The sequence below is a fragment of the Aegilops tauschii genome, chromosome 6 (assembly GCF_002575655.3).
Source record: "Aegilops tauschii subsp. strangulata cultivar AL8/78 chromosome 6, Aet v6.0, whole genome shotgun sequence".
In the NCBI taxonomy this organism is placed as follows: domain Eukaryota; kingdom Viridiplantae; phylum Streptophyta; class Magnoliopsida; order Poales; family Poaceae; genus Aegilops; species Aegilops tauschii.
Genome location: NC_053040.3, coordinates 130,787,433 through 130,859,521, shown reverse-complemented (window position 1 = coordinate 130,859,521; position 72,089 = coordinate 130,787,433). Strand labels below are relative to the sequence as shown.

At 47.2% G+C, this 72,089-nt stretch overlaps 1 protein-coding gene across 1 annotated transcript; it reads right to left on the bottom strand.

The window, feature by feature from the left end:
- Positions 1-16,827: 16,827 nt before the first annotated feature.
- LOC120966907 (uncharacterized) lies at positions 16,828-70,384 on the bottom strand. The gene is made up of 6 exons (XM_073501825.1): positions 69,910-70,384; positions 19,938-20,461; positions 19,470-19,736; positions 19,092-19,379; positions 17,863-18,804; positions 16,828-17,613 (listed from the first exon to the last, which is right to left on the bottom strand). The coding sequence occupies exons 1-6, from the start codon at positions 70,382-70,384 to the stop codon at positions 16,828-16,830; spliced, it is 3,282 nt and encodes a 1,093-aa protein (XP_073357926.1).
- Positions 70,385-72,089: the final 1,705 nt, after the last annotated feature.

Sequence of the window (72,089 nt, the reverse complement as noted above, 5' to 3'; positions counted from 1 at the left end):
CTAAGGACAAAGACTTTTGACAAGCTGCGCAAGAGAGGAAGGCGCTGGATTGATGAATTGCCGGCGGTTCTTTGGTCGATCAGGGCGACGCCAAATTGAGCCACCAACCAGACACCTTTTGCCCTCGTCTACGGGGCAGAAGCAGTTCTCCCCACGGAAATCATATACGGGTCACCTCGAGTGCTCGCTGATGATGAGCTTGAGCAAGAGCAGTTGCGCCAAGATGACACGACGCTCCTTGAGGAAGATCGTCTTCGGGCGGCTGTGAGAGCAGCGCGCTACCAGCAAGCCTTGCGCCGCTACCATAGCCGCAAGGTTCATGCCCGAAGCTTTGAGGAAGGCGACCTTGTTCTTCGGCGCGTTCAGTCGGCCAAGAATACCAACAAGTTGACGCCGAAGTGGGAAGGCCCTTATCGGGTAATACGAGTCACCAGGCCCGGCGCAGTCCGCCTGGAGACCGAAGATGCCGTCCCAGTGAGCAACTCCTAGAACATCGAGCATCTTCGCAAGTTTTACCCATAAGGCGTGGCTTGCCGGGCCTCCCGGCAAGCCACCTTTTGTACAAGCTTTGCCGGCAAGGCATGTGACCCTTTGTACAAAGCCAGGCGCAGACCCTGAGCATAAATAAATGAAGCGCTGGCGCCCTAAGTTGTAGCATGCATGCTAGGTCGAGTCTCTTCCTTGGTTAGGGTTGATAGTGCTTAGTGATGACCCACAAGTATAGGGGATCTATCATAGTCCTTTCGATAAGTAAGTGTGTTGAACCCAACGAGGAGCAGAAGGAAATGATAAGCAGTTTTCAGCAAGGTATTCTCTGCAAGTACTGAAATAATAGGTAACAGATAGTTTTGTGATAGGATAATTTGTAACAAGCAACAAGTAACAAAAGTAAATAAAGTGCAGCAAGGTGGCCCAATCCTTTTTGTAGCAAAGGACAAGCCTGGACAAACTCTTATATAGAGAAAAGCGCTCCCGAGGACACATGGGAATTATCGTCAAGCTAGTTTTCATCACGTTCATATGATTCGCGTTCGGTACTTTGATAATTTGATATGTGGGTGGACCGGTGCTTGGGTGCTGTTCTTACTTGAACAAGCATCCCACTTATGATTAACCTCTATTGCAAGCATCCGCAACTACAACAAAAGTATTAAGGTAAACCTAACCATAGGATGAAACATATGGATCCAAATCAGCCCTTACGAAGCAACGCATAAACTAGGGTTTAAGCTTCTGTCACTCTAGCAACCCATCATCTACTTATTACTTCCCAATGCCTTCCCCTAGGCCCAAATAATGGTGAAGTGTTATGTAGTCGACGTTCACATAACACCACTAGAGGATAGACAACATACATCTCATCAAAATATCGAACGAATACCAAATTCACATGACTACTAATAGCAAGACTTCTCCCATGTCCTCAGGAACAAACGTAACTACTCACAAAGCGTATTCATGTTCATAATCAGAGGGGTATTAATATGCATAAAGGATCTGAACATATGATCTTCCACCAAATAAACCAACTAGTATCAACTACAAGGAGTAATCAACACTACTAGCAACCTACAGGTACCAATCCCGGACTTAGAGACAAGAATTGGATACAAGAGATGAACTAGGGTTTTGAGAGGAGATGGTGCTGATGAAGATGTTGATGGAGATTGCCCTCTCTCGATGAGAGGAGTGTTGGTGATGACGATGGCGATGATTTCCCCCTCCCGGAGGGAAGTGTCCCCGGTAGAACAGCTCTGCCGGAGCCCTAGATTGGTTCCGCCAAGGTTCCGCCTCGTGGCGGCGGAGTCTCATCCCGAAAGGTTGCTTATGATTTTTCTTCGGACGAAAGACCTCATATACCAGAATATGGGCACCGGAGGGGCAACAGGGGGCCCACGAGGCAGGGGGCATGCCCAGGGGGTAGGGCGCGCCCCCCACCCTCGTGGCCAGGTGGGCCCCCCTCTGACGTACTTCTTCCGCTCAATAATTTTTATTATTTCCAAAAATAACTTTCGTGGAGTTTCAGGACTTTTGGAGTTGTGCAGAATAGGTCTCTAATATTTGCTCCTTTTCCAGCCCAGAATTCCAGCTGTCGGCATTCTCCCTCCTTATGTAAACCTTGTAAAATAAGAGAGAATAGGCATAAGTATTGTGACATAATGTGTAATAACATCCCATAATGCAATAAATATCGATATAAAAGCATGATGCAAAATGGACGTATCACTTTGCGGCGAGTAACCCCTAGCCTAGAGGTCGAGTGCGCGTCTATCTGCTCCTTTTCTGTCCTCCTTTGGTTCGCAGGGCACATGAACACTTCTGCTGAGCTACTTGGAAAGAAGGAAACGGACCGGCGCCCCGACCCCGGCAAACCAGAGTTGCCGGGGGCTGCAAGCACAAGGATCCAACCGCGGCAAGATGAGATTGCCGAGGGCTGCAGATGCAGATAAGTCTTTTATCCCCTGGCATGCATTTCGGAACTAGACTGGGGTATGTGAAACCTCGTTCTTATCTCTAGGCTGCCGTGCTCCCTTTTTCCTATACCTAAGGATTATTTCCTGGGTTCGGATTTGGTTGTAGCCGCGGCGGCAAGGAGGTAGAACGAGGAGCCTAAAGCCCACCTCATCCCTGCCTCCGCCAAGAGCGCGATAACGGTCGAGTGGAGTGGGGGGACGGCAAGGCCTGTTGCCGGGCGAAAAACGGTTATCTTAAACAATAACAAGGATTCGCTCCTTGTCGCGGGATTTACCCACGAACGAAAAACCCAGCAAGCATCCCTTTTTCATTAAAAACATCCCATACAGGTACGGTTCGTGCGAGATGAAAAACATGAGCAAGGGGATTACAAGTTTTAAATTTAACAAAGGCCCGCAGGCTTACAAACTAAATAAGAGATAAGATGCCTGTAATCCCTTTCTTGTCCCTCTCCTCAGGAGGCAGGTCAAGGAGGCGAAAGGGCAAAAGGGACGCCTAAGCGAGCTACGAGCAGCAGAAAGCACCAAGAGAACATCTCGGTGGCCGCCCACGGGTGGGCCGGTGATGACGGTGCTGGGAAAGGAGCTGGAAGACGAGGTGGCAGGACCGGCAATACGCGATGAAGGCGTCGGTGCCCGCGTACTCCAAGTTGACGGCCTCGCCGCCCGCCCTCTTCCTCTTTCGTAGCCTCCCGACGCCAGCCGCCCAAGGAGACAGCCCCGAGAAGTTTAAGGAGCTGGCCCCACCCCTGGCAAGCCTCTTCCGGAGGAGCGGCTAGGTGCAGATGCTGCTGCTGCCGCACCCGCCCAGGCGCGAGGCGTCCGATGCCTAGTCAGACTCGTCCCCGTCATCTGCCCCGCTGTCCTCCTCATCACTTTCGCTCGAGGAAGAGCTTCCATCGTCGGAATCTCCATCAGAGGAGCTCTCCACGCAGCACTTCAGGCGAGTTCCGAACTCTCCGAAGACCTTGACGGAGAGCAGGCCGTCCTCCATTAATTTGAAGTAGAGGACGAGCCCCGCCGTCAGGCTGTGGATGCGAGCAAACGTCTTCCATCCACGGCAGAGGTACATGACCCGAGGAGCCGGGAAGTCGACGTCGACCCGCGTGCCCCCATTCCCACAACCCCTCATGTGCAATATGAGGGATTGGGGCCGGTCACGCTCCATCTCCTGAGCGAACGGGGCAGGAAGACGGAGACGACAACGCGGAGGCCGGCGCAGCCTGATGAAGAACTTGCGGGGCTGGTCTCCGACATGGCCTTCCATCGGGAAGGGCACCATTGGCGGGGGCGAAGCCGACGCGCCGCCCCATCCTCCTCTTCCCCGAGCACTACGACCTCTGCCCTGGCCTCGCCCACGGCCTCGCCCCCTCCCCCTTCCCCTCGCGGCCGGTTCCACCACCGCGGGCTCAGGAGGAGGAGGGGCGCGCTATCGAGCGGCGACCCTTGCCGCCACCGTCGAGGGACCCGGGTTCCCTTTCTCCATGACGAGTGAAAGGAAGAAGCAGAAGCAAGAAGAGATAGATGACAGGAGAATGCGGGACACCATCCCCCTTCCCCTTCTTTATAAAGGGGCGGGGTCAGGGCTCGGCCGCCCCGCTCAGCCAATCCAGCCACCGGAGGCGCAGGGAATCAGGACCGACCCGCTGCCCCAACCCGCGACAGCCCGGTTTCCCGCCTCCACCGCTTGCCACCCTAGGCGCATGAAGGACGCGTGGTGAACGGGCAGAACTGAGGGGACGGGTGAAGCGACATCTCCCCACCCCGTGATCGTGGGGAGTGGATGCCTTCAAGACTGCGGCCCGACCCCATTCAGTAAATGAGCCGCGCCTCCACGCCTCCCTCTTTTTACGGGGAAGGCGCGAGCCGCCTCTTTACTGCGATGTGACGCATGCGTGCGGAAACCGCTCCACGCATGACGCCCACGTCATGCACACCCCACCACGCCGCGCTGCGTGCGCGGGTCGTGGGAAGTGCAGCGCGCGAAAAGTTTTACCGCGGTAAAAACCGCCCCGCCTGCCCGCGCACTGTTTTGGGCCTGACCCAACAACGTGCCGTGCTTATGTGTGGCCCAGGCCCGGGGGCTCCTGTCGGTGTACAAAAAAGAGGGGTGCGTTTTTGTACCCCTCTACCTGTGCACGGACAGTCGGAGCCGCGCCTACGGTCACGCTAAGCAGAACAGGGGAGGTGAGCCAAGGTAAGACCGAAGCTCAAGACAATCAGAGTAACGCCAAGGCCAAGACCACAAAGAGCAGAGGGACGAAGCAGGTTCCCCCGGCAAGACCCTTGCCGGGGCAACCTCAGCAGCCCCGGCAAGACCCTTGCCGGGGCAGCTCGCCCCACACCAACAGAGCGAGCCACCCTTGAGCCCACAGTCCCCAACGCCATCATCCACGTGGGGCAAGGGCTCGGGAAGGCACCTCTATGGTGGCATGCAGATCTTTGTGAAGACATATTCAAGATCATATGAGGATTAGAAGACGACGATCCTCGGCAAGATCCTTGCTAGGGAAGGCCACCAGACCCCCGGCAAGGCCCTTGCCGGGGACGACAGCGCGCCACGGCAAGACCCTTGCCGGGCCACCCGGCAAGGCCCTCGCCAAGGACGCCAGCAGGGCCACCGCCAGGCCCACGACAACCAAGCTTCCACCGCCGTTCACATGCAGCTGCCAGCCCAACCAGCTGGGCGGGCACCTGCGTGGCAACATGCAGCTCCCAGGCCAACTCATCGAGCGCCTGCGTGGCGGCATGCAGATCTTCGTGGAGGCTCCACCACCGCGCCACCTCAGCTGCCTGCCTGCCTACATGGCATCGCACGCATCACTGGCCGAGGCGCGTGTTGAAGCAAGGAGGAGCGGCGACGGACGGGACGGGCCTCTCCCCCATCCCCGATAAAGCAAGGGGACACCTAAGCTACGCATTAAATGTGTCTTGTCCTGTAGTACGAGCGATAAGCTCAGAGCACTGTACGCCTTTCCACCTCCTATGTGTCACTGTGGCATCCCCTTCTGACTATAAAAGGAGGCCCATGGCATACTGGAGATGGATTCGGCTCTTTCGAACCACGCACTGACCACAGCTAGTTCGAGAGCTCAAGAACTCTCTGAAATACACCCACCAAAGCAGGACTAGGGTTTTACGCATCCTCGCGGCCCGAACCTGGGTAAACGATCCTTGTGCTGTCTACTGATCCTGCTCTTCTTGCAACCCTGTGCCCCGGCAACCATAGTAGGGATTCTTGTGATCCTATAGGTGTCGTTCCACACCGACACGGTGGGTAAACGAAGGACTGTCGAGCAATTGATAGAATTGAGCATAGTTATGAGAATATATAGGTATGATCATGTATATAGGCATCACGTCCGTGACAAGTAGACCGACTCCTACCTGCATCTACTACTATTACTCCACACATCGACCGCTATCCAGCATGCATCTAGAGTATTAAGTTCATAAGAAGAGAGTAATGCTTTAAGCAAGATGACATGATGTAGAGGGATAGACTCATGCAATATGATATAAACCCCATCTTTTTATCCACGATGGCAACAATACAATACGTGTCGTTTCCCCTACTGTCACTGGGATCGAGCACCGCAAGATTGAACCCAAAGCTAAGCACTTCTCCCATTGCAAGAAAGATCAATCTAGTAGGCCAAACCAAACTGATAATTCGAAGAGACTTGCAAAGATAACCAATCATACATAAAAGAATTCAGAGGAGATTCAAATATTGTTCATAGATAATCTTGATCATAAACCCACAATTCATCGGATCTCGACAAACGCACCGCAAAAGAAGAGTTACATCAAATAGATCTCCAAGAGAATCGAGGAGAACTTTGTATTGAGATCCAAACAGAGAGAAGAAGCCATCTAGCTAATAACTATGGACCCGAAGGTCTGAGGTAAACTACTCACACATCATCAGAGAGGCTATCACTACAAAAAAAGACACATCCGTGACATTTTGGGCCGAACGAAATTTTTTTCCTGTCATACTTATGACACTTCTATGACGATAATTGTGACAAAACCCGGTATCATCATAGATGTGGTGGGGTCCTACTTCTATGACAGAAAATCATGACAGAAAATGGGCTTTTCGTCCTGGGCGGGCCGGAGACACAGCTGCATGACATTCTTGGGCCGTCCATGACAGAAAAAACCATGGTAGAAGCGAGGGTGAGGAAAATATCGGGGTGTTCCCGGTTACGGTGGGTGGTCGGGGCCGAGCGATGCACGTTTCTCTCGTACACGCACGCACGTGGGTGCGAGGCGTTGGGCTCTAACTGAACCCGAGCAAGGCGTTGGGCTCTAACTGAACCCGAGCGATTGCACTGCAGGCTACGCGTTACTGAACCCGAGAGATCGGTCGATGGCTGTTAACTGAACCCGATCGAGCGATTCCTTCGCTACTGCTGCTAACTGAAGCTGATCGATGCTGCCTCTGGATGAACAGTGAGCGTTGCTGGGGGGGTTAGGATGAACAGTTCCCGGTGGGGGTGGCTGAACAGGACCCCGTGGTGTTGCCTCTGGATGAACAGGACCCCGATCGATCGAGCAGGTTGGGGCTGGATGAACAGGACCCAGTGGAGGGCAGGATGAACAGTAGACGGTGGAGGGTTGGATGAACAGTAGCCCATGGAGGGGTGGTTGAACAGGAGCCCGTCGAGAGGGCTGGTTGAACAGTAGCCGGTGGAGTAGCGCGCGGTGGAGGCTGAATGAACAGGAGCCCGTGGATGAACAGTCGCAGGTGGAGGCTGGAGGAGGTCGACGGTGGATGAACAGTAGCCCGTGGAGGCTAGAGGGGGTCGACGGTGGAGATGAACAGTATCCCGTGAAGTCCCGTTTTGCGGTACGCCACACCCCTCCCGATGAACAGGACCCCCGTTTCGACCGTAGCGCTCCAACACAAGTCCGTTTCCTCCGTTTTGCGGTACGCCACACCCCTCCCGATCAACAGGACCCCCGTTTTGACCGTAGAAGGTCCGTTTCCTCCGTTTTGCGGTACGCCAGGCCTCGTTTCCATCGGCTATTCCGTCCAAGCCCTCCCGATGAACACGACGACGCATTCCGTTCCGACCCAGCCGGTTGGCTCCCCATTAACACGACGACGACGTTGTTTCTCCGTTCCGACCCAGCCATGTACACGAGCCCTGGCCGTACGTACGCGCGAGTAGGCGTTCGAGACCCCGCCCGTATGTACGTACGTGGCCGTATTTACTTTCTTGCACCCTGGCCACTGTACGTACGTGTACATGCATGCTACGTGTGCGCCTCTACTACGACACGTGCGCACCTCTACATCGACCAGTATGTACGTACACGTTCGCGACCAGAATGACAACGCTACGTAAACTTCGACCAGGTGGGTCCTGACTGTCAGGCACTTCCTTGTGTGCGAAGATGTAGCTGGTGGGTCCCAACAGTCAAGGGGGCGAATCATTTTTTTTGCCCGGACGCACTTCCTTGCGTGCGAAGATGTAGCTGGTGGGTCCCAGCAGTCAGGGGGAAACGTTTTTTTTCGCAAAATAGAGTGGCCCGTCCGGTGGGTCCCCACTGTCAGGTGGAGGAAATAATTATTTTGCGCGTAATAAGGAGGCACCTCCTTGCTGCGGCCGTGGACCCAGCTGTCAGCCTCTCCATGTACAATACTCTTCCGATGGAAGTCGGCCGTTGACCACATTGACCACGCCGCGCTGAGAGCAACAAGGCGGTGGACGACGGCGAGGCCTAGGAAGGGGATGACGCGGAGCCAGGGAAGACGCGGCAGTGATGCCCACGCAGAGAGGACTACGAGGGTTCACTGGTTCGGCTGCGGTGTGAGGCTGCCGTCGCCGCAGAATAACAGGGGGTGTGGGTGAGTAGAGGGATGGCCTGGCCAGCGGTGGGAGTAGTAGGGGGCGGTGAGGCCTCCGCGACATCGCAGCTGGACACGGGAGGCAGGAGCATGAGGCACGACCGGCGCTGGTTTGGGCGGCTGGAGCAAGAAGACCAGAGGTTGAAGAAGCACTACGGCCATTGGATGGACATCGTACGGTCACTAGAGCTATAATCGTGCATATTGACTAAGTTGACAAAGCCCTCCGTCCCCGTCAACTTAGTAGGCCCACAAGTCAGCCTCCCACTATACTGGGTCCCAGCTAGCAGGGGAGTATTCATTTTTTTGTGCGTAATAAGGAGGCACCTCCTTGCGTGCGAAGATATAGCTGGTGGGTCCGAGCTGTCAGCGGTGGTAACATTTTTTCGCGAAATACAGAGGCCCTTTCGGTGGGTCCCAGATGTCAGGTGGAGGAATCATTATTTTGCGCGTAATAAGGAGGCATTTCTTTGCGTGCGGCCGTGGACCCAGCTGTCAGCCTCTCCACGTACAGTCCACTTCAGATGCATGTCGGCCGTTGACCACGTTGACCAGGCCGCGCTGAGAGCACCAGGGCGGTGGACGACGCCGAGGCCTAGGAAGGGAGCGACACGGAGCCAGGGAAGACTCTGCAGTTGTTTCCCACGCGGAGGGGAGTATGACTGTACGAGGGTTTACTGGTTCGTCTGCCGTCGCCGGAGAATAACAGTAGGTGTGGGTGAGTAGAGGGATGGCTAGGCCAGCGATGGGAGTACGGTGGGGCGGTGAGGCCTGCGCGCCAGCACAGTCGGCCGCGGGGAGGAGAGAGCAGGCAGTCCCGCCGGTGCTTGTTTGAGCGGCTGGAGCAGGAAGAGCAGAGATTGAAGAAGCACGATAGCCGTTGGATGGACATCCAACAGTCACTGCTTGTGCGTCAACCTTTTTTTCTAGGAAAGCCTCAAATCCGTGGAAAACATCATACATCCCATCTGCCATTATTTCTAATAATCTACAGCCCATTTGCTAATTCTTAAGGTTTTTTTGGAGTCCATATTCTTTTTGTTAGCATTACAGCCCATATTGTGGCCACAGTTAAAAAATTATACGAAATTTTGAATATTTCGGTGCGGCCTGAACTGTTTTTAATCCCGAAATTTCAAGTCACGTTCAAACTGATTTTAAAAATAAATATATATCAATATAAAATCCAACAAATTGTCCACGCATAAAAATCAATGCAATTTAAAATCTCGAAATGAAAAAAAGAAATTTGAAACTAATTGCCGGTTTGATGTGTTTTAAAAATGTACAGCCCATTTCTCATTACTGATAGGCCATTTTCTCGGCCAGCCGAATGAAAGCTCTCCCCGTCTTGAAAGATTTGCAGCCCAACAGGCCTGACAGAGCGACTTACTTGGCAAATCACAAAAAAACTGGGCTGTGGCGGTGGACCCAGCTGTCAGCCTCTCCATGTACAGTACTCTTCAGATGGAAGTCGGTCGTTGACCACATTGACCACGCCGTGCCGAGAGCACCAAGGCGGTGGACGACGGCGAGACCTAGGAAGGGGACGCCGCGGGGCCGGGGAAGACGCGGCAGTAGATGCCCACGCGGAGAGGAGTACGAGGGTTCACTCGTTCGGCTGCGGTGTGAGGCTGCCGTCGCCGCAGGGCCTGGCTAGCGGTGGGAGTAGTAGGGGGCGATGAGGCCTCAACGGCAGCACAGCCGGCCACTGGAGGCAGGAGTAGGCGGTCTCGCCGGCGCTGGTTTGGGCGGCTGGTGCAAGAAGAGCAGCGATTGAAGAAGCAGCAGGACCATTCAATTCAAATCCAACGGTTACTGCTGCTAGAATCGTTTGTTGACTAAGTTGACAAGCCCTGCGTACGCGTCAACTTAGTAGGCCCACAGGTCAGCCTCCCAACCGATACACCCCAGATGTCAGTGGGAGGAATCATTTTTTTGCGTAATAAGGAGGCAGTTGATTGCATACGGCCAGGCCAGCGGAGGGAGTAGGGTGGGCCGGGGAAGCCTGCGCGGCATCACAGCGGGCCACAAGAGGAGGGAGCAGGCAGTCCCGCCGGCGCTAGTTTAGGCGGCTGGAGCAGGAAGATCAGAGATTGAAGAAGCACGTCGGCCGTTGGATGGACATCCAATAGTCACTGCTGCTAGAATCGTGTGTTGACTGACAAAGCCTTGCGTAAACAAGTGAGCCTCGAAATCTGTGGTGTGTACAGTCCATTTTCTATTATTTTTATACTCATTTTCTAATTCATATGGAATTTATTTCAACCCGTTTTCCATTTTTAGAATTGCTGCCCATTTTCTGGTCAGTACCAGGGTTAAAAAAATTAACTAAATATGTGGGAAATTTTGAAAATTCGCAATTTTTTGCTGGGGAACAAAATATTCTTAATCCAAAAATTAGTAGCCATACTAAAACAAATTTAAAAATAAATTAGTACTATGTCATGTTAAATCCAATGAAATACGTATAAGATATCAGTGAAGAACAAAAACAAAAAAAGAAACTAATATACCATTTGCTATAATTTTTTTGGAATTTTCAACCCCTTTTGATATTAATTTTAACAGACACTGACCATACTCTTTGGCCAGGCCGGAATGCATCCCTCCTCGTCTTGAAAGATTTGCAGCCCAGTAAGTTGGAGAAAACAAATAGGCCTAGCTTGGGTATTCTTCAAGAAGAAATACTGGGCTACCTATTTTCCCAAAGAAAAAACTGCTGGGCTGGTCATGTTGTTAGATGGGCCACAGAGACCGCACAACCCAGTTTATAGCCTGCTCCTCCGAATTACTACTAAAAAAAGTTATGCAATTCTGTCGTTAATTGACTATACGTTGAAAATGATGTGGGTCCCAGATATCAGCAGGGTGGATTAGAGTAAAAATGAGGGGTTCATCTGAGTAGTAAAAGAGGCGCTTGCTTGTGTTCGGGAGTGGACCTGGTGGGTCCGTACTGTCATACAACTACAGTCCTCTCCCGATTCACTATGTTGACAGGGACCGTTTTGAAAAAAAAACTATGTTGACAGGGCCGGACAGCGGCGCCACGGCGAGCGCACCAAGGCGGAGGATAAAGTGGTGTCGCCAATGTGCTGGGCTGGGTTGGACATTCTTATTGAAAAATAAAAATGGACCGGATCTATTTACGACGTTGACTACGATTTGCATGGGTCCGCTGGTTGCAGGAAGAAAATGCTGGGAGAAAGAAGACTGGTCGCTATCTTTGCCGAAGAATAATATCGACTGAATGTAACGACACTATCATAGGAAATAATATCCTCCTGTTAAATCGTGAATTAAAAGAACTGGTGCATGAGCATTTAGCTTTATTTATTTATTTACTTATTTATGTTTAGGGGACCATGAGCATGTACCTGGGCCGGATTCATGTGAGAGCCTCCCTTCCAGTTAATTATGGGCTTCTCTATTGGGCCTTCATCAGTGGGCTGCATGTTATCAACAAGTGGAAAATGTGTTCCGTACGAAAAATAGTATGCGCTACGTACGGTACGGGGCACTAAAGGATCGAACCGTGCAACGACTTCCAAAACATTGTGTTTGTCGTTCTAACAACACATTTATTCAACCAACAGACAAAATATACTACTGATTGTACATTGAAAACAGCAGCAGCAACCAGGGCTGGGGGTGCAACAGAAGCAATAAGCAGGCCAGTAGAGTGAAGAAGCAGCTCTCTCTTCCAAACCAACCATCAGCCATCATTACAAAAGGGCTACCAAAAAAGAACAAGTGTATGCATCAAACTAAATAAAGATCCTACTACACAAGTGTACGCATCTAACTAACTGGCTCAGTTAGACGTTACTATTTATTAAGCCGTGGAGATTGGCTGACGGCTTGAACCAGATGGGTGCCTGACGGGGGAAACTCCAGCCAGCAGGTCGAAGTCTGATACTTGCGACCCTCTCTCCTACTTTGGGTTGCAGAGCATGGTGGCACATATCAGGGTATGGTGCATGCAGAGACGCATGGTATGCTGTGTACACACAGTTTTGCCTGATGAACGAAACCGCGTTGCCATCATGATCCTTGTCGTCGGTTATCTCCTGGTTAATCGGATAATTCAGTCCGACAAACAGAGAGCGTGTACCAAGGCTACTTACCAACCTCCAGTCAAAAATTCCTGAAGGCCCAGAGAAGCTGGGATCCTGCTCAAAGACCTTGCAGTGACTGTGATTGTATTCCGCGAACAACACGTCCGGTACGTGCGAACGATTGGTCGTCTGATCGAGCCAGGAACCACCTGCAACTGCCATGCCGCTTTCCTTTGAAAGGTTCTGGGATTAGGAAGGGTAGGGGCACCAGGCGGCCTACAACATCATATCAAGTTGGAGTCAAATAACCCTCAAATAAAAGTTGGAGTCAAATAAAAAAGGGCTCTTGATGTAGTCAATCTTAAGAATAGCATGTTATGGGCATGAATATTTTTTCAGTAAATGTTGACAGTAATATAAGCAAGCCATCATGATATCATAGGAAAGTAACATACTGTTGTAACAGCTGTTTGTAGTGATGACTGGAGTAGGCCAGCAATACGTCCAGCCATACAAGGAGTCGATAGCGTAAATGAAGCCCTTGTGTTCAATGGCATTAGAGAACCATGGAGGATGTATGATCCTGCGATGGACGTGCAGATTTATCCACTTACCGCAGTGACCTGTCAGATAGGCGAGACCACGGTTGAAGAACGCAATTAGCCCGAAGTCTTTATAATTTGTAGATCTTGTGGGCACTTGGCAGATTACAACCTTGAGCAAATCAAACTTGGTATCATGTTGGCTACTGTAAGATTCCGAGTATTCTGGGCCGCGGTGCCAAAGCAGTGCAGTGTTAATCGAAGGAAGGGGGATCAATCGCCGGGTGTAGACCTCCACGAGCATCCAGCTGGCGCGACCGTCGACGAGCACCATCCAAGACATGTTCATGCCGACCCAGTACATACCGTTAATGTAGTTGAGGGTGACGGGGATCGGATTGCAGTCAAGGGGGTTGATGCTCGCCACCCTACGATCGTTATGCTGCGTGACACGCCGTTTCTGAAGATCAGGCGGCATCAGCAAGCAAGGAGCTGGCTTAAAAAGCTCCAGCCTGAGGGCTTTGAGTAAACGGTACAGCCTCGACGAGCACGCGGTGAGCGGCATGGTACTGAGATTGTCCACACGCGAAACAATGAGCTTGATTACCTCTGTGGGGAGCGAATTCCAGCCACTCTTTCGGTGGACGCTGCTCGGTTCTGCCATTGTTAGTGCTTGGGTTTCGGACGAGGGGGGAGGCGTGTTAGCGGGGATGGAAGATTGGATGAGGAGGGAGGCGCCTTAGCGGGGATGGAAGAGCGGACAAAGATGGAGAAGCGAATAGGTGCTGCGGGAAGTGTACAGTTGATGATGACTACAGCACGGCGCTTGACTTGCGAGACACATACCAGCAGCATAGGGTCATATCGAAGTCAGACAACTTGCTTGAGTGATCACAGTACTGGTACTCCCTACAGTACCCGCTACTATGCCCTAACTTGCTTGAGTAGAGTAGTAGTGGAGTAGGACTCTGCTCTACTACTAGCACTGGAGGAGTAGTATGTTCTAATCTAAAATAGTTACAAACTTCAATGCCCGAGCGTGGAACGACTACGAACCGCCATCGGTGCTAACTCCAATCCTGCAAGTCATGGATTTGTTTCATTTTAACTTTCTGTACGAATCTGTAGCCAGCCTGCAAGTCATGTACACTATACTGGCAGTGGAACCCACAGAGTACTTAGAATACAAGATTAAGGATGCAATTAACTTTGCATAGAGGGAGAATCATACACGCAATTAACTCAAATGGATTGGACGTGACTCTATTATTCTCCAACGGCAACCGGCAAATTTCCTCCCACGGGCCGGAGTAGGTTTCTCGGTTTGCATGCAGGTTTAACGGAGGGGTTTGATGGAGGCGAGGAGGCGTGTTCAGCCGGGCATGCAGTGGACGGCGTAGTACTATTCGATTTGACAACTACAACTAGTATATTATAAAAAACAAAGAAGAGTAGTAGAGATAGAGATAAGAACAGAGACTAGGGAGGAGCACCATCTACTACTTCGTGGCCTACTCCTGCGCTCCATTCGGCGGCCGCAACGTCCCCTACAGCCACTCCCTCCTGCACTCCATTCGGCGGGCGCTGTTGAAATTTGGGGAGCGCACTCTCGCGACTGCTAGCAGCGACGACTTCACCGACGACGACTTCTTCCCCGACCTCGGCAACCTCTTCCTCAACGACATGGGCGACAACCTCAACACCAATGGTGCTGCTCCCGTTGCACCGTGTGTGTTTCTGTCCTTCCTGTTCGAAATCGTGGTAGAATTCATGTTTCTAGTCTGTGTCCTAGATCGATCTGTTCATCTACTATGCTAGTCCGCATGATTAGTTTAATCTCTGTTATAGCCATCATGATTTATTTTGTGCTTATTCGGACTAAATCTCGTAGTAACTTGCTCATATATTCAACTGGCGGAACGTCCCCTACAGCCACTCCCGTTTCATGGATGGCCTAGTCGATGCCTCCAAGGAGCCCTTCGTCTACTACTATGAGTGCCCGGTGCCGTTTTGGGGCTCGCCGGCGGACATCGTGCATCACCTGACGCAGGCGTGCGGCGATCACTACTGGCCCTTGGCGAAGAACATCAAGTGCGAGACGTGCTACCCGTTCACCATGCCGGAGTCGCTGGAGGATCGGTGCCGCCTGCTAGTCTCGGAGGAGGACGACAGCGTCTTCCTCTTGATCGTGGGCACTGGCGAGGCCCGCGCAGGCCGCCGCCACATCTCTGTAGTGTGCGTCAGGGGCGACGCCGCTGACGCTGACACTAACACGAGGCCGATGTACGGGTGCGTGCTCACTATTACTACCCCTCAGAGGTACGTGGGCGGCGACACTGGCTACGTCAAGCTGACTTGGACTCTGTCGAGCTAGGACCTTCCCACCGATGTGGACATGGAAGACGCACGGTATTATTTGACCCCCAACAATGTGCACGGGGACTCCAAGGAGGTTCACCTGGACATCTGCATTATCAAGTTAAATGTTGATCATTAGTCTTCGCTCAATGTAATCCGCTGTCTAAGCATGTGGAGACTTCCATGCTTGATCTTGCTCTATTGGAGTATCGCGCATGAATAAAAGTGTATCCATTTATGGTTTTGTCTAGAATCTTCCATGTATGAATTTTTACTACAGTACTGGTGAAAGACTTATGATGAACCATTTCTTACATATCCTCTGCCCCTTCCAAGTCATCCTGATTTAATCCCTCTGTCTAGGTGTATAAGGGCATGGTTAATACTTAAATAGTATAGCCAACTGTTGACTATAAGAAAGTGCCATGTCATCTGTAGCCAACATGTATAAGAATGGATACTCAAAAACTAATTCTTGAAGATCATTTCCTGCAAAGCACAATAAGAGTTATTTCTTCACAAGTTTGGATGTAGGTTGAACAGTTGAACGCTTTTGTTTGCAAAAGATACTTTTTTATCTATTTCACCCGGATGTTTGTGAGCTCTAGAGATGAAATAATATCCGAACAAACCTATCGATACCCGTTACACATGAGATGACCCCCACATCCTTTGTCAAAATAAACAACTCCCCGATCAATGCATTTCACTCTTCCGTGCAACGCACGGGCACCTTACTATAGATTAGTACGACCAAAAATTGAACTAACATTATATATAGTACGATAAATTATGATGCATGTCACCTAAAATTATATCATTGAAAACTATGTTCAAATACGAATCCAATGATATTGTTTTTGTTGACATGCACTAACATTTTGTCAGTTAAATCTTCAGTCAAATTCAATGTGGGATAAACCACGACCAATGTAGTAGTACTAGTGTAGAGGGCGGCGCTGCACGGGAGTCTCACCCCGCTCGTGGCGCGGCAGTAAAGCCGTCATATCACAAAACCCAACCACTCCCGGTAATAAGTGGCCTGGTAAAATAAACGGACAAGCAACCATCACATCCCTCCGTCTTTTTTGCATTTCATCTCCCTGCATTTACTTTCTCCGGTTCATCTCGCACACTCGATCCCTAGCTACTACTCCTAGTATCCCTAGCTACTACTCCTAGGGCCAGTTCTTTTGGCGGCTTCCCCAGCTTTTCCCATAAGACTCGTCACAGTGGAGAGTAACATTAAGGCGCCTCCCTCATTTATTTGGGCTTCTAAACTACTACTAGTAGTACCTCCGTCCTGGTTTATTCCTCACCATTGTAATTTGTGCTAAATTTTGACCAAAGATTTAACTGATAAAATGTCAGTGCATGTGACATGCACTAACATTTCATTAGTTAAATTTATGATCAAAATTTGACACAGATTACAATGGGGACCAATAAACCAGGACGGAGTAGTAGTTATGGGATTACTAATCTAGAAGCCTAAAAGAACTTCTTTTTTTGAACTTCAATCATGCCTTTATTTAAGCATCCCAAACAGGGATTTCGTCCGAAATTGTCTGCAAAAGAAAGTCTGGGGGCACATGCAGCCACACCTTGCTTAACTTAGTTGAAACAGCTTCCCTAGCTAACAAGTGGGCAGCTTTATTAGCATCCCGCCTAACCCACGCGATCTTCCAGCTCTCCCTCGAGGCCAGCAGGCGCTTGACCTCCTCCACCACAGGCCCAAGCGGTGAGAAGTCCTTTTGCGTGCCTTGGAGCTTACATACGATCTCCTTGCAATCCATCTCGATGTGTAAGTTGGCGATGTTCAGCTCCTCAGCCACCTGTGCAGCCCTTCTGCACGCTAGGAGTTCGGTCCTTGCGGGGTCACCTCCCAGTGGAAGGACATGGCAAAAACCTCCTAAGAAAGCACCGTCATGGTTTTGAAAAACCAGCCCGGCCCCACCACTGTCCCCTCCTTTCGATGTGGTTCCGTCAATGTTTACCTTCACCCACCCCTCCTCCGGGGGCCTCCATTTCTCCTTCACCGCCGCCGTGTTCTGCTTGCTCTTCCGGCCATGTATCGATTGCCACTCGCCCATTAGATGGAAGACTCTTTTGGCTATCATCTCTGCCTCCTTGATCCGCTGCCCATCGCGTGCATTATTCCTCGCGAGCCAGAGCGCGTATGCACCCTGAACCATGACCGCTCGCTCATCATCCGTAGCCTCCGCGAACCATGTCATCAACCATTTCGACAATGCACTCTGGGAGCTAGCTGACTCCGGCGGGATCGCCACCGGTACCCCCAATTCCGACTGCATTACCTTCCAGAACTTAGCAGAGTGATAGCATCCCCAGAATCTGTGATAATTTGTTTCTTCCCGCCCACACGCCGTACAAAAGACTCCCTGCTTGATCTTCCTCCTTAATAGTTCCGCTCCCACAGCAAGGCCGTTCCTAATCAACCGCCACATGTGGATTTTAACTTTGCCCGGCGCTATCGTATCCCAAAGACTCAGCCAAGACTTGTGGTCCGCCACTAAGGATGAAGACTTCGGCCGTCCGGATCTTACCCTCTTCTGGCTCATGCGTAGATGGTATGCTGAGCGGACCGTGAAGACACCATTCTTGGTGTAGTTCCAAGCTTGGTAGTCTTGCACACTCGGTCCCCCAACTGGTATTTGAAGAATCTCTTGAGCCTCATCCGGGGCGAACATTTCCTGTACTTTTTGTTTGTCCCATGAGGAACCATCGGCTTCCAGCAGGTCCCCAACATGAGTAATGCCTGCGATGTAGCACTGGCCCAGTGGCATGTGGCTACCGTTCCTTGGGAGCCAATTATCATGGTGGATCAGTATTCGTGACCCGTCTCCAATACGCCATATCAGGCCGTCCGCGAGGAGATCACGGCCATGCAATATGCTTCTGAATGTGTATGACCCGCCGGCAGGGCACGTTGCATTAAGAATCGACCCATGGGAAAAATACCGCGCCCTTAGAACACGTCCACACAGCGAGTTTGGCACTTGCAGCAAGCGCCAAGCTGCTTTGGCAAGCATGGCTTGGTTGAAAGCTTCCGGGTCCCTAAATCCCAGCCCTCCTTCATGCTTTCGCGTGCACATTTTGTCCCACCCAATCCAGTGCACTTTCTTATGACCATCTGTTTCACCCCACCAGAAGTTTGAAGCAATTGATGACAGGTTCCCGCACATTTTCTTCGTGAGTTGAAAACAGCTCATGGTAAAAGTTGGTGTGGACTGCAGTCCGGATTTGACTAAGACCTCCCTCGCCATTTTTGATAAACCTTGACCCTTCCATCCCAATACTTTGCCCTTAGCACTATCCTTGACGTACTTAAATGTACCATCCTTAGCTCTCCCCACTACCGTAGGGAGGCCTAAATATCGTTCACTCAGGGCCTCCTCCGTTATATCCAGCACTTGCTTGAGCTCGTTCTTGTCTTCATCCGGGGTGTCTTTACCAAAGAATATCGCCGACTTATGAAGATTTACTTTCTGGCCCGATGCGGCTCATAGTCATGCAATATAGAGCGTAGAGTCTCGAAATTTGCTCTTGAGCCCTCCACGAAGACCACGCTATCGTCAGCAAACAACAGGTGAGTGACCGTTGGGCCACCACCTCCAAACGACACCCCCTTGATGTTTCCCTCTCTCTTAGCCTCCTTTAGTAATGCAGAGAAGCCCTCCACACAAAACAAGAATAGGTATGGGGAAAGCGGATCCCCTTGACGAAGCCCTCTGGTAGGATCAAAACTCTCAGAGAGCCCGCCGTTAAGTTTCACCGAGAATTTTGCAGACTTCACGCATCTCATGACCATCTCTGTCCAGTGACCAGAGAAGCCAAATTTCAGCAACATCTGTTCAAGAAAGTCCCACTCAACTCTGTCATATGCCTTCATCATGTCCAGCTTGACTGCACAGATAGGTTTTCTCCTTTTCCTCTTCCTTATAGCATGGACACACTCATAGGCAACTAGCACATTATCCGTAATCAGTCTACCTGGCACAAACGCACTTTGCTCCTCAGAGATCATGAAAGGAAGAACAACCTTCAAGCGATTGGCCAGTGCCTTCGCCGCAATGTTATACAGAACGTTACATAAACTGATTGGGCAAAATTGCGCCAACAATTCGGGTGACTTAACTTTCGGGATCATTACAATTATCGTGTCATTGAAGCCATCGGGGGCCGCATATCCGGTGAGGAATTCACGGACCGCAGCACATACATCGTCCTTAACCAGCGCCCAGGGGCGTTGGTAGAACATGGCCGGGAGGCCGTCCGGGCCCGGCGCCTTCGCAGGCCCCATCTGGAAGAGAGCGAGCTCTATCTCCGCATCAGTGAACGGAGCATCAAGTTTTGCATCCATCTCCTCTGTCACGGATTCCTCAATGTGTTGCAGCACATTTTCTCCATCCCTCGAGCCCTAAGAAGCAAATAAGTGCGCATAGAATTGGGCAGCCATCTTCCTCATCCCTTCATCATCTGAGCACTTCGACCCGTCCTCCCGCCGAAGTGCCTTAACTGTGTTCTTTCGTTTTCGGTGTGAGGCACGGTTTTGAAAATATTTAGTGTTTTGATCGCCCTCTTGCAACCAGTCTACGCGCGAACGTTGTTTGTAAAACACCTCCTCTCTTTCATACAACTCATGTAGCTGGTCTTCGATCTCCTTGATCTCTGTTCTGTAACCCGTCCTGGCAGCCCTCTCTTTTGCATCAATCAGTTGCGCTTTGAGATGCCCAATTTGCTTCCTGATAGAGCCAAAAACCCTTCGGCTCCATTCCTGCATGGATCTCGTGGCGGCCCGCAGGCTATTGCATGTCGTCGCTAGCCGGCCTCCTCCCTGGTTGGCTGCATGTGCCTCCTCCCATGCAGCGGCCACCATTGTCTCGTACTGCTCATGCCGCACCCACACTGCCTCGTACATGAAAGGACGCTGCCCGTGCTCGCCTTTGTCCCCGATCATTTTCAATGCTTTTATAACTTGCGCCTGGGGGTCTGATTCCTCCGTCATGACATGGATCACTTCAGTGGCCGGGAAAAGCTGAGCAAAATCCCCGTTACACGTCGCCCGGTCCAGCCGTACCTGAATGTTCTCCATGCCCTCTCTCTTGTTGTCCCAGGTAAAAGGGTACCCTGAGAAGCCGAGATCTGCCAAACCGCAGTCGGTTAGGCAGTCCTCAAACTGTTCCATTTGCCCTCTGTTTCTTGGGTTACCCCCTAGAAAACAACAGAAGCCTAAAAGAACTGGCCCCTGGTACTCCTACTAGTAGTAGTACTCAAGTTGGAATTCCAATTGCACGGCACAACTTGTTAGGCAAAAAAATCGATACAGGGTGTAGGAAGCGGTTTGGGAATTTGCATGCCTTTCCGACCAGTGAGATACTCCGTACAAAGTACGACAGAGAAATAACCACAGAGAAGGAGGCTAAAAGTAAACAATCAAACGAGCATTTTTGCATTTGTTTTGCATTGAATCGTTTCACAAGCTTGACTAGTGCTGTTTTTCTACTTTTACAAAAACCGCATCGTAGTGTTAAAACGTGCATTTGCACGTACATAAGTAATAGTAGTACTCCCTCCGTCTAGGTGTATAAGTCTTCCCTCTTTCTTGGTCACGGTGCACAACCAAAGATGACTTATTGACCCCGATGGAGAGAGTAGCACAGTCTGCAAGCATATATAGAGAGAGACGTGTAGTGCGATAGTATATAGTAAAGTTTGTGCTATATGCACGTACTTACAAAATGCGTACAAATACACAAGGTTTCCAAACTTTCCCTTTTACATACTTAATTAAGGACGCTAATAATTCCTGAACGTTCGGGATTTATCATTTGCATCCCAAAACTAATGAGATTGCCTTACGAAACAAAAATTATACTCCTACTAAAAGCCATGACGCTTGCAGGAGCGCTTGCGGTGCGCCACGAGTGCCCTGGTGCGCGGCCGTTTCCCAGCGCGCCAACACAATGCCTCTTCCTCAGCCTCGCAACTCGCGAGGTGCTGATTGGCGGCATGCTGGCGGGCGAGCGCGATCTCACCGGTGTGGTGATCCGGCGCCAACAGGTACTCCTCCTCGCTGGAAGCGTGCACCCGGTCCACGTACCGCCAAGCGTAGATGAGGCGCTTGGGCCCTACTGCACTCAGGGCTTTGGCACGGGCGTCCTCCGCCACCCTCATGGCCCTTGCACGAGCCTTCTGCCAAAGAGCCAATTGCCTGACTCTCTCGGACGCGACATAGGCCTGCCAGGCAGCTTGTCCCGCGGTGCGCTTCTCTTCCTCGGCCTTCTTCTCCGCCTCTATTTTGGCGCGCTCTGCTGGAGGCAAAGCCTCGCACAAGGCGACATCCATTTCTTTCCAAAGCTCCTCAAGGCTGGGGGGGGGGGGGCTCGGCGGGCGGCGCGGCGTTCTCCTCGTAGCGGGTAGCCGACGCGTCCTCTGACGCGCGTGCTGGCGAGATTGGGAACGCCGACGCGTCCACCTCGACGCGTCGCGGCGAGGAGCGGAACACCGACGCGTCCTCCTCGACTAGTGGCGGCGAGGAGCGGAACGCCGACGCGTCCACCTCGACGCGTCGCGGCGAGGAGCGGAACGCCAACGCGTCCCCTCGACTAGTGGCGGCGAGGAACGGAACGGCGACGCGTGACCGTCCGCGCGGTGCAGCGAGGGGCGCCTAGGGCTTGGGAGGGGCGATGCCATGGTGGTCGACGTGAGAGGGAGGGGGAGGAGATAGCGGTGAACGTGAGCGTCCTTCCGAATGTCGTGGGAGGCGCGGTATTTATAACGAGCAATGGCACACCTACGTAAGATATGGACTGAGCTGCACTGACTTAACTGCAGGTCTAGTTGCGTCACTGACATGTGGGCCAGACCCCTGTTGGGCCCATATGTCAGTGACCCAATGCACCTGAAGTTAAGTAACTGAAGCAGCGTCCCGGAAGATATGTTGCGTGATTAATGTAGGACTCCCTCCTTTCCGGCTTATAGGGCTCAATTCAAAAATCTCACCAACCAATGTAGATGGTGAGTGGTGAAATGCTTTTTGTAGTTTGCAAAAGTACCGAATTAATGCTCTTGTTTTCCTCAAAAAATTATGTTTACGAATGCATTAATTGCAATGCATGCATGCATAAAATACATGCATTGGTCAATTTTCTCTTAATACTTGCATGCAAAGATTTAATGCACATTGGAATCTGAACATGTGATGGGGAACAACCAAATTGAGCCTTATAAAATGGAAAAACTAAAATTTTGAGATAAGCCCTATAAACCGGAAAGGAGGGAGTAACAGCTACGTGGGCATATTTGTTGGAGTAAATTACGGGGGAGGGAAGGGGTGGAAATATTGCTGGTCACAACGGATTGGACGAGCGCGGGGGGAGGAGAGTCATGCATGCAGATTTTTTCCACACAGGGTGGAGTGGTGGGACCGCCGGAGGGAGAAGGAGAGTCTGGCAGGCATATTGTTTCCACACATGGAGAGGAAAAGATTTGGAGACGAACGGGCATCCTGCAGGTATGGGGAACGGTGCATAAAGTCTCATCTTGCATGCCGGGCTAGGTATAGTCTCAAGTCATTAAAAACATACACGCCCCACACATGTTCATATTTCAAGGTGCACTAAATTATTGCATGCGATGGTTAAGGCTGGCCATAATGGTGGTATCTTAGCTGGTATCATGCACACGGGAATAGCAAACAAGCCGCCATGGCGTGCGAACAGGTCGAAGGTCGTGGGAGGCGCGACGGTTGACGGAATTAATTGAAGTTACACACAAGCCGGCATGGCGTGCGAACAGGCAGAAGCTATACCGTCAGGCCTACGATATGGGTCTAGTAGACATGACATCTAGTGGGTCCCGCATAGTTCTCGAGAACACTTTGGGGGCTTGCAGCCATTTATCCACAGGGCAAGCCAGCAACCCCACGCCGTTCGCACGCCCTACTCGTCCCCGTCTTCTACTAGTACAATACCTTACAACAGTCCGCTCCCAGTCGTCCCGTCCTTTCACATTACGACAGTTCCACTAATCCTAACCCTCCTCCCAAATCCATGGCGTCCCAAATCTCCATGATCGGCACTGAGTACAAGGATAGAACCATCACCGGCGATGAGTTCGATGTCATCTACACCGTTCTTCCACAACGGTGAAAGAATGCCTTGCTCGCTTCAAACGCATGTTCGAAAACTCAAATGATGAGTGGGTCGCTGGGCTAGATGTTGAGTACACCACAGTCCTGGGAAGCGAGAAGAAACTAAAGGAGGCAGAGAAGAAGAAGCCCGCCGTGATCCAGGTTTGCGTGCATGACTTATGCTTGGTCTACCACATATGCCATGCCGACGTTGAGTGCGAGGAATTTAAGAAGTTCCTCAAGGGCGGCCGAGTCAAATTCGTTACTGTAGACTTTAGGAACGACAAGGAAATCCTGGGTCGGATAGGCCTCATAGTAGGTCAGCCCTTCGATCTCCAGAAGGCAAGCCTGGTGTCCTCCTCTCGGCCTTCAATGCTGACCCTGGCAGCAGCCATGATTGATCGTTCGTACACTAAACTGAAGAAACCTCACCACGAGTTTCATCATGCATGGGAGTCGAAGACATTAGATGAAGATCACATCCTGTACGCAGCAATGGATGCCTACCTTTGTTTAAATATCTACAAGGGTTGGATGAAGAAGCATAGCCCAGTGTCCGGTTCAAGCAAAGAAGCGTCAGCGAAGAGGAAGAGGAAGAGGGATGAGGACGAAGTCGAGGACATGGACTCGGACTCCGAGTAGCTGGCAGTGCCGTCGCTCATGCTGGTTCTACTGCAGTGTCAAGCGGACTAGTTGATTAGTTTATTTTCAAGGGTGTGTTGTGCTGAGGCCCCGGCAGAACTATTTTTATGTTCTTTCTTGTTATTTGAACTCCTTAGTACATACAGTAGTACTAGTACTATGTCTTACTACTATTCTTCTTGCAGTTAGTACTACTGCTCGTATCTTCGTGTTCCTACTGTAGTTAATACATTCGTACTAGTCGTATAATTTGGGTCAGTCGATTTGTGAAAGAAGTTCGACGGAGTGAAGGAAGAAGACGATAGGGTGCCCATGATCTATCTTATGAGTGTTGGGTGTGGAATGCAGTTCGCCAAAAAAATGGATCGTGCCCGGGGTTAAACGGATGGCGGGGGTGGGGGGAGCATGGCGGTGGCAGGCGGTTCAGGGGAGGACGTGGCGGCAGCGGCAGGCGGTTAGGCGTGTGGCGGGGTGAGAAGATGAACCGTGCATCTATTTCAGAGGTTGAAGAAGCCCTTCTAGCCATCCATGTTGCATCAAACGTCTCACAAGAGTCGACTGACCAAATTGCTCCTTCAGATTGCAGGATCCACGTGGCATTCAAGGTCTCGAAGGTAGATTCCGCGTCCGCACCCGGTTTGCGGGCTCGATGCGTGCGCGACCTGCTTCCGCCGCGTCAACCACCATGCGCGCCTCCTCCGCGCAGGCGGAGACGACAATGACACGCTAGTTCCTCCTCGCCGGCGTGCTGGAGCACGCGCTCGTCCTCCTCTTTGTACATTGCGTGCATAGACGCGGCTCCACCAGCTGCTCGCATGCTTGGCAGTGCGGCGGCATCGCGAGGAGGGACTGCAGACGACGTTAGCGGGCGAGCCTTCGGCTTGGCGGTGACACGGCGGTGATGGGCGAGAAATTGTTGGCCGGAGCAGGCGGGCACCGGCATGCGCAACGGCGGCGGCGGCATATTGATGAGTGCGCGTATGGGAGCTTAGTTAAGTTTTATATAGGGTTGGTCAAACTTAAAAGAAAACCGTACTAGTACACGTAAACATTAGACTTAGGCAGCACTTTTATTAGTTACCACAACCACGATACGGAATCCTGTGCAAGCGCGTGAACCGCGGCCGCGCGGTCGATCGAACGGTGCGTCACCGTGTCGCGCTCGAAGGACATCCACCGAACCTTTTTGTGTGTGTGAAAACAATCCCCGAATAATACTCAACTTTTTTTCCGAGAAAAGTTCTTGACGCTACAATATTTCCATATATTTGAATTTAGCTCCTGTTCATGTTTATTTGGATTTGGACGTTTTAGGTGCGCCCTAGTTTTTTAATACTGATTTTGTGTGTGTGACTAAGAGAGAACGTGTGTATGTGTCCATATGTGTGTTGTGGCGGAAGGGTAATGTGGAGACGGTGTGCGTGTGATAGAGACATAGAGAGGTGTGAATGTGCAAATGATCATGCATGAGTGAGACATAGACAGATGCCGATACGTTGTGTATACATGAGAGAACGGTCTTCCATTTTACTTGTGTGTGTGTGTGAGAGAGAGAGAGAGAGAGAGAGAGAGAGGAGCATCCGTAACACAACAACCATCTCTCTCGATTCGTCCGTCCCTCGCACGATCGCATGTAACACATGCATCAACACGCACATTTTGACACCCTCACCCGTCCCCTGCCACCTCAAGGCCCGCACATCGCTCTCTATCTCGCACGCACAATCTCTTCGTGAATACCCTGTTCAGCAAGTAGCTTTCCGTCACATACACACACATTTCTCTCATTAGGTTTGTTTTCTCTCAATATCTGACACACACACACATAGCACACAACACACACACCCCCTCCCCCGAGCACACAATTCATCCCCATCCAAGGTTATATGACGACCACTCTCGCTTGTGCTTCTCTCCACCCCAGCATGCACAACACCTCAATCTTCAAAGAGGGCATCGAGGAGATCGAAGACGGCGACCACACTGCGCTAGAGAATGCGGGGCCATTTGGAAGCAGGATGATGTGACGACGGCTAACTGACTCCTCCCCCACCCTCTCTCTCTCTCGCACAAAATTACCAATTCCTCTCTCTCCCGCACAAATTTATCAATCCCTCAACCCATGAGATCCTTCCCCTCTCGTCCATGTTTTTCCAGCTCTCTCATCAAACCTGTTGTCTCTTCTCCTTCCACGTGTACAGAATCCGGATGCACACACATCTCACGTATATTACATGTCTCCATCTTTCTCACAGACCTAACTTCTTCCTCTCTCTTTCTCTCTCTATCTCCCTCTCTCTGTTTCGTTAGGTTTGTCTCCTACTCTCTCGTCCACATACATACAATCTTTCCCGCCCTATCTGCTCCATCTTCGCAAGCTCTCTCTGCATTTTTCATTCACACATTGGGATATGTTCAAAATATTGCTTTTATAATGGCTAATGTAGAGTTATTGTTGGTTTTGTTGCATCCTACAAAGTAATAACTATGAAATGCATTTTGATTGTCATTTGACTGGGATTATGCGAGCTTGAGCATGTTGTGAAGTACTATAGACCTCGTATACATCTTGGAATTCAACGATGATTGTAACTATTGAATTGTATAGACCATTACATTCGAAGTCAGTAGCCTAATATATTTATTTCACAATTTCAACAAATGATTAATTCACTACATACTAAGAAAACAAATGTGTACACCCTTCGTTTTTATTTAAGTCTGCGTATTAGCATTGGTCAAAGTCAAGTTTTGTAAACTCTCAGAAAGTTTATAACAAAAAATATTAACATATACAATAGAAAATAAATACCATTAGATTCATTATTGAATATACTTTCACATCATACATATCTTTTATGGTAAATGTTTATATTTTTCTATAAACTTGGTCAAACTTTAGGAAGTTTGACTTCGGTCAAACCTAATATGCAGAGTTTACTAGTACTACTCGCTAGTTGCTTAGCCGAATCACCCAACACGCCACATGGGGAGTTCAGTGTCACAAAATTTTGAGGTCGGCGGGAAAATCTCCCGTGACCCTGATTCGAGCAGTGGGAAGTTACCATCATAGCCTTCGGAACAGGCCTACGGATGATGGTTGGTAGGGGGCTGTTTTCGTAACTTCAGGTTCACCCTACCCAGCCAACCCCACCCCGGCACCCAGAGTAGTACACCTGAATACTCCCCATTTTCTATCCCCACCGCAAAATAGACTTCTCCACGGCACCGCAGCCTTTGTGCTCCTCCCCTTCTACATCGGCGCACTCGTCCACCGCAGCGCGTCTGCCTCATCGACGACCTCGTACGCCGCACTGGAGCCGGTCCACCGTCGTCGTCGTACACGGAGCCTCTTCCCCGGCACCGTCTTCCACGGTCTCGCATCTGCTTCCCGGAAGCCGACGCCAAGCGCAAAAGCACCACCGTCGTGGACAATGAACTGACTCTCATTGCCGACCATGACCCACAGAGGCCGCCGCGACCATCGTTCTCCTCCTCGATTGGTAATGTGTGTATTGAATCACTTAGCAATACATGTGCAGTTCCAATTTTGTTCATACCTACCTTCAAATTTCCTGGGTCCTATTGTTCCCGTAAAAGTAATTGGTTATAGCCTCCATTTTCCAACAGAATATCAGCTTGTAATTGTGTGTCGCTCCTGTATCGCACTGTGCTTGGGTAGGTATTTCATTTGCAACCAGTAGTGTGGCAAATGATGGATAGTTTTTTAGAAGTAGCAAGATGCCCATGCGTTGCACGCATCAAGATGCATTTGTATGAGTAGTTTATCTTGTGGGAGAAAAGGATGAACGAGGGAATGCCTTATTTGCAAATGCGGAGAGGTGTGTGGGTATCTTTTTGCAAAATTGCCACAGTTTCCTTCCTATCCATCGGATATAAATCGGATGGCCTATATTGTAGGATGGCAGAAACACCATCATCACCAACTCTATTTTTTATAAGATTAGGGAAAAAGTAGAGCTAAAAATAGAGAGTAGAGAAGTAGAGATAAATATTAAATATAAAATAAATATAACAGTAGAGAAGAGAGTAGAGATAGCAGAGACGTCAGGAAAGGATTGCGCGCGCAGGAAAAAGCGGCCGGGCGTGCCCTAGTTTTGGCGCGCGGCGTCCAACGCGCTTTATAAAATCCAACGCCCTCCCACCGCTCTGTGCCTTGCCACCGCTCTCTCCCCGCTCTGTGCCTTGCCACCGCTCTCTCCCCGCTCTTTCTCGCCGCGCCGCCGCCGCGCCACCATGTCGCCGCGTCGCCGGGAAACTTGGGGATACCGCGGCGTCCGCGCGCGCCCCTCCGGCGGCTTCTCCGCCGAGATCCGGTTCTGTGGGATGCGCCTCAGCCTCAGCAATTTCGACACAGCCAACGAGGCCACCCGCGCGTACGACGCGGTGGCGTGGCGCCTCCGGTGGCCTCATAGAACATTGAACTTCCCCAATGTGCCGATGCGGGAGCGGGCACAGGAGCTCGCGCCTCTGCCGCGGCTTATCACCGACGAGGATCGTCGCAACAACCGGAGGCGGGAGCACCGTCTCGGCATCGCCGAGATGGACGAGGAAGCCATGGCGCTGTGGTGCCAATGCTTCCCGCAGGACATCATCAACAAGTGCGAGTTCTACGAGCAAAGGAGGGTGGAGAGGGATAAGAGGAGGGCGGAGCCAGCCACCTATCGCGAGGACAAGCGTAGGCGAAAAGCGGACGCTCAATTCAACATGAGGCTAGCAGCAGCGTCGCCCTGGGAATCCGACGAAGATCGGTATCTTCAGGCCTACAGTGAGACGTCGGAGGAGGACATCACCGAGGAGGAGTCGGACGACGAGGAGTAGTTGAATAATCTATTTTTTTATCTATCTATGCTGAGAACTATCCTCTACTCTCTATCTCTACTTCTCGATCTCAGCACTGTAAATGCTTTTTTAATGCGCCGCACGTTGCGATTTTGTTGGAGATGCTCTAACATGGCAGACGAGTGCTTTAATGTTTCCCACAAGATGCGCGAGTATTACTAGTAGTATATTTTTCTTGCCATGTTGAGATTTTAAAACCACGAGTGCGAACATGCAGAGGAGCAATGAAGACCAAACACGGGATATTGGGGACATCTTCAAGGAGCGTGACAAGTAAAAGAGGAGCTGCACCGAACCTGTAAAACGAGCTTTGGTAAGTAACACCCTTTCAATTACTTTCGTTTAGCCTCGTGTTCTTCGATGTGTATATGTTGTAGTTTCTGTTTCTCTTAAGCCTCGAGTTCTTCGATTTGTCATAAGAAGAGTCTTAATCGTCCTAATGCTTTCGTTTTTAGCTTGATGTAGGAAGTGGGTGTTCTCACCTTGTAGTCTGTTTTTATTTTTTTTCCTTTTGAATCCACTTCTCCCAGTTCTGTTTATCTGGCTTCTACTAAATGGATCTGGGTTGCTCTGAGTAATTATCTAAAAAGAAGTAACTTCATGTCAGGATGCAGTTCCTGCGAGGATGGAAGTATGGTCAACCTTGAGATCATGTTTCTAGAATGAGGCTGGATTACACACAAGGTGCCAGTTCCCTAATGATGCTGGATTAGACACAAGGTGCAAATTCCCAGATGATGCTGGATTACACACAAGCCAGGTGGAGTCATCAGCTGTTCGTGTCCTCGTGGCTCTAGTAAAGGCTGAAAGAAAGAGTGCAACAGCCCTTGAGAATGTAGCTGAGTTCCCGAAGAAGCAAAAATAGCAATCAGATGCTCTCTTCACGCATGCCAAAGAAGAGATGGAAGAAGCCAAAAATAAGCTAGCAGAGGCAGAGCAGGCTAGGCGTCTCCTGCTATCTAAAACTATTGTCAATACAAAATTTCCTTCATAGTAGCTAGGTTCAAAATTTTATCCAGTCAGCATGCCTGTTGTGATGTCCGTGCATCTACTGATGTGGCACAAAATTTTTTTTTTTCGGGTCATGTAATAACAACAATTACTTTCCAAACAATAACAGACGAAGCATTGGACATGGTATAGTTCACGCGCAAGCCCGACATTCCAAGTTCAACTTCCACATCAAACTCATGTCCACAGATATCTCCACATTCATACATAATTTCCACAACCATGATTCACTTCAAATCCAAAAAAATTGAGGAGAGTTATGAATAAAGAAAAACCTCTAGTTCTTGCTACCAGTGCGAGCACAACAAGTCAAGACTATGCGTACTTAATTATATTTTGGTCATTTTTTGTGTTCTAAAATGCCGTCCGGCTCGCGGAAGGACGTGTTGCCGGCACATGCGCGGATTCAATGAAGGCAGGCGGGGCAGTCTGAAGCCGATTGCATGCGGCGAGGAGGCGTGTTCAGCCGGGCCTGCAATGAGTGGGGCCCTCTTGGCGGGCGCGCCGGTTCAATGCCTGCTATATGAGAGGTCGCATCCGTGTCAGAGCAATCACTCCCTCCAGTCCTTTTTTGTTTGCGTATAACAAAATCTCGTTTTCCATTCACATTTTACAAGTAAAATTCGTGGACAAACTTTGACCCAAAATACGATGGGGACTAGTAAACCAGAACGGAGGTAGTAGTTTTTTTTAATCAAAGAAGGGTTTCCCCCTTCCGATTTTCATTACTGAAAACCAACATCTAAATCTAAACATAGTATTTTCCCTAGAACTACCAGGTTCAACATCTCGCAACATAAACCCATACAACCATACGCCAAGGAGGTACGTAGTACTATGAATTCCATTTTCGCTCCATACCAATCGTTCTAAAAACTACTTAGTACTTATAACGCGCCATTGAAAATCGGAACACTTAACCCCGCTAAAAAAAATGATATTTTAAACGTGGCTACTCGATCTGTGGCAACTAGCGAGCCACCGCCTCCAAGTCATTCACCTGTGGTCCTGACCATCAACTCCTACGGATCAAATTATCACGCGAGCTGACTATTCCTACAAAGGTGCGCTCCACCACGTACCCGGTACCCGCGAATGCAGCAATCGTGCACCTAGGGTTTTAGGGTTTATTTGTTAACGTTGCCTTTACGTAACACTCATGTGTGCGAGACAGCGAGAGACCGACTGCGTGCGTGCGCCTCTTCTCTTCGTATATGTACTCCACCATTTGTCTGGTGTCCAAAAAATTATAATAACTACTAGCAATGTGCCAATGCGTTGCCACACGATCTGAGTAGATTAATACATATTCACCGATTTGATAGAAAAAAAGTCTAGTTTTGAAATACGTATATCACTAAAAAATTGTTATGTTTCACTCAGAATATATTCCTTTGGCGGTTTTGATGAGATAAGGGAGGAATGTTGTTGGTTTCAAGATTCGAGAAGTGGTATATGTCTAATTTCTACTCTTACTAGCAAGATGCCCGTGCATTGCACGGAACATCAAGATCTTGTGGGAGAAAAGGATGAACGAGGGAAGGCCTTATCTGCAAATGTGGAGAGGAGTGCGGGTAAATTGCCATAGTTTCGTTCCTATCCGTCAGATATAAATCGGACGGCCTATATTGCAGGATGGCAGGCCCACCATCATCACCAACTCTCTGTTTTATCCCTACTCTTATAAAAAGCATAGTCGATGATGATCGTGTGCCTGCCATCCTGCAATATAGGCCGTCCGATCTATATCTGACGGATAAGAAGGAAACTATGGCAATTTTGCAAAAAGATACCCACACCCCTCTCCACACTTGCAAATAAGGCCTTCCCTTGTTCGTCCTTTTCTCCCACAAGATAAACTACTCATACAAATGCATCTTGATGTTCCGTGCAACGCATGGGCATCTTGCTAGTTGTTGCAAAAAGGCCATGTGTGTGAGAGAGAGAGAGGGAGAGAGGAGGAGGACGGAGTGCATGTGTGACAAAGACACAAAGAGTGTGTGTGCGAGAGGTATCAGCTTAAAATGAGGCGATAGTGTGTGTGTGCATGATCGAGAGGGCGTGTCTCAAGAAGGGAAGAAAAATCTACATAGATACAAGAAGCGGGAGAGAGACATGTATGTGATAGTGGAAGCACGAGTTTGCAGGTGTATAAACCTATCTAGAGGCTAGTCGATAAATGTTTGTGAGAGAAATACGAGTCGGGGTGCAAAAGCGAGAGTTTTGTGTGTGTGTGAGAGAGAGAGAGACGGTAGTCGGGAAGGGAGTGCAAGCAGGAGTTGTGTGTGTGTGTGTGTGTGAGAGAGAGAGAGAGAGGGGGGAGTTTGTCTGATCGGTAAACAAATGAATAATGTCAGTCTGGGATGGAGACGAAAAGGAGACCGCAACAAATGTTGTGTCTACAGCAAAGAGAGAGAGAGAGAGAGAGAGAGTAATTTTAGTGGTATGATTCATATCTAGAGACATATAGAGTGTGTGAGAGAATCCCATAGAGAGAAAGACAAAGTGAAAGACGAGTGAAGACTGTGTGTGTGGCGGTGAAAAAGAAAGCTTAGGGACCTAGTGATACGAGAGAACGGTAGAGACGTGAGAGATAATGAAAACCGTGTAATGTATAATGATAGGGAGAGTGTGACACTTCTCAAGGGAGACGTCGAGAGACCATGTTTGCGAGGATAGGAGAAACATGAAGTGAGCGTGCGGGTGAGCTGGAGAAAAGAGAGTGATAGCTACATGAAGGAGCATGCATGCGAGAGAGATGGGCATGAAAGGAGTGAACATAGGAGGGATTCAAATATTTGAATTCGAGATGATGATACATGTAATCATACTCGAACCAAAATTGATCTATCAAACATGCATACTCATATGAATTCACGCGCATCTATGTTATTTAATATGTAGATATTACTGATCCATACATTTTAGTAGAACATAATTTGGTTTAATTTTTTGAATTCAACCTTATGATTTTGAGATCATTGTATTTGTTAATCATATTATACATATAAAGGAGCAGAATTCTTTGTTGTGCTTTTGAAAGTATATATAAAAAATGATTTATATAGAATTTTATTCCAATCTAAAATGGATCGCGCCCAAAAAAATAGAATACAAACGGGATTCGAATTGAGTTGGCACGGTACACGTGCACTCTGCAAAATTTGAACGAAGCGGGGAAAGTCGCAGTAACCGCCCGAAACCAAAATCTGCGAGATGGAAATTACTACTGCCTATCCCTACCACGCAAAGCCTATCACTCAAACGTGACATAACCGCCTCTCACCCGGATTCATACACGGTGGACGCTAAAACACAGTGTGTCCTCGGCCGAAATCGACTCCCTCCCCGATTCATACACGGTGGGCGCCAAAAACAAACTCTCGTCGGCAAATATTCGGTGTATGTGAGATTACCGTCCTATCCCCAACCGACTAATATTGCTGTGATGTAGGAAATTTGAAACGGGGGCTAAGTTTGTAAATTTCCTCGCATTTGAGACAAGCGCGCCCTGAAGACATGGTTCCCCCCTTCCTCTCCACCTCCATTTCCCCAATCGTACTCCATGGGCGCCAAAACACTCTCTCCACCCCAGCCTCCTCCGTCCGCCACCCCATCCACCGCCGTCCTCCTCCACCATGCCGGAGCAGATACCCCGACACCACTGTCCATTACAAGAGATCGACCTCTCTCATCCACGGCTTCGGACCTGCATCCCGTCCTCTCGCTTCATCCCCGTCGTCGTCCACCTTGCCGGCGCCGCTCCTACGACCGTCTCGTCCATCGTGCCCCGCCGCCACCGTCTACCCTCCTAGATCTGCTTCCACACCGCCGACAGCCATCGCTACTGCAGCACCGTCAAATTCTCAGCAGATGCATACATGGTGCCGCACCAGAGGCGGTACTCTTTCGTATCTGCTCAACTTATTTATCGCAGCAAGAAAATAGATCGCCACTGCTTTACTCTGATTTCTTGTCCATCACTTACTTGCTAGTTGAAAGCAAACATTGGTTGCGAAGTTGCCTTTGTCCGGTTTGCACCTTCAGATCCGCCATGGCACGCTCAACACTATACTCCCAATGCTTATGGTTTTCGCCTTTTATATTCCACACTAGTTAAATCACAGTAGACTAAATTTCAAAATTGGGTCAATCGATTTTTCAGAGCTCGCCGGAGTTCACCGGTGCAAACGAAGGGGCTCAGGTGGGGACTTTGGTTGTGGGGGGCGGCGGTGGGGCCTCGCCGAACGAAGAAAACTCGATGTGGGTGGGGGCGGGGGTGGCGGAGGAACACAGGCGGTGGGGGCCGATGGTCCGGCCAACGGCCCGTGCGGTGTTCTGTATGGGAAGAATCAGAGACAAGGAAGAAGAAGGGTTAGGAGACATAGGATCTTCATCCAACCGCCTGAAATGGTCGACTGACCCAAATGACAAAAGTCACGCGACTTGCATGCAGACATGCCTTTATATTCAGTACCATCATCGTACCTGCTTAGCACTACTCCTGAATCCATCAAGCTAAACAACGTGCCACTCATAATTCCAAACTTGTTGCTCAAGTACAAATCTGATATGATGCTGATATTACTAAAACAGATAACATTTAATTGGTCAGCTAATGTTCCTACTTTACTTTCGAAAAAGCACGTGCACCACATATGGAGAGACAGCAGGGAGTTGCTTTCTTAATGCGCTCTGGTTCATCATGTGTGGGCACTGCGCAACGAACATTTTATTATCCAAAATCTGCTTGCTCTTCTTTAGCATGTTCCTCTTCCGTTCTTCTTTAATAAGTACTCTCTCTGTTCCTAAATACAAGTATTTGTATAGATTCCAAGATGGACTACATATGGAGTAAAATGAGTGAATCTACACTCTAAAATGTATCTGGATACATCTGTATGTGATCCATAGTGGAAATCTCTACCAAGACTTATATTTTGGAACGGATGGAGTATGATAGTAGTACAGTATGTTCCTTGTAGTGAAGATGAGCAGGGACATTTGCAGTGTAGAGGTCTATACGGTCGGTTGGTATGGACACTTTGAACTCGTCGGGCCTCTTTGATTCGTAGGATTTTGTAAACATGGGAATAGGATTTGTAGTGGCCTGCCCACTTGAATCCTATAAGAATAGCAAGGAAATGTGGGGAGCTGTGTCGCCTTTGAGAGTTACACTGATATTAACAGTACCGCACCTTCAGTTGAAGAGAGCTGGTATCCGAAGCCTTTCTATCCGTACCGGCAATACAAGCACACATATTCCAGCAAGTTCCACTTTGCTGATTTTACTCTGATGCTTACGGTTTTCCCGTTATATCTACACTATGATCTGTGTAGCTGCTTTGTGTCGCACTAGTAGCAGTCCACTCTTGAACCTAAACACCGCAATGACTTGCAAAATTGGCACCAAGGCATTGAGTGCCATTCTGGATGCAATGAAACTCATACGCTCCCCACCTGTTGATTCTTGTTCAGAATATGATCCTAATGACTATTCTAACCTCAAGGAGTCAAAGGCAGATGGCCTGTCCTGTTCACCCATCAAGGTGCCTGTTCTAATTTGGCAAGGTTTTATTGATTGCGCGTATCTTGCATTTCTTCTACTTTGTTGCACTGCCATCTGCTTAGTTTACTCATCATATATGTCGAGATGCCATGCCCATCCATTATCAATACATATTCCATCTGTCATCATACCATGTTTTCTACTCAAATGATGTTCTTATGCATCAGACATCAAAAGGAAGAGGGTGATTGCCGAACCTGAAGGAGCACCAGCAAAGTCCTTGAAAAACGTGGTTGTGCCGGAGAAATCAGACTGCACCCCACTTATATTGGTTGTACAACCAGTGACACAAAACATAGGACCGACTCCAGCAGACTGTACCCATACTTCACTGGCCACACCACTAGCCGCACCACACAGGACCTGCACTCCAGCAAAAGGTATGCCGATTTCAGTTGCCATAGCACCAGCCGTACCACAGAAAAATCCCACTCCAGCAAAAAGTACAGCAAGTCCACCGGCCGAAGACCTATCCCAACTGCAGAGACGGCCAATTCCTGCAGATTGGAATCCCATTCCAGTTATTCTCAGTTTAAAAGACAATGCTTTTAATGTTGTTAGGGACTACGTGCATATATTCCCATCATGGGAAGATTATAGTGAAGACAAACACCATTTTCACATCTTCGTGTCCCACTTACGTGTAAGTGCTATTATTCATGGTGATTATTTTCTTGTTTTCTGCTGATTGAACACATCAATGATTTACATTACATTGTTGTAAGTAGGCGAGGGTCAATCTGGATAGTCATGACGAGCAAAGCTTGCTTGCGCTTTTCAAGGAAGCATTGCAGCAGTATAGGTGTTACCTGAGGAAATCACACTTTGAAGGCAAGTCTATAAACGAATTTCTGGTGAAGTCTCCTGTGCTCCAAATTATCTGATCTGTATGAATGGTTACATTAGTGTAGAATATATCCAATGCCAATGAAAATTTTAAGCTCTGCATTGTTCTTGTAAGTACCTGCTGTCCTTTATCAGTGTACTTATATTGACAGGTAGTTGTTCATCTACCATCACTCTCCAGCTTATTTTCGTTTGCCCTCCATTTTCTACACATAAGATATATATTTACTCTTACCATAAGGTTGGATAACACCGATGGTACTGAAGAAGTTTAGCTCTGCATTGCTCTTGGCTGTACCTTTTGCCTGTATCGCTGTACTTACATTTATAGCTACTTGGTTATGTAGCATCACTCTTCATCTTATCTTAAATATTCTCCATTTTTTCTTATATTGTCACATCAATATTTACTCTTAACAAAATGTAGAACAAAGGCAATGCTTATGAAGAAGATTCTTTGGTAAACTTCTTGAATTGCCCCCCCCCCCATCAGCATGGACAAGGGCTTTATAGAGCCTGCCTTCACCAATAATGTAAGTTTGTCCTTCTCAAGCCTTCAAACTTTGTTGTGTATATTTGGTTAGGCATGACTGCAACAGCTGTTTATTTTTGGTGTTTGCATTAAATTGCATGTTTAAAGTTTATTATGTAGTTCATAAACAAAAGTTTGTCCTTCTCAATTTAAGTTTTTAGTTGTACAACCAAGTTCCTTCTTCATACCATGTAAATTAAACTATACAGAGCAAGTGATCTTCTTTTGCACTGCATGTATGCTTCTGTTCTTGATCCGTAATCTAGTGGTGTGGTGAACCTACCCACTACAACACAATGTCATATTCTGCAATGTCTTAACTATGAACAATGTCATATCATTCTACTATTATTTAAACCGTCTCTTTATTTGCCAATCTGAAATGGGATAAATTGACAGCACACTAACCATTGATACTTATGAGTTCTTGATCTGTAATCGAGTGGTGTCGTGAAGCTGCCAACTCCTTCACAATGTCATTTCCTGCCATGTCTTGACCTGAACAATACCATATTGTGTTAATGCAATTTTAAACTGTGTCACTTTATTCGTCAGTAAGAAATGTGATGAATTGTCAGCACTGATACTTTTATGTGCAAAACCTGCCATCTGTCTGCTTGTTTATCTTTCAGAGTGAGGAGGATATAAGTGTTAAACAAGCGCAGTCTCATCAGCTTGCTCAGCTGCTTGCGCTGCAACTCCCCAGCAGGGCTAACCTTTCTTGAACTCTATTGAAGTGCTGTCGGTTTTGTATATTATTTTGTCGGCGTGTTTAGTTGCACCGGTGGCGATCTTTGATGCCCCGTGTATGTAATCTGCTGTCTGCTTGTGCTTTATTATCATAGTGGCGAACTTTGATGCCCAGTGGATGTAATATGCCGTAATTTCTTTATTGTATAGTCTAGGTTTTTTCTTTTTCATGATGCTGCATTTATTTTACCGTATATATATCCTGTCTTGGCAGTAAACCGGCCAAACCGTAAAATTACGGTACATAATTGGGCCGTCATGCAATCACGATGTACGATCCGCATCATGGGCCCCGTCATCTTGGTCCGTTAGAAGGCCTAAATGTAAACTGGCCCACTAGTAGAGTCGGGCCTTTAATAGGCCGAGTAAACCGCCGGCCCTCTTTTCGCAAGAAAACTCAATGGGCTTTTAGGAGGCTGAGAAGTAGGTTGGGCCTGAAACGTGCCGAACAGCTCACGGGCCGGCAGAAGCCCGAAATGGACCCCGGCCCATGATTGTGCCAATCAAATCACGGGCTTTTAACAGGCCAAAATTGTCTCGGTCCTAGTTTGGCCCAATCAGATTATCGGCTGCGAGCAGGCCGGATGTAAACCGGGCCGTAGTTAGGCCCAACTATATGACGGGCTTTTAACAGGCCGAAATTAATATAGGGCCGAAATGCTAAACGGGCCCTTAACAGGCCGAAACTAATATCAGGCCGAATTACTAAATGGGCCTTTAGCAACTGGGCCCAAAAGCATAGTGTCCAGTTGACGGGCCGAATCTGATATGGGCCATAATTTAGCCCAAAGCCTCTTAAAGGGCCGGACCTGATCTGGGCCGTAATTTCGCCCAGAACGTGGTAGGCTTTTAACGGGCCGGATCTCATATGGGCCATTGTTAGGCCCGGAACGTGGCAGGCCATTAATGGACCGGATCAAATATGGGCCGGCATTTGGCCCAAAACATGGCAGCCAGTTAATGGGCCGGCCTACTAGGGTCCTCAAAATCTTGTGGGCCTATAGCTAGGCCGGCCCATTAATGTCGGCAAAATCTTGTGGGCCTTTACCTGGGCCAGCCCATCATGGTCCACAAAAATCTTGTGGGCCTTCACCTAGGCCGGCCCATTATGGCCCGCAAAAATCTGGTGGGCCTTTACCTGGGCCGACCCATTATGGCCCGCAAAATCTTGTGGGCCTTTAGCTCGGCCAGCCCATTATGGTCCGCAAAATCTCATGGGCCTTTAGCTGGGCCGGCCCATTATGGTCCGCGAAATCTTGCGGGCCTTTAGTTGGGCCAGCCCATTTAAACTTTATGGGCCACTTTTGGGCCGGTCCACGTGTCAACATATCATAGGCGCATCTCGCCCATTGGATGAGTGACACCTGTGCCAACGCGGAGCTGACACATGTTTCCGTCAGCCAATCAGAATTTTACACGTGGAAAATCTCCATTGGTCCGGGCTGTTAACGGGTTATCGGATCCAAAACCGGACCCGATAGCTTAACGACGTTCCGTTACCGTGGATGCCACGTGTCGGTCACCCTTGACGAAAGCACTTCTGTGACGCGCGATTTATCATCATGGAAGTGGACACTTCCGTGATGATAATTTTGGTAATGTCATGGAACACTTCTACGATAGCATAGGTATGACTATCTTGATTCTGTCATAAAATTGTCATGGATGTACATGCATGACAGAAAACGTGACTTACTGTGACAAACACGTATCATCACGGAAGTGTATTTTTTTGTAGTGTATGGTGTTGATGTAGAAGCCCTCTGTGATCAATGCCCCCTCCGGTGGAGCGCCGGAAAAGGCCCCAAGATGGGATCTCACGGGTACAGAAGGTTGCGGCGGTGGAAATAGGGTTTTGGCTCCTCTTCTGATGGTTTGGGGGTACGTAGGTATATATAGGAGGAAGAAGTAGGAAGATGGAGCCACGAGGGGCCCACGAGGGTGGAGGGCGCGCCCAGAGGGGCTAGGCGCACCCCTTGCCTCATGGCTTCCTTGTTGGTTGCTTGACGTCCACTCCAAGTCCTCTGGATCACGTTTGTTCCAAAAATCACGTTCCCGAAGGTTTCATTCCGTTTGGACTCTGTTTGATATCCTTTTCCTTCGAAACACTAAAATAGGCAAAAAAACAGCAATTCGGGCCGGGCCTCCGGTTAATAGGTTAGTCCCAAAAATAATATAAAAGTGTATAATAAAGCCCATTAAACATCCAAAACAGAATATAATATAGCATGGAACAATAAAAAATTATAGATACGTTGGAGACGTATCAAGCATCCCAAGCTTAATTCCTGGTCGTCCTCGAGTAGGTAAATGATAAAAACAGAATTTTTGATGTGGAATGCTACTTAGCATAATTTTCAATGTAATTCTCTTATTTGTGGTATGAATATTCAGATCCGAAAGATTCAAGATAAAAGTTTAATATTGACATAAAAGTAATAATACTTCAAGCATACTAACTAAGCAATTATGTCTTGTCAAAATAACATGGCCAAAGAAAGTTCATCCCTACAAAATCATATAGTTTGGTCATGCTCCATTTTCGTCACACAAGAATGCTCTCATCATGCACAACCCCGATGACAAGCCAAGCAATTGTTTCATACTTTAGTAATCTCAAACTTTTTTCAACTTTCACGCAATATATGAGCGTGTGCCATGGATATAGCACTATGGGTGGAATAGAATATGATGATGGGGGTTATGTGGAGAAGACAAAAAAAGTCTCACATTGACGCGGCTAATCAACGAGCTAGGGAGATTCCCATTGATTGATGTCAATGCAAGGAGTAGGGATTGCCATGCAACGGATGCACTAGAGCTATAAATGCATGAAAGCTCAACAAAAGAAACTCAGTGGGTGTGCATCCAACTTGCTTACTCACGAAGACCTAGGGCATTTGAGGGAGCCCATTGTTGGAATATACAAGCCAAGTTCTATAATGAAAAATTCCCACTAGTATATGAAAGTGACAAAACAAGAGACTCTCTATCATAAAGATCATGGTGCTACTTTGAAGCACAAGTGTGGAAAAAAAGGATAGTAGCATTGCCCCTTCTTTAATTTCTTTTCTCTTTTTTTGGGCCTTTCCTTTTTTTATTTGGCCTTTCTCTTTTTTTGGGACAATGCTCTATGAATGATGATCATCACACTTCTATTTATTTACAACTCAATGATTACAACTCGATACTAGAACAAAGTATGACTCTATATGAATGCCTCCGGCGGTGTACCGGGAAGGGCAATGAATCAAGAGTGACATGTATGAAATAATATGCATGGTGGCTTTGCCACAAATACGATGTCAACTGCATGATCATGCAAGGCAATATGGCAATGATGAAACGTGTGATGATAAACGGAACGGTGGAAAGTTGCATGGCAATATATCTCGGAATGGCTATGGAAATGCCATAATAGGTAGATATGGTGGCTGTTTTGAGGAAGATATAAGGAGGTTTATGTGTGATAGAGCGTATCGTATCACGGGGTTTGGATGCACCGTCGAAGTTTGCACCAACTCTCAAGGTGAGAAAGGGCAATGCACGGTACGGAAGAGGCTAGAAATGATGGAAGGGTGAGAGTGCATATAATCCATGGACTCAACATTAGTCATAAAGAACTCACATACTTATTGCAAAAATCTACAAGTCATCAAAAACCAAGCACTACGCGCATTCTCCTAGGGGGATAGATTGGTAGGAAAAGACCATCGCTCGTCCCCGACCGCCACTCATAAGGAGGACAATCAAAGAACACCTCATGTTTCAAATTTGTTACACAACATTTACCATACGTGCATGCTACGGGACTTGCAAACTTCAACACAAGTATTTCTCAAATTCACAATTACTCAACTAGAACAACTTTAATATTACTACCTCCATATCTCAAAACCATCATCAAGCATCAAACTTTTCTTAGTGTTCAACGCACTTATAAGAAAGTTTTTACTAATCTTGGATGCCTATCATATTAGGACTAATTTCACAATTTAAGCAAATTACCATGATGTTTTGTAGGACTCTCAAAAAATGATATAAGTGAAGCATGAGAGAACAATAGTTTCTATAAAACAAAACCACCACAGTGCTCTAAAAGATATAAGTGAAGCACTAGAGTATTCTAATAAATTCCGAATCATGTATGTCTCTCTCAAAAGTGAATTCAGCGAGGAAGATTGTGGTAAACTAAAAACAAAGACTCAAATCATACAAGACGCTCCAAGCAAAACACATATCATGTGGTGAATAAAAATATAGCTCCAAGTAAAGTTACCGATGGACGAAGACGAAGGAGGGGATGCCTTCCGGGGCATCCCCAAGCTTTGGCTTTTTGGTGTCCTTAGATTTACCTTGGGGTGCCTTGGGCATCCCCAAGATTAGGCTCTTGCCACTCCTTGTTCCATAATCCATCAAATCCTTACCCAAAACTTGAAAACTTCACAACACAAAACTTAACAGAAAATCTCGTGAGCTCCGTTAGCGAAAGAAAACAAAACACCACTTCAAGGTACTGTATTGAACTCATTATTTATTTATATTGGTGTTAAACCTATTGTATTCCAACTTCTCTATGGTTTATAAACTCTTTTACTAACCATAGACTCGTCAAAATAAGCAAACAACACACGAAAAACAGAATCTGTCAAAAACAGAACAGTCTGTAGTAATCTGTAACTAACGCAAACTTCTGGAACTTATAAAAATCTACCAAAATAGGAAGACCTAAGTAATTTTTTTATTGATCTGCTGCAATTGGTATCAGTATTTTATCATGTTCTGGTGATTTTTAACAACTGTTTTCGTGAACAGAAAGTTTCTAGAATTTTCAGCAAGATCAAATAACTATCATCCAAGAAGATCCTACAGTTTCACTTCGCACACACACTAATTAAAACACAAAAACAAATCTAACCAGAGGCTAGACCAAAGATTTATTCCTAAACAGGAGCAAAAAGCAAAAAAACTAAAATAAAAATTGGGTTGCCTCCCAACAATCGCTATCGTTTAACGCCCCTAGCTAGGCATAAAAGCGATGATAGATCTAGGTATTGCCATCTTTGGTAGGCAATCCATAAGTGGCTCTCATAATAGATTCATAAGGTAATTTTATTTTCTTTTTAGGAAAGTGTTCCATATCTTTCCTTAACGGAAATTGGAATCTAATATTTCCTTCCTTCATATCAATAATTGCACCAATCGTTCTAAGGAAAGGTCTACCATGAATAATAGGACATGAAGGATTGCAATCTATATCAAGAACAATGAAATCTACGGGCACATAGTTCCTATTTGCAACAATAATAACATCATTAATTCTTCCCATAGGTTTCTTAATAGTGGAATCCGCAAGATGCAAGTTTAAAGAGCAATCATCTAATTCACGGAAACCTAGCAAATCACACAAAGTTTTTGGAATCATGGAAACACTAGCACCCAAATCATAAAGTTAGGTTCCCATTCATCATAAAGTTTTCTAGGGATAGAAACTTCCAACTCAAGTTTTTCTTCATAAGATTGCATCAAAGCATCAACGATATGTTTAGTAAAAGCTTTATTTTGACTATAAGCATGAGGAGAATTTAGCACGGATTGCAACAAGGAAATACAATCTATTAAAGAGCAATTATCATAATTAAATTCCTTGAAATCCAAGATAGTGGGTTCATTGATATCTAAAGTTTTGACCTCTTCAATCCCACTTTTACCATTTTTTCATCAAGATCTAAAAACTCCGAATTTTTGGGATGCCTTCTAACTAAAGTTGTCTCATCTCCAGTTCCATCATTATCAAGATTCATATTGCAAAACAAAGATTTAATAGGGGACACATCAATAACTTTTAGATCTTCATCTTTATTCTCATAAAAATTAGAAGAACACGCTTTTACAAAGCAATCTTTCTTAGCACGCATCCTAGCGGTTCTTTCTTTGCACTCATCAATGGAAATTCTCATGGCTTTGAGAGACTCATTGATATCATGCTTAGGTGGAATAGATCTAAGTTTCAAAGAATCAACATCAAGAGAAATTCTATCCACGTTCCTAGCCAATTCATCAATCTTAGGCAATTTTTCTTCAAGCAAAGCATTGAAATTCTTTTGTGAAATCATAAATTCTTTAACACTAGTCTCAAAATCAGAGGGCATCTTATTAAAATTTCCATAAGAATTGTTGTAGGAATTACCATAATTATTAGAGGAATTACTAGGATACGGCTAGGACTAAAGTTTCCTCTATAAGCATTGTTACCAAAATTGTTCCTACCAACAAAGTTCACATCCATAGATTCATTATTATTCTCAATCAAAGTAGACAAAGGCATATCATTAGGATCGGAAGAAACACTCTTATTAGCAAACAATTTCATAAGTTCATCCATCTTTCCACTCAAAACATTGATTTCTTCAATTGCATGAACCTTTTTACTAGTAGATCTTTCGGTATGCCATTGAGAATAATTAACCATAATATTATCTAGGAGTTTAGTAGCTTCCCCTAAAGTGATTTCCATAAAAGTGCCTCCCACGGCCGAATCTAAAAGATTTCTAGAAGCAAAATTCTATCCGGCATAAAAATTTTGTATAATCATCCACAAATTCAAACCATGGGTAGGGCAATTACGTATCATTAATTTCATCCTCTCCCAAGCTTGTGCAACATGTTCATGATCAAGTTGCTTAAAATTCATAATATTGTTTCTAAGGGAGATGATTTTAGCGGGAGGAAAATACTTAGAGATAAAAGCATCTTTGCACTTATTCCAAGAATCAATACTATTTTTAGGCAAAGACGAAAACCAAGTTTTAGCACGATCTCTAAGCGAAAAAGGAAATAGCTTCAATTTAACAATATCATTGTCCACATCTTTCTTCTTTTGCATATCACACAAATCAACAAAGCTATTTAGATGAGTAGCGGCATCTTCGCTAGGAAGGCCGGCGAATTGATCTTTCATGACCAGATTCAACAAAGCAGCATTAATTTCACAAGATTTAGCATCGGTAAGAGGAGCAATCGGAGTGCTAAGAAAATCCTTGTTGTTGGTATTGGTAAAGTCACACAATTTAGTATTGTCTTGAGCCATCATGACGAACAAGCAATCCAACACACAAGCAATCAAGAGGCAAGCGAAAAAGAGGCGAACGGAAAAAGAGGGCGAATAAAATGGCAAGGGTGAAGTGGGGGAGAGGAAAACGAGAGGCAAATGGCAAATAGTGTAATGCGAGGGATAAGAGTTTGTGATGGGTACTTGGTATGTCTTGACTTGTGCGTAGAATCCCCGGCAACGGTGCCAGAAATCCTTCTTGCTACCTCTTGAGCACTGCGTTGGTTTTCCCTTGAAGAGGAAAGGGTGATGCAGTAAAGTAGCGTAAGTATTTCCCTTAGTTCTTGAGAACCAAGGTATCAATCCAGTAGGAGGCCACGCTCAAGTCCCACGCACCTACACAAACAAATAAGAACCTTGCAACCAACACGATAAAGGGGTTGTCAATCCCTTCATCGCCACTTGCAAAAGTGAGATATGATAGAGATGATATGTAGCGACCAGACCTGAAACAATCCGATCTCTGTGCATCAGTGTCATCCCTGGATCGGTAATGCTGACACGCCCAGTACTTGAGGATTTATAACAGAGTAGCAATCACACACTTATTACATCGAATGTCTCAAAAGAGAACTTATTACAATAAATATGGCTTAAGGCCATCTAAAACGATAACAGCGGAAGGCTTGGAAGATAAAGTGAGTCCATCAACTCCAATGGCATCACTGAGTGAAAGACCACGACCTAAGGCACCTTACTCGTCGTCTGAAAAGTCAGCAACATGATACGTTGCAGCCCGAAACGGGTCAGCACATGGAATATGCTGGCAACGTAACACAAGAGAGTAATGAACAGAATAATGCTATCACTACATGCATATATGGCTGGTGGAGGCTGTATGGTTAATATGTTTTGCGAAAAGCCAATTTTTTCCTACAACAAAGGAATAAATTTTATTTAACTACAAAGTTGGTTGAAAAAAATATTGAGAAGGTTCCTCCAACTCAATCCCAATTAAAGTAATCACTAAACCCAATCAAAATTTATATTAAGAGTGATGAGATCCACATGATAATCCAAGATCTAGATACTCAAGATGTCCATAATCGGGGACACGGCTAACCATGATTAGTTTGTACACTCTGCAGAGGTTTGCGCACTTTTCCCCACAAGACTCGAATACATCCATGGTCAGAGATTCGAGACACAGTCTTTCTGAAGCATTAACTCTCTACTCTGGATAGACAGTACCACCTACAACCCACTACATCTGCTAGTCTACCTCTTCGAGAGCTTCACGCAACTTACTCAACTATGCCAGAGCCCATAATGGCTTGTGGCTGCACACGGAAGTTTCTAGCATGAATAATCTTATGATCCCTTTGAGCCTGGGTGGCGAGCCGTAGGATGATCACACGGGTCCTCCGGGATATCCTAGGACAACACTGGATTCTCCAGGTGCCCGCAACCAATCCACCCAGATGTGTATTTAAGTTGCCACCTTAAGTTGAACCATTAATTAACCAACTCACATCTGTCATGAATACACTCAAACCCAAACCACGTCTACGAGCATAGCATATCAGTATAAGCAACGTAGAAGTAACTCCCAAAGGTTTGATAATAAATAGTTGAATAGGTACTACCTCATCTACTTCCCAAACCCACAATTTAATTAGATCCTAACCATGCAATTGTTTGAGGATTGAACTAATGCAATAAAACTGGGTAGTAAAGAGGTATGATCAAAGTGTTACTTGCCTTGCTGATGATCCGCGAAACCCAGAGACTCAGTAGTAACACGCTTCACACTCCGGGTACTCTATCGCAAACAAACAAACATACAATAAGCAATCAAGCAAGATGCATGGGTAAAACTCAAATAAGAAATCTAACCATAAAGTTCAACTTAAAACTCCGGTTTGCAAAAAGAATCAAATCTAATGAAGCAACGAAACTCAAACTGCAAAAGAAATAAGATCCGATTACTAATCTGGACTAAAGTCAAATTTTAAGTAGCAAAATCTTGTTTAAGTTGGTTAAAAAGAAAGAGGGCTTTGAGACGAAACTCTAGGCGCTTGAATCGCCTGATTCCGATAAACGAGCGAAAAGTTATACTAGAACGAAAATCGGATCAGAAATCGCGATCGAAAATAATCGCGAAAAATCTGAGAGGAAAAAAACCGACGAACAGGCTAATGAACAAACGTTCATTATCTGCGGCTAATGGGCGAAAACCGTTCGTTAAAACGAACGTACGGACGAACGTCCGCTAAATAACTAAACAAAAAACCGAACCAGATCTGAAAAAAAACAGATCTAGGGTTTCGAAAAAAACGATCGGCTTTCTCGCGAAAACCGAGGACGGCGGTGGCTACCTCCGGCGGGTCGGGCGAGACGGCGGCTCCGGTGCGGCGGCGGGTGGCGGCTTCGGCGGCGCGGGCGGCGGGGCGCCGCGGCAGCGGCGGCATCGGCGGCATCGGCGGCGGCGGCGGGGCTACGCGGCGGCTAGGGTTTGGCGGCGGGGCGCAGGCTGATGGGCTTCGGGGTTCGGCCGACGCGGCTTATAAAGCCCTCCCGGGCGGAGTCCCGCTCGGGTACGGCCCGAAGTCGGTTTCCTCTTTTTTATTTTTTTTAATTATTCCGCGCAGGAAAAACAAAGAAAAGAAATACTAAAGGGACTCCAAAAATCCTGAAATAAATTTTCCCCGTCCTCTAAAAATCTACCGGACAAGGTGAACATTTATTTGGGACTCTAATGCAATTTTGAAAAATGCATATTTTTCCTAATTCAAATAAAATAGCGATAAAACTCCGAATAAAAATCTTATTTGATTTTAATATTAAATCTCCAATATTTCTTTATTTTAAGGATGTCATTTTATCCCCTCTCTTTTATTTTCATAAAAGAAATATTTGAAGAGAAAATAATTAAAATCAAATGATCCTCTTGTCAAAATTGGAGAAAACTCAAATATGAAAATAACGAAATCCCCAACTCTCTCCGTGGGTCCTTGAGTTGCGTAGGATTTCTAGGATCAAGCCAAAATGCAATAAAAATATGATATGCAATGATGATCTAATGTATAACATTCCAAATTGAAAATTTGGGATGTTAAAAACCTACCCCCTTAAGATGAATCTCACCCTCGAGATTCGGGTTGGCTAGAAAAAAGGTGAGGGTTATCCTTCCGTAGGTCTTCCTCTCATTCCAAGGTGGCTTCATCCTCGGTATGGTGGCTCCACTGAACTTTGCAGAACTTGATAACCTTGCTGCGTGTAACTCGGCTGGTAAACTCGAGAATCTTGACTGGTTTCTCCTTGTATGTCAAATCGCTATCCAACTGTATCGCTTCCAGTGGCACTGTATCTCTCAGAGGGATATCAGCCATCTCTGCGTGGCACCTCTTTAACTGGGAAACATGGAACACATCGTGAACTCCTGACGATCCTTCGGGCAATTCCAACTTGTAGGCAACTTCTCCCATTCGTTCCAAAACACGGTAAGGTCCTACAAATCTCGGGGCTAGCTTTCCCTTAACTCCAAAACGCTTCACTCCTCGAAGTGGTGATGCACGAAGATACACTCTGTCTCCAACTTCGTAAACTGTCTCCTTGCGTTTAGAATCTGCATAGCTCTTCTGCCTGGACTGCGCTACCTTGAGTCTATCGCGTATCAACTTAACCTTCTCTTCAGATTCTTTAATCAAATCGGGTCCAAACAACTGGCGATCTCCAACTTCATCCCACAACAACGGTGTCCCGCACCTCCTTCCGTACAATGCTTCGAAAGGGGCCATCTTCAAACTGGCTTGATAGCTGTTGTTGTAAGAGAACTCTGCATGCGGCAAATTATCGTCCCAACTAGATCCATAGTCTAGCGCACAAGCTCTCAACATGTCCTCCAGAATCTGATTGACTCTCTCAGTATGTCCATCTGTCTGCGGGTGATAAGCTGTACTGAACTCTAGCCTGGTTCCCAAAGTCTCATGCAACTGATTCCAAAATTTGGAGGTAAACTAGGTTCCTCTATCTGATACAATGGTCCTCGGAACTCCATGCAGACACACGATCCTGGTCATGTATATCTTTGCCAACTTAGCACTGGTGTAAGTGGTCTTCACTGGGATGAAATGAGCTACCTTCGTCAAACGATCGACTACAACCCATATCGAGTCATAGCCTGAACGAGTCCTAGGTAATCCCGTGATAAAATCCATGCCTAGCTTGTCCCACTTCCATTCGGGTATCGGCAGTGGTTGTAGTAATCCTGCTGGCTTCTGATGTTCTACCTTCACTCTCTGACATACATCACAAACTGCTACATACTCCGCAATATCCTTCTTCATTCCGGTCCACCGGAAACTATCCTTCAAATCCAGATACATCTTGGTATTTCCTGGGTGAATCGAATACGGCGAATCATGGGCCTCTTATAGAATCAACTTCCTGATCTCCGGATCATTAGGCACATAAACGCGGTCCTCAAACCATAGGGTATCGTGCTCATCTTCACGAAATCCCTTAGCTTTTCCTTTTCTCATTCTTTCCTTTATCTCGGCAATCTCCTTGTCCATCTTCTAAGCTTCCCTGATCTTATCCATCAAAGTTGACTGAATTTCCAGTGCTGATACATAACCTCTCGGAACTATTTCCAAACATAGCTCACGAAGATCCTCCGCTAACTCCTTGGGTAACTCTCCGGTCATGAGTGTATTGACATGACTCTTGCGGCTCAAGGCATCGGCTACTACGTTAGCCTTTCCGGGATGATAATGCAACTTCATATCATAATCCTTAATGAGCTCTAAGCATCTCCTCTGCCCGAGATTCAACTCCTTCTGAGTGAAGATGTACTTCAAACTCTTGTGATCCGTGTACACCTCACAATGGTTTCCGATGAGAAAGTGTCTCCACGTTTTCAACGCATGCACTACGGCTGCTAACTCCAAATCATGTGTAGCATAATTCAACTCATGGGGTTTAAGTTGTCGGGGGCATATGAAACAACTCTTCCCTCCTGCATAAGCACTGCTCCAAGTCCTTGACGAGAAGCGTCGCAATACACCTGGTAATCCTTGCGTTGATCTGGAAGAATCAACACTGGAGTTGTAACCAAGCGTTTCTTCAACTCCTAAAAACTGGCCTCACATTCCTCAGTCCATTTGAACTTGGTGTCCTTCAACAATTCCGTCATGGGTTTTGCAATCTTCGAGAAATTCTCAATGAACCTCCGGTAGTATCCTGCAAGTCCAAGAAAACTCCGGATCTCTCCAACTGACGTGGGTGCTTCCCAATTTGTCACAGTGACAACTTCGGTGGGGTCTACCGCTATTCCTTCTCCGGATATAACATGTCCAAGAAATCCAACTTCCTTCAACCAAAACTCACACTTGCCGAGCTTGGCGTATACCTGATGTTCTCTGAGCTTCCCAAGTACCAAACGCAAATGCTCCTTATGTTCCTCTTCATTCTTCTAGTAGACCAGAATATCATCAATGAACACCACGACGAACTTATCCAAAAATTCCATAAACACTTTGTTCATCATGTTCATAAAATAGGCAGGTGCGTTAGTCAGACCAAATGACATAACGGTATACTCATATAGCCCGTACCTTGTGGTAAAGGATGTCTTAGGTATATCCTGCTCTCGAATCTTCAGTTGGTGGTACCCTGATCGCAGATCGATCTTGGAAAACACCTTAGCTCCTTGCAACTGATCAAACAAATCATTGATCATCGGCAGTGGGTACTTGTTCTTGATCGTCACCTCATTCAATCCTCGATAATCAACAACCATCCTCAACGATCCATCCTTCTTCTCCACTAGAAGTACTGGTGATCCCCAAGGTGACAAACTTGGGCGAATATAGCCTTTATCTAGTAACTCCTTAATCTGCTTCTTAATTTCCTCCAAATCCTTTGCGGGCATTCTGTACGGTCTCTTAGATATTGGTCCTGTGCCTGGCAAAAGCTCGATCAAAAACTCAATGTCTCTATCCGGTGGCATGCCTGGCAACTCTTCTGGATATACATCCGGAAAATCCTTCACCACTGGTACTTCCTCCTGTACAACTCCTGATAAGGAATTCACTTGAGTCCTACTCGGCACATGCTGGGATACATACTTGATCCTTCTTCCTTCTGGGGTGGTAAGCAAAATCGACTTACTGGCGCAGTCAATGTTTCCTCCATACTTTGATAACCAATCCATGCCTAATATCACATCCAGTCCTTGTGACTCCAATACTATTAGGTCCGAGGGAAACAGGTAGTTACCAATCCTTAATGGTAACCGATCACACCATAGGCTAGCCATATACTCTGCTCCTGGCGAGGTTACTAACATGGGTGACCTAAGGGCTTGGGTTGGCAGTTTAAACTTATCCACAAATCCCCTTGATATGTATGAATGCGATGCACCAGTATCAAAAAGAACGATTGCAGTAAATGACTTAACCATAAACTTACTTATTACTTCATCGGGTTGCGCTTCAACCTCCTCCACGCTAACGTGGTTCACTTGTCCCCTGTTGAAAGGGTTGGGCTTCTTCCCAGAGATTCCATTGCCATTTCCATTCTTTGCTTCAGAACACTCCGTGGCATAATGCCCATTCTTCCCGCACTTGAAACAAGTAATGTGACTTAGATCCTTCTTGGCGGGCGTTGCTGGGTTGGAACGGTTCTGTCCGTTGCTTCCTCCATTACCATTCCCGTTCTTGGACCTACTATGGTTGTGCGACATCCCTCCATTGTGATTGTGACCTCCATGGTTATGTTGAAGGGGTACTCCCGAGTTCGGGGTAAAACGGGGTCTCTGCTGAGCTCCAGAATTGTACTTCCCTTGTCCATACTTCCTCTTGCGGTTGTGAATCTGCTGCTGCTTCCCTTCAATCATGAGAGCTCTATCTACCAACTCCTGGTAGTTATTAAAATTTGCCACCATCAACTGCATGCTTAGCTCATCATTCAGTCCTTCCCGAAACTTCTCCTGTTTAGCTGCATCTGTAGCAACGTCATCTGGGGCATAACGTGCTAGCTTACTAAAGTCATCCACATACTGGCCAACGGTGCGTCCTCCTTGGCGTAAGTTGCGAAACTCGCGCTTCTTCATGGCCATAGCTCCTGCTGATACATGGGCAGTGCGAAAAGCTTGCTGAAACTGGTCCCATCTAAGAGTGTCAATGGGGTAAGTGGCTGTGAAATTCTCCCACCATGATGCTGCGGGTCCATCAAGCTGATGTGCGGCGAAACGCACTCTCTCCCCATCTATGCATCCTGCAGTGGTCAGCTCCCTTACAACCTTGCAGAGCCAATCATCTTCAACTATCGGCTCGGTGCTATTGGAGAACACCGGCGGATTCCGCCTTAGAAAACGGGCTAAGTGATCAACGGGTGGTGGTGGTGGGTTGTTGTTGTTGTTCCCCTGATTCTGGACTAGTATCTGCATCAATGCATTCTGCTGCTGGATCAACTGAGTGAGCTCCGGTGGGAAGGCAAATCCATTGTCGCGTATCGGAGGCATCGGCTGGGTTTAGAAAAGGTGAGAAAACAGAATAGACTGAGGTCTAGGGGGAAAACACTACCCATATGCACATGAGACAAACACAAACATATCACTCAATCAATCAAGCAAGGGCTACAATTGGTCTAACTATCATTACAAAAGTGCTCAGACTATACTATATACATGGTGGAATACTGCTACTGATATGGTGGTCGACTAGAAAAATTGTTCGGTCGAAGACTCCATGATATCCGCTCCAGCTTCATCAACGTAATCATCATCGCTATCGTCGGGGTCCGAGTCGGTGTAGTCGATGATGATGTAGTTCTCCGGGCAAGTGGAATCGTCGTCTTCTCCTCCTGACGCGGGATCTCCCATGAATACTCCCAGCTTCCTTGTCAAGTCGTCATTCTTCTCCACTAGTACGACGATTTCCTCCTCATAACCTTCGTGAGTAGCCTTGAGTTCTTCCTCCAGCACTGTGATCCTGGTCATTGCCTTCTTCAGATCCATCATGCCTGAGCACATCTGACTCTCCTGGCGATGAATGTGTTGGTTTAACTCCTGGATGAAAGCTGCAATAGATCTATCCTTCCTGGTGCTGATCATCTCCCATTGCTCATGTCAGCGCCCACAAATCTGGTAGATAGTATCCTTGAGATCCTAGTGGTAGACTTCTCCAATGCGTCCCAAGGTGATGTGGGCTGCCATGCTTTTGCCTAGACTCCAGGTGGGTGCGTTAAAGGAAAACTCTGTGGGCTCGGTGACTGGCGTAAATGTCCTTCCTAGAACTTGAACTTGGATCATCCAGCGCTCCTCTTCTGGTAAAGTGGCGTTGTAAGTCCCGGTGAAGCTTGGTATTCCAATGTTCAGGTACCTAGTGACTTCCTTCAAGTGTCGTCCAAAAGGTGTGTTTTCATCTGGTTGTGCAACTTGTTCCTTGAATCCGCCATCCTAAAGAGTAGAAAATGGAGAGGAGTCAGAAATGAGAAGAGAGTAGTGATCTAGGGTTTTAGCTTAGTGGTCGTGCCCTACAGTCAGCGTGTGCTCTGATACCATCTTATAGCGACCAGACATCAAACAGTCTGATCTCTGTGCATCAGTGTCATCCCTGGATCGGTAATGCTGACACGCACAGTACTTGAGGATTTATAACAGAGTAGCAATCACACACTTATTACATCGAATGTCTCAAAAGAGAACTTATTACAATAAATATGGCTTAAGGCCATCTAAAACGATAACAGTGGAAGGCTTGGAAGCTAAAGTGAGCCCATCAACTCCAACGGCATCACTAAGTGAAAGACCACGACCTAAGGCACCTTACTCGTAGTCTGAAGAGTCTGCAACACGATACGTTGCAGCCCGAAATGGGTCAGCACATGGAATATGCTGGCAATGTAACACAAGAGAGTAATGAACAGAATAATGCTATCACTACATGCATATATGGCTGGTGGAGGCTGTATGGTTAATATGTTTTGCGAAAAGCCAATTTTTTCCTACAACAAAGGAATAAATTTTATTTGACTACAAAGTTGGTTGAAAAAAATAGTGAGAAGGTTCCTCCAACTCAATCCCAATTAAAGTAATCACTAAACCCAATCAAAATTTATATTAAGAGTGATGAGATCCACATGATAATCCAAGATCTAGATACTCAAGATGTCCATAATCGGGGACACGGCTAACCATGATTAGTTTGTACACTCTGCAGAGGTTTGCGCACTTTTCCCCACAAGACTCAAATACATCCATGGTCGGAGATTCGAGACACAGTCTTTCTGAAGCATTAACTCTCTACTCTGGATAGACAGTACCACCTACAACCCACTACATCTGCTAGTCTACCTCTTCGAGAGCTTCACGCAACTTACTCAACTATGCCAGAGCCCATAATGGCTTGTGGCTGCACACGGAAGTTTCTAGCATGAATAATCTTATGATCCCTTTGAGCCTGGGTGGCGAGCCGTAGGATGATCACACGGGTCCTCCGGGATATCCTAGGACAACACTGGATTCTCCAGGTGCCCACAACCAATCTACCCAGATGTGTATTTAAGTTGCCACCTTAAGTTGAACCATTAAGTAACCAACTCACATCTGTCATGAATACACTCAAACCCAAACCACGTCTACGAGCATAGCATAGCAGTATAAGCAACGTAGAAGTAACTCCCAAAGGTTTGATAATAAACAGGTGAATAGGTACTACCTCATCTACTTCCCAAACCCACAATTTAATCAGATCCTAACCAGGCAATTGTTTGAGGATTGATCTAATGCAATAAAACTGGGTAGTAAAGAGGTATGATCAAAGTGTTACTTGCCTTGCTGATGATCCGCGAAACCTAGAGACTCTTAGTAACACGCTTCGCACTCCGGGTACTCTATCGCAAACAAACAAACATACAATAAGCAATCAAGCAAGATGCACGGGTAAAACTCAAATAAGAAATCTAACCAGAAAGTTCAACTTAAGAACTTCGGTTTGCAAAAAGAATCAAATCTAACGAAGCAACGAAACTCAAACTGCGAAAGAAACAAGATCCGATTACTAATCTAGACTAAAGTAAACTTTTACAGTAGCAAAATGTTGTTTAAGTTTGTTAAACATAAAGAGGGCTTCGAGACGAAACTCTAGGCGCTTGAATCGCCTGATTCCGATAAACGAGCGAAAAGTTATACTAGAACGAAAATTGGATCGGAAATCGCGATCGAAAATAATCGCGAAAAATCCGAGAAAAAGAAAAATTGACGAACAGGCTAACGAACAAACGTTCGTTATCTGCGGCTAACGGGCGAAAACCGTTCGTTAAAACAAACGTACGGACGAACGTCCGCTAAATAACTAAACCAAAAAAACCGAACTAGATCTGAAAAAAAAACAGATCTAGGGTTTCGAAAAAAATCGATCGATTTTCTCGCGAAAACCGAGTACGGCGGTGGCTACCTCCGGCGGGTCGGGCGAGACGGCGGCGGCGGCGGTGCGGCTCCGGTGCGGCGGCGGGTGGCGGCTCCGGCGGGGTGGCGCAACAGCGGCGGCAGCGAGCGGCGCGCGGCGCAGGCGGGGCTGCGCGGCGACTAGGGCTTAGTAGCATGCACGGTACCAAAGGCTCACTCTTAGTCACAGACCGCAGAGCGGCTGTCCGGCTAGCAAGAGCGAACGCTGGAGGCCACCCACGCGAAAAACATCCGGGAAGAAAAATGGTTCGGGCGACCCGGCCGTTTCCTTTATGAGTATCTGCTCGGTCGAATCTGCTCCCAGAGTTCGAGTACTGTACACTCCACTACACGGCCCACTCTCAGCCACAGACCGCAGAGCGGCTGTCCGGCTAGCGAGAGCACAAGCCAAAGAGCGGAGGGGACATGAAAAAGATTGAAGGGGGCTCAGACGAAACCGAGTCGGCACCCTCCGCATAAAACTTGCAATGCTAAAAGCAAACATTTGATATATCTGCACGGACTAACTTTGTCTTTTGCATGATCATATCCGTGGGGAACCCCCCTCCTCACTTAGAGGCTCGGAGGCTACACCCAGTGGGTGAGCTGGCGCGCCCCCACTGGAAGCAAGCCGCGCCGGCTGCAGCCCGCAGCCGGCTGTCAGCAATAGCATCAGTCGGCGGACACCGACACCATCAGTCGGCGGACCCCGCGTCCGTGCCCGACCACATCAGTCGGCGGACCCCGCGTCCGCGCCCGACGACATCAGTCGGCGGACCCCGCGTCTGCGCCCGACGCCATTGGTCGGCGGACTCCGCGTCCGCGCCCGACCGCATCAGTCGGCGGACCCCGTTTCCGCCCCCGACAGCACCAGCCAGTGGACTCCGCATCCACGCCCGGCAGGATCCCGCGCCCATCAGCCGACGGACTCCGTGTCCGCACCCGGCACCCTCGACACCGTCGTCTGCACCAACAACCGCGAAAAGCCTCCGCCCAACTTTTCCAAGTGGCCCGGAGGTTCGGAGACTACACCCAGCGGGTGCGCTTGCGCGGCCCCGCCGGAAGTAAGCCATGCCGGCTGCGGTCTGCAGCCGGCCGTCATCGACATCTTCTACATCAACACCCGCTAAAAAACCTCCGCCCAACTTTGCCAAGTTGCCCGGAGGCTCGGAGGCTACTGTCGGGGTAATTGACCACGGGTACCCCGAAGATGGCGAGGCAACATTTTAAGACATCGGGGCTAGCAAAGCCCCTCAGTCCAACTATTGAGGCTGCCCCAGACAGCCCCCTGTCCGACTGCCCGGGCCGACTCGCCACCCGGCCTGCTCTCCGTCCGGCTGCTCCAGCCGGCCTGCCGCGCAGAGTCAATTGCTGCTCCGACCCGATACCGACAAGACCCTGACGAGACGGTCATACCCGGCACTGTGCACGCATCACCTCAAGCCATCATGTACGTACATCAAAATTATTGGAAGCAAATATATTATTTATGTCAAACTCCCATTCAATATATAAAGCAGGTCTAAAACAGTCATTAAATGGTGGTATAGAAACATTAACCTGATCATGTGCATTTGACTCAGGAGACAAACATGACACCCCCAGCATGCCCACTTGCCCCCATGCCACTACCTAGCTTAGGAAGTAAGCTAGCCCACACTATATATATGAGCATCCATCCATCCAGGATGGACTCACACCCACGCATGAGCACACACATGCTCATGGCCACAAGCACTTCGGCCACTAGAGCATGCCACATACATGCATATACGAGATCAGGTACCCATGGCACTGATCTTAGATACAGCTCTAGGAGCACTTTGTACTGCCAGATGTACACTCCATATATACATCCAGACATGCAGGAGTAGGGGCATTATCTCTCCGGAGAGCCCCAAACCTGGGTAAACTACCACGTGATACTCGCATACCCGTCCCCGGATATTCCAGTGGCAGTCTTGCCCTCACCTCAAGCCACCCTGTGGCATCTGTCGTCTCGCAACCCCCCCCCCAGGCCCCCCATGAGAATACCACGACACTACCATGTCTGTATTTTGTATTTTATTAACACCTCTCTCTCTAAGCATGTGGACATGATTATCGATATCGGCTTTCGCTTGAGGACAAGCAAGGTCTAAGCTTGGGGGATTTGATACATTCATTTTGCATCATGTTTTCCTGCTGTTATTTATAGTGTTTCTAATCATTATAACACCTTGTGGAGCAATTCTAATGCCTTTTCTCTCTTAATATGCAAGATTTACATGGAGAGGGAGATTACCGGCAGCTAGAATTCTGGACCTGAAAAAGCTACGTCACAGATACCTATTCTGCACATCTCCAAATGAGCTGAAATTTCACGGGAAATAATTTGGAATATATAAGAATTATTGGAGAAAAGAAATACCAAAGGGGGCCACCCAGGTGCCGACTAGGCACCATGCCGCGCCTACCCCCCTAGCGCGCCCTGGTGGGTAGTGGGGCCCCTAGCCAGCCTCTGGTGCCCATCTTCTGGTATATAAGCCAATTTGCCCTAGAAAAAATGAGGAGAGGACTTTCGGGGTGGAACGCCGCCGTCTCGAGGTGGAACTTGGGCAGGAGCACCTTTGCTCTCCGGTGGAGCGATTCCGCCGGGGATACTTCCCTCCGGGAGGGAGAAATCAAAGCCATCGTCATCACCAACAACCCTCTCACCGTGGGAGGATCAATCTTCATCAACATCTTCACCAGCACCATCTCATCACAAATCCTAGTTCATCTCTTGTGTTCAATCTTTGTATCAAAACCTCAGATTGGTACCTGTGGGTGACTAGTAGTGCTGATTACATCGTTTAGTTGATGCTAGTTGGTTTATTTGGTGGAAGATTATATGAAAGTGCAACTATCCCTGGGTGGTTTTGGTAATTCCTAACAACATATAGCTCATTGAGCTAATGCTATTTCAAGATAAATATTTCAGGAAGCTCAATGATTGGCATGGCATGGATTAGAAATGTGGACCCCTCAAAATGCTAAGGACAAAAGATTGGCTCAAGCTCTAAAGCTCAAGACTCTACATTTTACTTTTAGTGATACAAGATCACATTGAATCCATAGGAAAAGCCAATACTATTAAAAGGGGATGAGGTGTTGCTTAATGGATTGCTTGCTCAAAATGCTTAGTGATATGCTCCAAAAACCCTCAACCACTTTCTCATATCCACGTATGTCCCAAACCAAAAGTCAAACTCGGCCCCACCGAAACATTCTATCCGGTGCCACCGAGTTCATTTGACATAGCCACTGCCACAAACCCTAGTCACTTCGTCTCATTGATAGGGATCTCGGTCTCACCAAGATGAGATTGCAAACTCTCTGTTTCCCTTCGTAACATTTTGGTCCAACCAAGATGAGCGATCGGTCCCACCGAGTTCGCAATGCAAACTCTCTGTTTCCCCTTCGTAACATTTCGGTCGCACCGAGATGAGCGAATCGGTCCCACCGAGTTTGCTTGACCAACTCTCTGGTTAACTTATTACCAAAATCGGTTCCACCGAGTTTGTGTAATCGGTCTCACCGAGATTAAGTTATGCCCTAACCTTAATGAAATCGGTCACACCAAGTTGACATGTCGGTCCCACCGAATATCCTAACGTTCACATTTTGAACTAAATCGGTCTGACCGAGTTTCATTATTCGGTCACACCGAGTTTGGTGATTTGTGTGTAACGGTTAGATTTTGTGTGGAGGCTATATATACCCCTCCACCCACTCTTCATTCGTGGAGAGAGCCATCAGAACATGCCTACACTTCCAGCATACATTTTCTGAGAAAGAACCACCTACTCATGTGTTGAGGTCAAGATATTCCATTCCAACCACATAAATCTTGATCTCTAGCCTTCTCCAAGTTGCTTTCCACTCAAATCATCTTTCCACCAAATCCAAATCTGTGAGAGAGAGTTGAGTGTTGGGGAGACTATCATTTGAAGCACAAGAGCAAGGAGTTCATCATCAACACACCATCTATTACCTTTTGGAGAGGGGTGTCTCCTAGATTGGTTAGGTGTCACTTGGGAGCCTCCGTCAAGATTGTGGAGTTGAACCAAGGAGTTTGTACGGGCAAGGAGATCGCCTACTTCGTGAAGATCTACCCTAGTGAGGCAAGTCCTTCGTGGGCGATGGCCATGGTGGGATAGACAAGGTTGCTTCTTCGTGGACCCTTCATGGGTGGACCCTCTGTGGAATCGTGCAAACGTTACCATCGTGGGTTGAAGTCTCCATCAACGTGGATGTACGATAGCACCACCTATCAGAACCATGCCAAAAATCTCCGTTTCTACATTGCGTTTGCTCCCTCCAAACTCCTCCCTTTACCTTCATGTGCAATGTTTTACATTTCGCTATTATACTCTTAGATTTGCATGTGTAGGTTGTTTGCTTGACTAGTGCTAAGTTGCTAAAATCTGCCAAGACTTAAAATTGGGAAAAGGCTAGATTTTTATTTGGTCAAGTAGTCTAATCACCCCCCTCTAGACATACTTTCGATCCTACAAGTGGTATCAGAGCTTTGATCTCCATTTGCCGTGATTTCCATAGCTTTTGGTGAACATAGCCTTGGTTTCACAACCTAGGAGAGTATGGCGTCTAGCGAGGGAAATTACCACCGTAGAGGTCCTTACTTTGATGGTACTAATTTTGCTAGTTGGAAGCACAAGATGAAAATGCATATTCTTGGACATAACCCCGCCGTTTGGGCTATTGTGTGTATTGGCTTGCAAGGTGAATTCTTTGATGGGAGAGAACCGAACTGTGAAGCTACCGCGGAAGAGTTGAAGATGCTGCAATACAATGCTCAAGTTTGTGATATTCTCTTCAACGGATTGTGCCCCGAAGAATTCAACAAAATCAGCCGTCTTGAGAATGCAAAGAAAATTTGGGATACTTTGATTGATATGCACAAGGGTACCGACTCCGTCAAGGAATCCAAATTGGATGTGCTTCAAAATCAACTTGACAAGTTCAAAATGAAGGATGGTGAAGGTGTCGCTGAAATGTACTCTAGGCTTGCTCTCATCACAAATGAGATTGCCGGCTTAGGAAGTGAAGAGATGACCTATAGATTCATCATCAAGAAGATCCTAAGAGCCTTGGATGGAAAATATGATACCGTGTGCACATTGATCCAAATGATGCCCAATTACAAAGATCTCAAGCCAACGGAAGTCATTGGAAGAATTGTTGCTCATGAGATGTCACTTAAGGATAAGGAAGAGCTCCACAACAAGTCAAGTGGTGCTTACAAAGCCTCATGCGATGCTCCCACATCATCAAGTGAGGAACAAACCTTCAATGAAGAATTGAGCCTAATGGTGAAAAATTTCAACAAGTTCTACAAGAGTAGAAGCAAGGAAAGAAGTTCCAAGTCAAGGTCCTACAATGACAAAAGATCTTCAAGTAGTGAATGAAATTGCTACAATTGTGGAAGACCCGGACACTACTCCAATGAGTGTACGGCTCCCTACAAAAGAAGAGAAGATTCTCTCAAAAGAAGAAGTAGAAGAGAAGAATCACCACCAAGAGAGAGAAGGAGTAGAGATGATCATTATGAACGAAGAACCTCTCGGAGAAGCAAGGATTCGGAAAGGAAGGACAAATCATCAAAGAGCTACACAAAACGAAGACATCAAGCTCACGTTGGTGAATGGGTATCCGGCTCCGACTACGACCATCACTCCGAAAGAAGTTATCACTCCGACTCCGAATATACTCAAGATGAAGGTGTTGCCGGTCTAGCACTTGTGTCAACCAACTCCTACGACATATTTGACTCACCAAATGAAGGAATTGGAAGATGCTTCATGGCTAAAGGCCCAAAGGTATCACACCCCGAGTATGTTGATTTCAATATTGATGAAGATGATTTGCTAGGAGATGATGATTTACTTGTTGACAACTCTAGTTATGAAAACTATGATGAACTTGCTATTAATCATGCTAATCAAGATAAAACGAATGACGATGATAAGAAGGAGATTGAGCGTCTAACTAACGAACTGAACACTCTTAAGTTAGCTCATGAAACTACCTTGGAAGATCATCGAGAACTTTTAAAGACTCATGAGAAGCTACGCTTTGAAAAGCTCAACCTTGAGCAAGAGCATGAGTTCTTAAAAGCAATCAATGATGATCTTCGCAAGAAAAGTTCTTCTTACATTGCCAAGCATTTACTCTTGTCTACTTACATGCCACAAGTAAAATCTAGCAACAAGAATAAGAAAGATTCTTCATCTTGTAGTAACAATAATCATGCTAAATCCAATATTGTTGCTTCTAGTAGTTCTCTTGATTCCACTAATGATTCTCTTAGCCAAGTTACACTTGAGCAAGAAAATAACTTATTGAAGGGAATTATAGAGAAAGGTGTTTACAAGAGCCTTGCCGGAAGTAAGCAATTTGAGGAAATTGTACGCAAGCAAGGAAGGCACCGGAAGAATCAAGGTGTTGGTTTTGAACGAAAGTTCAATGACAATGGAGTTGAGTGGGAAGAAGATCAATACCCCAAGACGAAGTTTGTTCCTCAACAAGAGTAGTATGATCCTACTTCTTTCCAAGGAACACAAGCTCAAGATGATCTTCTACCACAAGACCACAAGCAAAAAGGCAAGGACAAGCTTCAAGAAGAGATTGATGCATTTGAAGAAGCTCCCAAGGCCTTGGTCAAGTGGGTTCCCAAGACTACATCGAGTACGACTACAACTCCAAGGATTCCCATCAAGATGATGTGGATCCCGAAGAGGAAGAACTAGAGAGTTCTTGAGGGTGACTCCGCCAACATACTTCACTCATATCTTTTGGCAAGGACTTGTGCAAACAACTTCCACATCTTGCACTAGTTCAAGGAGTCACAAACCCTCTTGTTGGTAAGACAAGGGACAAGGTAACCTAATGCTTTCATGGACATCATCTTGTGTGTACATCACTCTATGTCTATGGATATCCTTGTTTGTTCCTTGTGGGACTAACCCGTGTAGGTATTGAAAGTGCAACTCACTTCAATGGATTGCTCCAAATGATCTACATCAACATTGAGCATCCACATCTTCAACATCTACATGAAGTCATCATCGACAAAACCTAAGGTTAGTTCATCCCTCTTAGGGGGGATATCACATCTAGGGGGAGCTTTACTCTAAGAATTGAGCTAAAGCAACTCTAATGGTGTGAACACAACAATGCTTTATGTAAAAGTGGTAACCCCACTTGTGCTTAAACGATGAGTATGACCTATGATCAAATGTTCTCATTTGACTCCTAAGTCAATATACTCATATATAGATGACCTAGTCATCGCCAAATTGCTTGATAGATGCTAGAGTGCTTGTGCATGCTTTGTCACATATTTCATTTGCCATTTTATTGTGTGAGCATGTTGATTGCATATTTTACTCATTCGAGGACATCCATTTGTTGCTTTGATTGTTTGGCCTTTTCACTTTTGCCAAATGGATGGACAAGAATGCCTAAGAATACCCTCTAGCTATCTATGATTTTCTCGTCTCAAACTCTATTCATGCTACATCACAAAGTTTGATCAAGTCAGATTCGAACCACTCTGTGTGAGGAGCACTCGGAGTCCCCGATTCGTCATAGACTTAAACTTCCAAAACCTCTTTGTGCATTTCGGTATGACCGAGTCATCCACTTCGGTCACACCGAGTTCACTAAGTTGATCTAGGTTTTCCATCTCGGTGCAACCGATTTGAACTTTTCGGTCACACCGAGTTGCAGTAACCGCTTGCGATTCTGCATCTCGGTGCCACCGAGTTGTTCCACTCGGTCACACCGACGGGGTCGGGATATATAAACCCATGGGTGAGATTTTGGAAATTTCTTCAAACTCCTCAGCCCGCGCGTGGCCTGCTCTGCCTCCTCGGGTCTTCGGATCGTCTCCTCGCCGCCAGCGACCTCCCGCCGCTGGTTTCCGTCGCTGTCAATGGAATTCTGCTCCGCCGTTGTCGCCGTAGCGAACTCCCGCCGAACTAGGGTATGAGTTCGACTCTGTGTGCTATTTCCTTACTCCGATTCATAGCACATTGCTTTGCCATGATCTTTACCACGTATGAAAACGATCTATCCATAGAAAACATCCTTTAGGTTAGATTTGATTCGAAAATTTAGGGTTAGGTCTCCGCCGAACTCATCTCGGACCGACCGAGTTGTAGAGATCGGTCTCACCGATTTGGCTTAGGCCATTGCACATGCATTTTCGGTCTGACCGAAAACTGCAAATCAGTGCGACCGAGTTCGAGTCTCTGTGAAACCCTAGCAATCTCGGTGCCACCGAACTGTGACTCGGTCTGATCGAGTTCACTAGTTTAGGCTCCAAAATTGCTTCGGTATCACCGAGTTTAACATATCGGTAGCTCTGAAATGCTTTCTGTGGAGAACTAAAACTAAGTTTTTGAGTCATCTATTTTGCAAAAACTCTGCACTTTGTGATGCTCATCCACTCTACCTCATCTACATATATTCACAGGGTTTGCTGTCAATGTGATTGCCAAGATGTCTGACCAGAGTGACAGCCAGAACAGATCTGAAGAGCAAGTGCATTTGAGTGAGGGCTCTAGTCCCTCAAGCAACTACGATGAGGGCAGCAGGAGCACACCAAGTAACTTGCCCAAGGCAGCCACTAGAACAAGGAAGAAGAGAACCTCAGACTTTGAGGATGAGGACTACGTGGCTGTTGAGGATGAGGCCACCTCAAGGAAGAAAGTGCTGAAGAAAGAGTATGGCACAGCTACTGCAACTAAGCCAGGGTTGCATAAGAAGGCACCAGCAAAGAGAGTTCTAATGTCAAAGCCAAGGAAAATTCCAACAGGAGAAACCATGAAATTCACAATAGAATTAGATGATGGTGAGGAAGTTGGAGATGACAAGAAGAAGAAGAGGGCAAGAACCACATCTGCAAAGGTTCTTGGAAAATCAACTATGGTAAGAGATACTAAAGAAGAGGAAGAGGATGCTGCACCAGCTCCCAAGTCTCAGAAGCTTATGGGAGATGCTATCAAGTCAGGGGCTGCAACATCAAAGCCTAAATCTGCTCCCAAAGCAACAACTCAAGCTCAGAAGCCCATTAAGCCAAAGAGAAGCACTAGAAATATTCCTGCTGAAGAGAAGAACAAGGCCCCAGTGCTGAGGTTGAAGAAGAGGGTGATGAAGCCCTAGTGCTAAGAAAACTGAAACCCAAGATTCCAGACCACAATGATGCTCATCCAGTGGCAGAGGACATGCACATCAGGAAAGATGCAGGATTGAGATTGTGGAGACAGTCTGATCCCTATGCTATGAGGAGGAGGACCGCAGTTGACTACAGGTTTCACACCAAGGAACAACAAGATTTCTATGAGACTATTATGCTTGACAAGAAGCCAATTGTCTGTGACATGAGATGGGTTGATTGGGAATACATCAAAGAGAAGGAAGATCACTTCCCAGGAGTATATGACAGCTTCAAAGCATGTGGTGTTGACAAGTTTGTTGGGCAGAAGCTCACAAAATGGAATGATGAGCTAATCATGCAGTTTTATTCCACTGCTCATTTCTATCCAGATGGGAGGATAGTATGGATGTCTGAAGGTACAAGGTACCAATCAACTGTTGAAGAATGGGCCAAGTTGATCAATGCCCCAGAAGAGCATGAGGATGACTTGGATGTGTATGCCAAGAAGAAGAAAGACCACAACTATATGGCAAACATGTACAAAGAGATCACAGATAAAGCTTTGGAGACACACAAGCTTGGATCTGTGCACTATTTGTTGTCTGTTCTACCCACTATCAACACCATCTTAAGGCATACTTTGCTACCCAAGTCGGGAGATCACAAGATGATTAGATGACATTCCATCAACTTGCTGCAAATATTTGATGTGCCTCAAAAATTCAAGGTCATGAGTCTGATTGTGGAGACAATCAAGAGGACAGCTACTGACCAAAAGAGATCATGTGGGTATGCTCCACATATTCAAGTGCTCATCAACTCCAAGATGGGCACAGGCATTTACTCGTTGGACAAGGAGCATCTACCCCTGTACCCTGAATTTGAACACAACACAGTTGTGATGAATGAGGATGAACCTTCATCAGCACAAGCACAAGAGAAGAGAACTAAAGTTAAGGCAGAGAAAGCTGCAAAGATGCCCAGTGTTGAGGAAGCATCTCAAGTGTTCTTGAAGAGCAAGCAAGATCAGCTAGCATATCTGATCCAATCTACTTTGAGTATTGAGAAGGGCTTGGCCACCCTGACTCGGAATCAGGAGAGCTTGGAGAGGATCATAGAGACCAAGTTCTATGAACTTGATTTATAAGTCACTGAGATTCAGACTACAGTTGAGCAACTCCAGGAGGATGCAGAAGAGAGGAAGGGGAAGGCTACTACAGATGCTTTTCAGCGAGTGCCTAGAGGTCAGAGGTCTGCTGCAGTGTTAGTACCAGATTCTAGAGCTACATCATCAGCACCAGCAGCAACAGCTTCAGTGCCACCTCCAGCAGCCACTCCACCAGCTCCAACTACATCAACTGATGCCTTCGTCCTTGGAGTTCTATCTACACCACCTCCCGAATATCAAGCCTGGGAGACGCATAGTACTATGCATTTTCAAGCTTTTTGGTAACTTGTTGCCAAAGGGGGAGAAATGTATAGATCATAGGCTTCGAGAGAGAGTGTTTTGTTTCTTTGTCTCTCTTGCTTTTGGTTGAAATTTATTGTGTGCTTGGTTGATACTTTATGTCTGTGTGAGATACTTGTTTGATCATGTGTTTGATCATATGCTACTTTAATGCTTGCTTGGATGATATTATCTCTTATATCCCATATATGATCATTCACTTTGCTTGGTGATGAGTGCATGCTTTTAATTTCCATCATTTTGAGCGCTCCACCAAGATGTATGTGACATGGAAGAGTAACCCATGATCCTAATCGATTGTGCATTTGCATTCAAAAGCAAATTTTAAATAATGCACAAATTTAGGGGGAGCTCTTGCTTATCACATACTTCTCAAAGCGACGATGTATTTCAATCTTATGATCATTTGTCGAAGCTTTGATCTATATGTTGTCTTCAGTTACCAAAAAGGGGGAGATTGAAAGTGCAACTATCCCGGGGTGGTTTTGGTAATTCCTAACAACATATAGCTCATTGAGCTAATGCTATTTCAAGATAAATATTTCAGGAAAGCTCAATGATTTGCATGGCATGGATTAGAAATGTGGACCCCTCAAAATGCTAATGACAAAATATTGGCTCAAGCTCTAAAGCTCAAGACTCTACATTTTACTTTTAGTGATCCAAGATCACATTGAGTCCATAGGAAAAGCCAATACTATTAAAAGGGGATGAGGTGTTGCTTAATGGATTGCTTGCTCAAAATGCTTAGTGATATGCTCCAAAAACCCTCAGCCACTTTCTCATATCCACATATGTCCCAAACCAAAAGTCAAACTCGGCCCCACCAAAACATTCTATCCGGCGCCACCGAGTTCATTTGACATAGCCACTGCCACAAACCCTAGTCACTTCGGTCTCACCGGTAGGGATCTCGGTCTCACCGAGATGGGATTGCAAACTCTCTGTTTCCCTTCGTAACATTTTGGTCCAACAGAGATGAGTGATCGGTCCCACCGAGTTCGCAATGCAAACTCTCTGTTTCCCCTTTGTAACATTTCGGTCTCACCGAGATGAGCGAATCGGTCCCACCGAGTTTGCCTGACCAACTCTCTCGTTAGCTTATTACCAAAATCGGTTCCACCGAGTTTGTGTAATCGGTCTCACCGAGATTACGTTATGCCCTAACCCTAATCAAATCGGTCCCACCGAGTTGACATGTCGGTCCCACCGAATATCCTAACGTTCACATTTTGAACTAAATCAGTCTGACCGAGTTTCATTATCCGGTCACACCGAGTTTGGTGATTTGTGTGTAACGGTTAAATTTTGTGTGGAGGCTATATATACCCCTCCACCCACTCTTCATTCGTGGAGAGAGCCATCAGAACATGCCTACACTTCCATCATACATTTTCTGAGAAAGAACCACCTACTCATGTGTTGAGGTCAAGATATTCCATTCCAGCCACATAAATCTTGATCTCTGGCCTTCTCCAAGTTGCTTTCCACTCAAATCATCTTTCCACCAAATCCAAATCTATGAGAGAGAGTTGAGTGTTGGGGAGACTATCATTTGAAGCAGAAGAGCAAGGATGTGACGCCCCCGATTCAATCGTACACTAATCATACACGCAAACGTGTACGATCAAGATCAGGGACTCACGGGAAGATATCACAACACAACTCTAAAAATAAAATAAGTCATACAAGCATCATAATACAAGCCAGGGGCCTCGAGGGCTCGAATACAAGTGCTCGATCATAGACGAGTCAGCGGAAGCAACAATATCTGAGTACAGACATAAGTTAAACAAGTTTGCCTTAAGAAGGCCAGCACAAACTGGGATACACATCGAAAGAGGCGCAGGCCTCCTGCCTGGGATCCTCCTAAACTACTCCTGGTCGTCGTCAGCGGCCTTCACGTAGTAGTAGGCACCTCCGGTGTAGTAGGAGTCATCGTCGACGGTGGCATCTGGCTCCTAGGCTCCAGCATCTGGTTGCGACAACCAGGTAGAATGGAAAGGGGGAGAAAGGCAACCGTGAGTACTCATTCAAAGTACTCACAAGTAAGGAGCTACACTACATATGCATGGGTATATGTTTAAAGGGCCATATCGGTGGACTGAACTGCAGAATGCCAGAATAAGAGGGGGATAGCTAATCCTGTCGAAGACTACGCTTCAGGCCACCTCCATCTTGCAGCATGTAGAAGAAAGTAGATGGTAAGTTCACCAAGTAGCATCGCATAGCATAAACCTACCCGGCGATCCCCTCCTCGTCGCCCTGTTAGAGAGCGATCACCGGGTTATATCTGACACTTGGAAGGGTGTGTTTTATTTAAGTATCCAGTTCTAGTTGTCATAAGGTCAAGGTACAACTCCAAGTCGTCCTGTTACCGAAGATCACAGCTATTCGAATAGATAAACTTCCCTGCAGGGGTGCACCACATTACTACACGCTCGATCCCCTTTGGCCGGACACACTTTCCTGGGTCATGCCCGGCCTCGGAAGATCAACACGTCGCAGCCCTACCTAGCCTCAACAGAGAGGTCAACACGCCGGTCTAAATCCTATGGCGCAGGGGTCTGGGTCCATCGCCCATTGCACACCTGCATGTTGCGAGGGCGGCCAAAAGCAGACCTAGCCTAGCAGGCGTTCCAGTCCAATCCGGTGCGCGCCGCTCAGTCGCTGATGTCAAAAAGAGCTTCGGCTGATACCACGACGCCGGTTCCCCATATCTTGTCCCACGTGGCGGTTAGTGCGTATAAGGTCAACGACCCAACTCAGATCAAATACCAAGATCTCGTTAAGCGTGTTATTATGATGTAACCACAGAGCCGACCAGGGCCAGGCCCACCTCTCTCCTAAGTGGTCTCAACCTGCCCAGTCGCTCCGCCACAAAGATCCACTCGCGGGTACTCCTACGAGCCGACCCGTCTTTAGTCACCACAGGTATCATGTAAAGTATATAAGTATATACCCGTGATCACCTCCCGAGTGATCACGGCCCGATAGTATAGCATGGCAGACGGACAAGAATGTAGGGCCACAGATGGAGTACTAGCATCCTATACTAAGCATGTAGGATTGCAGGTAAAGGTAACATCAGTAGTAGCAAGGACAGGCTATGCAGCAGAATAGGATTAACGGAAAGCAGTAACATGCTACACTACTCTAATGCAAGCAGTAGAGAGTAGAGTAGGCGATATCTGGTGATCAAGGGGGGGCTTGCCTGGAAGCTCAGCCGAGAAGGAGGGGTCGTCAACACCGTAGTCGTATTGGGTAGCAGCGGCGTCGGTCTCGGTGTCTAGCAAGAGAAGAGGGGGAAGAAACAATAAATACAATGCAAACAAAAGCATGACGATGCATGACATGACAAAGCATGATGCTAGGTGTGCCCAAACGCGGTAGTAGGTGATACCGGCGAATGGGGGAAACATCCGGGAAAGTATTCCCGGTGTTTCGCGTTTTCGGATAGGTGAACCGGAGGAGGAAAGTTGTGAGTTCGATAGGTTAGGGGTGTGTGGCGGACGAACGGGCTGCGTATCCGGATTCGTCTCGTCGTTCTGAGCAACTTTCATGTAGAAAGTATTTTTCATCTGAGCTACGGTTCATTTTATATGATTTTCTAAAGTTTTAAATCATTTTTAGAATTTATTTAATTAATTTAATTCAACATTATCCAGAATAGAGAATGTTGACGTCATCATGATGTCAGCAGTCAACAGAGGTGTTGACTGGTCAAACTGACGTGTGGGTCCAGTGGGACCCACCTGTCATACTCTGTTTATATTAATTAGGATTTAGCTAAACTAATTACTTTTTAATTAAACTAACTAATTAATTAGATTAATTAAGCAGGATTAATTCATTCATTCATTAATTAATAATTAATTTTATTAATTCATTTTTATTTTTATTTATTTATTTACTATTATTATTTATTATTTATTTATTTTATAAAAAACGTTTTGGGCGGGCCCCACGTGCCATAGGCACAGGGGCCATAGTGGGTTCGGGCGGCGGATAACGGGGCGGGTGCCCGATGCGGGCGCTCGTGCCCGAGGCCACCAGGGGTGGGGAACACCCGGGCGCCCAGGAGGGCGCGCGCCGGCGGCCACGGCGCGGCTGGAGCCGCGGGGGAGGTGCGGCGGTGACCGAAGGCGGCGCAGAGGGGAGCAAGGGCGTGCGGTGGGGCGTGGGCGCGCGGCGGCAAGCCGGGGCGCGCCCAAGCGCGGATGCGCGCGCGCAGTAGCGGCGAGCGGCCAGGGGCGGATGCGGGTGGTGCGGCAGGGGCGAAGGCGGCCGGCGTAAGGAGCAAGTGCAAGCGGGTAGCGGAGAGGGCTGCCGCGGCACACGGCGCACGGCCGCGGAGCAGCAGCAGCGTACGGCACGGCGGAGGAGGGAATGGACGCAGCCGGGCGGTGCGAGCGCGGCCTGGCGCGGCGAGGCAGAAGCGAGGCCAGGAGGGCGCAGGCCGGCGCGGTGGCGCGCACAAGCGCGGCCAGGAGCGCGAGCTCCGCCACGCGGGCGCGGTCCGGACTTGGGAGCGACGGGGTCATGGTGAGCGTGAGGCGAGGGAGAGAAGAGAGGCCGGGGGGCCTCACCGCGGGCGTAGGGCACGGGCAGTGGGGCGCGGGGAGGAGGTCGGAGACGACGTGCGGTGGGGAAGCAGACCGGCAGGGAGGAGACGAGGTCGAGGGCGACGGGGTCGACGACGGAGTGGCCGAGGCGGCGACGGGGTGGCGTCTCCGGGCGGTGACATCCGGTGCCCCGATCCGATCTGGATCGGGGGGAGAGGGAGAGCGAGTGTGGGGAGAGTGGGGGTGTCGGTGGGTTAGGGTTTGGCCTGGGAAGGCCATATTGGGGGCGGGGTGGGCCGGCCTGGTAGGCCACTGGCTGGGCCAAGGCCTAGTTGGGCCGAGGAGGGGGATTGCTTTTCCTTTTCTGTTTGTTTGTTTTTTTTCTTTTATTTATTCTTTTCTGTTTGTTTAATCTTTCAAATTGTTTTAGTTATGTAAAACATATAGTTAGCACCTAAACTAGTAATAGTAATTATACCACTGCCACAATTATTCTTGTAGTTATAAAAAGTAGTTTTCAATAATTTAACCATTTAAGAGACGATTAAATAATTATTCAGCTAATGTTTCTATTATTTAGTGCATCTAATCATTTTATAAAAAATTGGATTCACCACGACAACCATCTATGATTTACTTGCTACACTTTGAACATTTTAGATTTGACTTTTGAAAACATTTACCGTTTGACTTAATTTTGAATTTGAATTCGGAATGAGATTTGAATGATCGTGAAACTAACAACAGTAATCGTGGTGACGTGGCATCATTAGTAGATGGTTACTGTAGCTTAATTATCCGGGCGTCACAATTCTCTCCACTACAAGAAATCTCGTCCCGAGATTTAAGAGGTAGTGCAAGGGGGAAAGGTCTGGTTACGATATTCTAACGGATCTTCTCACTCTTGGCTGGTCTTCTCGAAGAAGTTAATCCCTTTCGTTGATGTCTTCATTTCTCTGCTTCGGGTCATCATGATGAAGTAGGCATCCTTTCTTCGGGAACTCCATCATACTTACGAAAGAATAAAGGGTGGGTATTCTGAAGAACGGACCTCTGCAAGCTTGACTAGCTGGTCGATAACATCGGGGAAGGTGGCGGAAAGCAACTCTCGAATTGAAACTTAAGAAGATATCGAGAGCAAAGTAAGAAGGTACCATGAGAAGTTTCAAGCGGGCAGGCAATCGTTCGATGCTTGAAACAAAGTGTGAAAGGGGTCCAAAGCAAGGAGAATAAGTACTGCGTCTGATACCAGAATAGATCACTAGGAAGGTGGCCCGTGAACTTCATACGAAATCAAGCGCAAGGAATAAGTTTGGAAACAGGGGTGTACAGGAGAGTCAGGTTTCGATCCTGTGGAACTGTGGGTTATGGGTCCACCATGTGGGTTAAAAGTAGAAAGAGCGATGACATCTTGCACGGTCATGATAGCAAGGCAGGCCAGAGCTTAGCCTGTCAGTTATGTTGGCAACAACGTTGGTACTAAGGGCGAGGGACGAAGAGAACCCTTTTCCTGCTCGTTGAAACGAGGCGGACCAATAGGCAAGGTTCTCGTCCATCGGTGGTTATCGGAATGTCATCAACAATAGAAACAGGGTCGTGCTGACACAATTGTACACCGAGGTGTTTACATAAGCAGGAGAATAATACTGCTTAGATCATATAGATCACAAGAAAGGTTAAACCA

Excerpts from the sequence above, each read along its gene's own strand:
- LOC120966907 (XM_073501825.1), bottom strand. The coding sequence starts at position 70,384 with ATGACCCCGTCGCTCCCAAGTCCGGACCGCGCCCGCGTGGCGGAGCTC. Across the intron at positions 20,462-69,909 it reads GCGCCCTCCTGGGCGCCCGG|ATCTCGGCTTCTCAGGGTAC; the intron begins GTGTTCCCCACC and ends GCGGTTTGGCAG. Across the intron at positions 18,805-19,091 it reads TGAAGTCTGCAAAATTCTCG|AAAGTAAATCTTCATAAGTC; the intron begins GTGAAACTTAAC and ends GCATCGGGCCAG.